The sequence below is a fragment of the Haliotis rufescens genome, unplaced genomic scaffold (assembly GCF_023055435.1).
Source record: "Haliotis rufescens isolate VD_foot unplaced genomic scaffold, xgHalRufe1.0.p SCAF_75, whole genome shotgun sequence".
NCBI lineage: Eukaryota > Metazoa > Mollusca > Gastropoda > Lepetellida > Haliotidae > Haliotis > Haliotis rufescens.
The window spans coordinates 1,526,243-1,598,331 of NW_025964367.1; the positions used below are offsets into that span (position 1 = coordinate 1,526,243).

Sequence of the window (72,089 nt, forward strand, 5' to 3'; positions counted from 1 at the left end):
ACTTCGCTTGGTAAACACTCATTTCTGTACCGTCCAGCAGTACCGAACCATCAACAAAATCAACACCGACATTGAGATTATGTCCCACATACTCGGCTCGTTTAAGGAAACTGTGGAATGCCTTGTTTTTTATGTTTGACATGCTTCAAAAGAGGATCATCAGACGAATAACTGTGTGCAAAAGTGCACAATTCCTTTCCATCATGAGGGATGACTTCAACTTTTCAACAGTCAACTTTCCCGCTAAGTCGAGCAATATTCCTGCAACTCCACCCGTGGTGTCTTCATCACAACGTTTTAGGTACAATAGGTGCATGTTCTTTCTACTAAGATTTTGAAGACCGCCATACACGTCAGGTTACAACATTCAAGGCCTCAATAAAGCCTTTAAAAAAAGTCTTATGGTAGACACAAGGAGGACATTTCCGAATATGACGCATCTGTGACAGAAATAATGTCCGATGCATTTCCCTATTTGGACTTGTACCATATGTTCCCGCGTTTTTGTCAGGGGAATAATTGATTTGCCATTGCATGTGTTTGTGACGGGTGCCACCGTTGGGGCAGGATACGCTCAGGTTTTTCGCGAACACCTGGTAGCATCACTATTTGATAGTGATTCATAAACACATACTCATCATATAGTCGGAATCGAACAATCGACTGTTTGTGACAGATTTCTCATGAATATGGAAAGGGGTTTGTCGCTTTTATTTCTTTGAATTATAAAATTCGGCATAAATATTTTTAAGAAATTAAGATATGCACAAAGGGCAGTAACATTTTACAATATTTTAACAAAAGGTATAAATATCACAGAAACTATTTGGAAGGACCGCGCAAGTATGATTCATGTTATCAGTGGATTTACACAAACGGCCTTAACTAGTAAAGGGGTCATATCCTGAAAAAGAACGGAATTGATGGAGATGTTTATTACTTTGTTGGCTAAGTCTTCACTACAAAAATAATATCCCCTAAAATATTCATGATCCATAACTATTTTTGTTCAGTATTTTTCTATGACACCAGGTGGATGTGTGCTTGCTGAACTTTATGCTGAGAACATGCCAGCTAGGCATACATAGCACACAGGGGGGAGGGGGGGGGGGGGGAGGGGGGGGGGGGGACATCAATTTCCGGGTAGATAATGCTGGACAAACGGAGTAGCATCTGGTCAGTGGGAACGTTCTCCTCACATAAAGGCGGTGAATGTGACTGTCATTGTCAAAGGTAATACAGGAATTACATACACTCCCGAGGTGTTGTGTTCTCATGCAGCACCTTCCCAACATCGTAGAGCATAAACATTTATTTTGGTAATCTTAACGTTAAAACAGTGCTATGGTGGAACATGGTCTTGTGCAGCACACAGATCACACACGCAAGCAAGTTTGGTCACGGCGACTAGCTCGATGGGTGTCAGTGTTCGGCAGCTTGACTACTGAGTGTTTCTAGAACTACGGAACTTCCTCACTGAAAAAACAGGTTATATGTGGTGTCTCTTTAGGCAGAATATTTTGTTTGAAAAGTCTCTCAAGTCCCAAAGCAGTGAATGGGTACTCGACAGGACAAGAAAGTAAAGTGACTGTTTCTAGAACTTCGGAATTTCCTCACTGAAAAAACAGTTCATATGTGGTGTCTCTTTAGGCAGAATATTTTGTTTGAAAAGTCTCTCAAGTCCCAAAGCAGTGAATGGGTACTCGACAGGACAAGATGGTAAAGTGACTGTTTCTAGAACTTCGGAATTTCCTCACTGAAAAAGCAGTTCATATGTGGTGTCTCTTTAGGCAGAATATTTTGTTTGAAAAATATCTCAAGTCCCAAAGCAGTGAATGGGTACCCGACAGGACAAGATGGTAAAGTGACTGTGTGCCTTCTAGACAGATTATGAAATTGGGTTTCAAATCAAGGAAACATGATTTCCCTTTAATCAACACCTTTAATGTTAGGCGCCTGGAAGTAGGACATAATCAGCACAAATGGTGATAGTATATTCATATATAGGTTGCGTTGGTAAACAAATATATTAAAACCAGATCATAAAAGCTGAGTTATTTTTGAGGAATTTTTGACATTAGTGGTCATTTATGGTCATGGTTAGAGACTGTCAAAACTTATTTGATCTGATCAATCAGTTTAATATTAAGATATGTAAAGGTATATTATTCATATGTATATAGTTTACAGAGGATAGGAGGGTAGTAGTTCACGTTTCCGTCATGTACGACATGTTATGGAATACATTCATTGGCACATCATGCAGGCATTGTCCAACTGATTTGTGAAAATTCGGATAATGTGTGGATAAACATTGATCTTGTATGATCAACATTAACTGGACACACAGGGGAAAAGGTCATGGTGTGTTGTGGTCAACAGTTTTAAAGCTTAAGTAATAAAGTAAATTTGACATTAAAGATGATAAATGGGTTGGAATGACATTGATGTCACAATACCGTACACATCTTGAAAAGATATGAACTGAGTGAGTGAGTGAGTGAGTGAGTGAGTGAGTATGGTTTTACGCCGCTTTTAACAATATTCCAGCACTATCACGGCGGGGGACACCAGAAATTGGCTTCACACATTGTACCCATTGTTCGGCGTGACGAGCGAACGCTTTAACCACTAGGCTACCTGACCGCCCCTTATATGAACTGAACCACTGAAGGGAAGGATGTCGGTAGATCAAGTTTTTTCTATTTATTATGTACACAAAGGGTGCATTTCTAGATTGTCAAACGCCCTTCACGTGGCTTTTTATTCGGCCACTCGTTCATTCGTGGTGAACTTGTATATTTTAGGTATTTTCACTGGTTGCACTATGCCTATGATTTTGGCATCATCGATGATTTGTAAACATTAAAGCCAACGGCAGTTATAGTGAAAATGTGTCCCCATTGCCGCGCCATTTCTGCATGATCGTTATAAAATATACAGTAAGTATTTGGTATGCCTAATAACATAATACTTTTGGCGCACAATGTGATGTTTTACCCTGCAATGTCCGCAGACTTGTTTTGCACTTTGTTTCAATATGTTATTCCAAACAACTATTTGACAAGTATTCGCTACATTAATGCCACCACAGCTACGGAGACTGCAGGACGCATCCCTGGTTTGAGGAGGATATTGGACCAGACTGTCAGGAACCATCTTCGCGAGGCTGTAATCCGACCCACAAGACCAGTTAGTGTCCCTGTTTTGCAACAGATCCACCGACAGCGAAACTTGCATTGGTGCCATACCTTACAGCTTTGGAATTTGAGAAACTGGAGACGAGTAGGGTTTAGCGATAAATCACGATTTCTTCTTCATGGGCGAGATGGAAAACAACGTGTTTATGGTAGTCGAAATGAGCGTTTTGCCCCACATTCTGTTCGTGAATTCGACAATTTCGGTAGCGGTAGTGTCATGGTGTGTTTATGTGTGTGTGTGTGTCGGGGGGGGGGGAGGACATATCCTACGCCACGAGATCTGACTTGTTTGTGGTTCAGGGAAATGTGACAGCAAATCGCTACATGTATCAAATTCTTCAACCTCACCTTCTTCCAATCATTGACCGCCAGAGGGAGCTGTTTCAACTGGACAACGCTCCGCCGCACGCAGTTCGTGTCACGGTTGACTACCTTCATAATAATCACATGCTCATGATAAATTCATTCGAAGGACGTACCATATATCCCCGTGGTCTTTTCAGGTGAACAATTGAAACTGGCCAAGGTACGCAACTCTGCATAGCGAATCGCGGCCCCTTAAACGACTGGGCCACCCTTGCCCCCCTTTTCGAGATGATCATTAATCACGTAGACCTGAAGCAACACAATATATGTGATCGTTACACGCAATGACATGTACAGTTTCCATGAAACTGGCCCAGTCGTCTAAGGCACCGCGATTCGCTGTGCAGAGTTGCGTCCCTTGGGCACGCCAGAAACCTATGACTGTGGGTCCGAATCCCGGTTCGCCCCGATTATGTTTCTAGATTTGTCAGCATCATATCCGTGCTCGTGTGTGTCACCGAACTGGTAAACATCTGAGACCTGCATCACTTCGGGCTTTCCTCCCACTTTAAGATGACACGCCATGATATAACTGGAATACTGTCAAAAGCGGCGTTAACCCCAACTCACTCACTCAGTGTAAGGAGATCGCAATGGCGTTATTTGTTAGAAATGCTTATTCCAATGTCAAGATCATTCGTATTACCTGATATGTCAGTGGCCTGTTATTTGACATTCGATATGGATCGAGGTTTTACTATCCACATGTAGGGTGAAACATGGTTCTCTATTTCTCATTAACAACAGATAGTTTCTTCGCTAATTTATCGTTAAGTATCATATTGAGCCTAATCTACAAATGACCGGTCACGTAAGTCGAGAAGGCAATATTAATTCGATGCATCGGTAACAGCAATGTTACGGAAAACATTCCAAATTTCTTTTTGTGGAAAATGTCTAAGAAATATCTGATATAAATGGCATCATGTGTAAACGAGTAAGTGAGTTAACCGTTAAGTTACTTAAGGTACATCATAACACGGTGGACATGTTATAATTGTATTTACTACTTGCCCGTGAAGAGATCACTCGTTTAACAAACATATAGCTGTATTACACATTGTGTAATACCAAAACGCGTGCTTATGTACTCTCGGAACAAGTTTCACGAACAAATATTGAAATCTCTTAACATCCCCTGGCTTATTCAACGACATTGCGTGTGGAGATGATATATCACTGAGAGGAGCTTATGCACATTCAATGACCCCAGCAACCTTGTTGCTCGGCTGACGTGACATGGCATTCTTTCGCCGATGGATCTTGCAACAAAATTCCACAAATTACGTCATCAGATATTGTGACGTGATTATAAACTTTGAGGTTCAAGGCCCCGTTCCACAAGGCATCGAACTAGAGCAACGACAGTCGTACGTCTATGCTAAGTATGTAATCTTAGCGCTACGATTTTTTTGTGGAACGGACGCATGAATTCTAAAGGTTGACCGTTGTATGCTGTTAATTTTTTACGTGTTTGAGGTATTATTCTGTTAAACTCAAATGGATTATGTCGTGGATCGTGTAGGTGTCAGCCTATTCACACTCAACATTTAAATTCTAAAAACATTATGAATGGCAAGTAATAAACAAAATACTTAACTCGCTCCCGTGCAAAACCAATTTTATGAAACTCGGGAACTATTCACTCGTTTCATAAAATTGGTATTGCACGGGAGCTCGGTTAGTATTCTATATTTAAAATATGAGTTGCTGAGATTGACATGACATGATATTGTATCGGACTTGAAGTCAATAAATAATATGAAATCATCAGCATTCAGGTGGTCCAACAAATACTTTGCCGTTACCGCACCCAATGGTAGAACCGCTTCCGTGGTCTGGTGGACAGAGGGTCTGCTCTGAGAGAGGAAGGTCGGGGTACGATCCCCGGCCGCATCATATAAAAAAACGCTACAATCTGGCACGTGTCACACTGCCTGGATCTCGGTATTGAGGGGTTAAAACAAGGACAGGTCGGAACGGAGTCATGATCAGTATATTGTGTCTGAGTGGGGTGTTAATGTGAATCTGTGGCATGGTATCTCTTTGGGCAAGCACTTAAATTGGCATAAGTCTGGACTTGTACGAGGAGCCACACACACACACACACACACACACACACACACGTGCATTCACATCGCTGTTTAACACAACGTTAAAACCCCTTTCAACTTACCTCACTTCACCCCTTGTTACGGAATGTCAGATAAAAATGAATGTCAGCCATTTTAACTCGTAATATATTTTTGGTGTTAATTTTGTTCATCACATACTGAAGAAATACGATTTCATTGTTCAATGTTTGGGGACACCACTTTGGCGGCCATCTTGGATTTCAAAATGGCAACGAGAAAGACTGATGATTGCTCTTTTGTAGTGATATTAATGTGCATATATTTTTTTATACACATTATGGTGAAGAGTTTAATAGATCAACAAACTAGATAATTGTTAAGCCTACAACATTCAGGATTTAATGATACTTTTAACAGAAGCAAAATATTACGTAGTAATAACTGATTAGAGGTGAAACTTTTCTACTCAGTGTGTGCAATATTCCTGCGGTTAGTAAACAGTCGAGTCTGGACCTAACAATCCAGTGATTGATATCGTGTGCCCGTCGGGGTACGATGACCCGTTGTCAACAATGTCACCGATTCTGACCACCCGATTCATAACGTCATCTCTTACGGGCAGCATACGTTGACATATATTCTAACCTGGCGAACTGTATAATAGAATAATTACAATCACCATCATTATTATTCTCTATACTCTTTAACACTAATGTGATTTACACGATTCAGTAGAAACATGGCAAATATGCGGACCTCGCTTTCGAAATGTCACACTTGCATTCGAATTACCAGATTGTCCAACTCCCCATTGTTCTTGGTGTCTTAGGTTTGGTACCTCCCAATCTGTTGACTGACATTGGGAGAGTACCCGGGTTTGCTAACAGTAATACAGCCCTTCTGACAACCTGGGTAATGCAGAAGGCTGCAGTATTGGGGAGTCGTCACATATCCTCCGAAAAGTTCTGGGTGGGTTTGACAAGAAGTCCATTTCGCTGTCTGGGCTGCACGTAGAGGGCCCTGAGTTTGCTGCATTTTAAAAATTTTAAACTGTAAATAATAATTCACTTTTATAAAGCTCCTAATCCATATCCTAGGATATGCTCAAAGCGCTACAACGGAAGTTAACACAACAAATGATGACTTCCAGTGCTGGCGATCCTGGTTAACCTTGTCCAGATGACAAGGGACCGCAAAAGTGTGTGGGCAGCGTCAGTACTGATAAAACGTCCGATGTTTCCTGTTCCTCGAAGATGAAAAATAACATGTTGACGTATGCTTCGATGGTTAATTAAGAATTCATGTCGACACCTAGGACTTTCGCGGTGTTTTTGTGCGGTAGCAATAGTCACTGTGTCTCTGTTGATTTTGGAGAGTAAACCAATCACAACGCCAGTCTTGTCATAGTTGAGCTTCAGGATAATAGCTCACACCTATGACTTTATTTCTTTGGTACACACGGATGTTTGTGTGAAGGATTCATTACACTGGTTAGCATTGTAACCATCCATCAGCTGGGTGCCATCTGCATATGCATAGTGGATGTGCAGAGAACAAATAGGACGGGACCCAATAATGAACCATGTGATGCTCTGTCTTGGACGGCAACTTTTTCAGATCTTTCATGCTCAACCATATAGACTGGTTTCCGTCATGAAGATAGGTTGCATACCATTTCAGTGATGATCCATTCCGCCACTATTGCTCAATTTGTCTTGCCATGAGAATATCGTGATCTATTGTGTTGCACAATCTAGTAGCACCAGAGAAGCCGTTTTCCCGCGGTCGACCACACAACTGAGAACATTCACAATCCGACCGGTAAAGATCCGGGAAGAATAGGTCTTGAGCAACCAATTCTTGCCGTAAAAGGCGACAATGCTTGTCGTAAGAGGCGACTAACGGGATCGGGTGGTCAGGCTCGCTGACTTGGTTGATGTCATCTATTCCAATTGCGTGGATCGATGCTCATGATGTCAATCACATGACTGTCTGGTTGTATTGTATACTCTTCTGTGGGGTTAATTTCCTGTTTTCTGATCTAATGACAAGGGAAGGAAGGGTGTGTGTGTATGGAGGGGGGAGGGGAGGAATAGTGTGCTAAAGGTACAATACTATTGATGATGACAGCAGCTTTTCCGAACGTACAGTGTACCAATATGCTTTGTTTGATTGCGGATAGACCCGTGAAGATCCGGGGTAGAATAGGTCCTCAGCAACCCATGCTTGCAGTAAAAGGGACTATGCTTGTCGTAAAAGGCGACTAACGGGATCGGGTGGTCAGGCTCGCTGACTTGGTTGAAGCATGTCATCGGTCCCAATTGCGTGGATCGATGTTATGATGTCAATCACTGGAAGACACAATCTCTGACCTTCACCACTCCAATCATATTACAGTTTACAGTCACCGCCAATGATGGAGTGGTAAACCTAGACAGAAAGTACTGAATTAATAATCTTTAAATATGTACCAGCACGTGTGTTTTCATGTTTGTTTGTTGTATTACGCCGCACTAAGCTACCTCAGGTATATGACGGCGGCCTGTAAATAATCGCGTCTGGCAAATCCAGTGATCGATGTTGTGACCAACGATGACGTTGGAGAACAGATCATGTTGAGGAACAGTGCAATAGTTAGATGTCGGATAAAAAAGCTTTTCAATGTGTGAATGAGTTTGGTTTAACGCCGCCTTGAACAGTATTCCAGTTATATCACGGCGTGTCAGCTTTAGGTGGGAGGAAAGCCCGATGTGATGTAGGTCTCAGACGTTTACCACTTTGGTGAAACCCACGAGCACTGGTATGGTGCTGACAAATCTAGAAACATAATCGGGGCGAACCGGGATTCGAACCGACAATCATACGTTTCTGGCGTGGCCAACTCGTGCCCCTTTTTCAATGTAGTTGTTGTTTGTTTGATGTTGTTCATTGTGGGGAGGGGGTGATGTTACAGGTTTTCAAGTCGAACAAAATCAACTTTTCCGTTGGGTTTGCAGTTAAAGACAATGCATTTCTTATCGCCAGATTCTCAACTGTAACAGTATCCTGAAAATGCACAATATCACTGACACAAATGAAAAACTTGCAGTTAAATACTTCGTGTGCTGGTATCGCGGGACAGTTTTTTCAGGACATTGATTTATCAGATGATCAGATGATTAGCCCCTTATGACAAACATACAAAATCCGTACGTACATGTACCTGCCTTCCTGACTCGAACTTACTTGTATGTACACAGGTCCTTATGAACTATGCAGACTACCCGACCTACTTTTTTAACGCCACCATCATTGTTGTAGATGGTTACACATCTCTGTTCTGGGATACACACTTCTAGATCTCCTCTTCACCCCCTGACCACGCCCCAGGGGCTGATGGTTAAGGGATATCTCAACCAGCTGCTTGTAAAGGAGCTCACACACTTCCCCGTCTTAGCGTTCCTGATGTCGGACACGAGGACGGTTTTGCGGCTGTCGTCGCAGAAAGAGATGGGTTAGATCATCCCTGCTCGTACTATGCTAACCACCTGACCCGTGTGTCTTCGGATGGCGATCTCGCTCTCGGTAAAGCTGGAGATAATGAGACGGTCATCCAGGTTAGCGGTGAGACCATGGATGGATCCGTCTGAAATTTCGCAACGATTGTTCCTTGTTTGATGCCCCGCATCTTTACCTGAAAGTCAAGCTGGGAAATCTGCCTCTTTCAACTTCCGCTTGATAGTGATTTTGTTACGTTCCCGGATGTTGACATATTTCTCGATCACACGCATACAGTAGCATCTCTTCCAGAAACTGCTCTGTGTCCCTCATCTCTCTGTTGGCCAGCTTCCGATAGTCAATATGACGTCGGGTCAGATCCTCTTCCCCTTTCTGTCTCAGCTTCCAAAAAGCCGTGTCCTTCTTCTCCTCCTCTCGCTCAACGCGGGCAAACTCATCCGTGGCACATACCAGGTGTCTGTTAGCCTCCTGCAGACGTTTTGTTCTTCAGAATCTGCACAGACGTTCTCAGGTCAAACTCTTTTACTATCAGCAAACTTGACTGGTTCTATGTGGTGACCTTCGTGCTGCACGAGCTTACACTCATTACACGTGGAGGAGAAGCTTATCAGTGGCAGATCATGCAGTCGACATATTTTGTTTCAATGCATCTGCCATCTCGGGCGTCCGATCATCATCATCAGTCAATGGTATGATTTGACGACGTCCTGTGATCCTTGAATGTCTTTCCCAACAAGGGGCGCATACGGGAAGTGTACAGTCACTGATGCGTTGTTTTCAGGACAAAACTCAGCCTGTTTCAGAATGTAATATGGAAGACAGACATTGAAGATGATTTGCTGGTCTGGGATCCTCAACGCCCCCTGGTGTCAGAGACAAAGCCTCGCCACACTCTGGACACGTCACTCCATTCTTTCTCTTCAACACCCACGTTTTCAGACACGTGGTGCAAGACACGTGCAGACAACTCAGTATCAGTGGGACTGTGACCACGCCCTCACACATCGCACACTCTGGGTGACGCTTCTCCTGGATAGGCGTTAGGCTGCTGGACGACACGGCTGACATATCGGCATAAAGTGGGCCTGTAAAATCACAAGACAAAAGAATGCTTAATCACTTTAACTTTCTGTGTATAATATGATCCGAAATGTCACGATTGGTTTTGCACGTGGGTTTCGTCCGAGGCCGTCCTTATTACCCACTATTTCTTAATCCTTTTGAGCTTCTGTCTTCAGCCATGATGCCGTTTGTAGTGAGACGTTATTCCGAGCTTACGTCATAATACGATTCGAAAGACGTCATCAATGCCGCCCGGATGAGGTAAACCATACACTTGGGTGCGTGGGGTGGGGTGAAATGGGGGTTTAACATCGCGTCCATGATTATTGCACTTATGTAGCGGCGTGCATGTACGTGTGTGTGCGTTTGTGTGGCTGCTTGTACTATTCCAGACTGATGCCGATTTGTAGCGCTAGCTCACTGAGATGCCATGCCGCAGTTTAACATGAAAACCCCACTCAGACACAGTATACTGAGTCCGAGCCGGCCAGTCCTTGTTTTAGCCCCTCAATGCCGAGCGCAAGACAGGGTTACAACAAGTACCATCGTTTAACGTCTTTTGGTATGACGCGGCCGGGGATCGAACCCCGGACCTTCCGCTTTCCGGGCGGACGCTCTACCACTAGTCCCCGGAGGCGGTCCGTAAAGAGATATCTGCATAAGTGCACATACGATTTTTGTGAATGCGGTTATTTCTAACCTTATGGGTAATTAACTGACTTGTTATTCGGATAGTTTCGTATCTGAAAATGTCCATTTTTCCTGCAATATACTGATACTTAATATATATTACCTAATATTCTTCAGGCCCAGGAAAGGATTCTAACTGCACCCCTTCACTACACGAAAGACAATGTTTGGTGTGTTGATACTGCTGTAAGAAAACACCCCCTGAGGCCAACGTTATCCATGTTCTACAAGAAAGGTGATGATTTTGTTCAAGGGTTTCTTCAGAAATCATTTGCTGCGAGCGACGGTAGACTAAAACATTTAGTCCCAGAAATATTTTGTTTTATTTAAAAATGTACATAAAATCCGAATTTTTCAAGGAAAAATGCTTAATTTCAGAGCTACGGGCATCTAAACTTGCCAAATCGTTATAGACTTGAGTTCATTTCTTAGTTTATTCTCTTGGGACTTGGAGGCAGACTAGAGCGACGGCGGCGACCAGGATTATAGAAGGCCGACCTCGATGAACAGTTAATAACAGAACGAACGAACCAGAGGGATTTGTAGCTACAAGGTAGATATATAAAAAGAACTGATAGAAACAATATTAATATGAAAGCAAATATTTCTTTAATTTCGAAAAAAAATAATTGATATCAGTTCAAATTACATTGTTGTATGTAGCTTATTTAGCAGTGAAATGCGTTATTTCATTAATAGCGTCACGATTTTGTTGTTAATTATTGTTTATTGGCTGTTTGTATGCCATATGATCATCGTATATGCTCTTATGGAGAGAGATGATTGTCGATGAAGTGTCCCTGGTGCACCTGCTATATTGTTTGCAGTGTCTCTGTTGAGAAGAGCAGTATATTCGGTTTTATGTCCTGTTTCCTTATTAACTGCCTAAGTACCGCCAATAACCACGTTTTTAAAGATGTCCTGCAAATGTTTGTATAACTTTCTTGTAGTTCGTAGGTTATATCTCAATATCAATAATGCAGAAAAAGAATATTGAAAATGTACTTGTGTACACTTTATTTCAGAGGCATCTGCTGATATGGAGGACCCCGTGGGCAGTGTTATCCGTGGAAAGTTCTTGGAATGTGCCACATCAGTTACCAAAAATTCTATCGTGGAATCGAGGGCAACAGTACCTGTTTCAACGGGAGACTCAAAAGGCGGAATGGTAGACATGGCTGCCCAATCAACATCAGCATCGGCATCGGAGAAGAAACATTCGAAAATTAATCTGCCTGATGGAACAGTTGAGTCCCCTCCTTCCAGAATAAAATGCTTTATTGTTTGTTGTTTGTTTTATTTTACTTGTTAACAATTCTCAAGTGTTGTATTTTCATTTCACTCATTTGAAAGTAATGCGTTGCGTTTTAGCTATTCTACGATGAATAAACTGCTTGTGTTCCTGTACTATGAAATGTTGTACTCTGGTTGAAAACTATTGGAGGTTTTACATTAGTTGAAAAATATTGGAGGATATCTAGCAATAATGTTGTCGATTGGAGGTACTCAACATGACATCACATGGCACAAATATAACTAACATCAATATAATTTTATTTTAATTCTTTTTTTAAGGGGAGTCAATGGAAATATAAATAATGAGTGAGATTCCAATGAGGGCACTCTAGAATATTCTACTGACGTTAAATATATGGTAATTGTTATTACCCTGACTCGCGCTCTGCATCAAGGGGATAAAACAAGGGTAAGCTTGGCAGTCAGTACACTGTGTCTGCGTGGCTCAGTGTTAAACCGCGGCAGGGTATCTCAGTGGGCTTGCACTTTAAAAACTAGCAATAGTCTGGACTAGTGAAAGGGAGAGACGTCTCATATGTCCTGAAATGTACTGGGGCTGGTGACCACGGATAACTAAGAAAATTCACCAGAGATACAGCATGCGTTGACGTTATTTACGAGCACTGTCCTTATGGTGATCTAGTCGGGTGTTTTCCTAGGATCTTGACAATGGGTATTTAGGTGAGTGAAAGTGTCTAAGTGTAACTTCGCAACGACAATAGCTCAGCCATAAAGCGATGAGAATATGTATTTAAAGGTTATGTTACCTACACTTGACCCGTTATAGTACCACGGTGTAATTACGTTAAGGAAAATGTCCCCGATGTGAGTTGTGATGCACACCACTGTGAACAATATTTCAGTTCAGCCTAAAGTTGGTTAGTTGACTGGTTGGTTGTTTAACGCCGTACTCAGCAATATTCCAGCTACATGATGGCGGTCTGTTAATAATCGAGTCTTGACCAGACAATCCAGGGATTGATGTCATGAGCATCGATCCATGCAATTGGGGTCGATGATAAGCATCAACCAAGTCAGCGAGCCTGACAACCCGATCCCGTTAGTCGCCTCTTACAACAAGCATAGTCGCCTTTTACGGCAAGCATGGGTTGCTGAAGTCCTATTCTAACCTGGATCTTCACAGTTCAGCCTGAAGGATGGTCCGATGTAACGCAGGCTCTGGGCGTGTACCACTTGGACGAACCCCACGACCAAGGATATGGTGTTGACAACCCAAGGACTTATGTTTTTAATTGCTTGATGGGCATTACTTAGAAGTTGACGGATGATAACAAAATGATAACCCTGTAACATTACTTAACCTACTCATGTTAATCTCTCTCATGTATCAAATTGTTGTTACTGTTTTACCCCCACCTACTATGCATATTCTGTACCATGTTCATTATTCAGCCTGGCTTGACAACGATATAAGGATCTATACCAAAACGTTGCCTTTACGGGTACATAAAGAAGTTGTTATCCATTTCCACATTGTCATAAGTTCTGCTTTTTCTTCTGAGTGTGACTTGAGCTGTTGACTCCATAATAAGGTGAGCTACAGTGCAATGGCTCGTCTGTCGACGGTGCATCCTGCGATGTAGAGCATTGAACTTTCCTCATTAAATGATATAAAACTAAAATATTTTATTCCTCTCTGTCGACTGAAGATAGAAAATACAGATTACACGATCATCATGAACTTGATATTCAAATGTCATTATCATCATACCATTATCCTATTATTATCTTCATCACTTTGGCATAAAGGGTTCCTTGTACACTGTATGTAAGATCTCGTATTTTAGGACATACAATATTGTCATCAACTTACCGATAATGTCTAACTTGATAACTAACTGTCCATTTCCAGGAACTCGATATAGCCATTGTTCCGCCGCTTAACCAATTGATAGACATTATGTCAAAATATAAGATTAACCTGTCTCCTACCTGTAAGCATACACTCAAATGACGTTACAATATGACATGATGTGTCCTTCTTCTCTCAAGTTATGCTGGGATAACTTGGCAATACACGGCATTAGCTCTGTTGGAAATATGACCGTAGACAATTGCAAGAAAATACTCTGATCGGGATGTTAGCACTAATGTTTTTAGGACATGCTTTGGATATATGTTTTCTCATGCTTGTTAACAAAAATCAAAATGTAATCAACATTCAATTTGATTATTAGCAAAACATCAAACATCACATACTTGGTTGTCAAACAGAACTCCCAAATAAGTTAGATATGAAGGTATCATGACCATGTCGTCTGAGGCGCCGCGATTCGCTGTGCAGAATTGCGTCCCTTGGGCTCGCCAGAAACCTATGATTGTGGGTTCGAATCACGGTTCGCCCCGATTATGTTTCTAGGTTTGTCAGCACCATACCCGCATCACTTCGGGCTTTCCTCCCACATTAAGCTGACACGCCGTGATATGACTGGAATACTGTTAAAAACGGCGTTTAACCCAACTCACTCACTCACTCACTCGTAGCAAGGACGTGTCATGTATCACCAGGCAGAGACTTGCAGCTTTACCAACACCCAGCAACAATACAGTACCTTTCCAGACCCGATAGACGACGTGTGACCGCCACAGCCCAGAACCGCTACATCCAGGTTCGATTACAACTACTACTACGACGACGTCAGTGGTGCCATGTCCACAGCTTATGACCTTACTTCCGACGGAAAACTGCAGTTCAGCGACAGGTGACATCATTTTTTTCGTCCTGCTGAGTAGTGTGCAGAAGTTCAAGGTGTAAATACACCCCTTTTCCCGTGCTATTAATGCTGTGTGAGGCCACTTTTTTAGATCATATTACAATTTCACTTAAAACGTTTGCTTTTCCGAATATATGATGGTGTCATTTGTCTACAAGTCTACAAATTCTTCACGGATCGGTGGACATATTATCATTATTATCATTCATATTAAACGTGCATGACATATTTCATGACAAAAAAGGGATAATACGGACAGTGTCACGGATATGTTAACCCAGAAATTTGTAAGTAAAAGAATTCAAGTGTGAAACCAACAAACAACCAGCACATGATAAACAATCAACAATTCTTTTCAAAATTAACTAGGTTTACAATTCATAACAAAGTACTGCACATCAATACAATGGCAGTACACAATATATTGCTGGTACTATTTTCAATCGCAGTATTACATGTGAGAGCTGTGGAAATGACAATGACAAGTTTAATAATCACCTCGCTGCAACAGCTGTCAAGCTTCCGAGATAGACCTTGGCTAGGAATCCAGGGTAAAATGTGATCTTCACACAGAAGCTGGATGTGAGATGAGACAGGCACGCGTCCGCACATATATATATATATAGTGCTATATCGCAGTGTAATTTATTGTTAACTGTAAACTATCCCCACAGTGCTAGACCATTCCAGTTACACAAGAACATCACAGAATATTCCACGTTTCTTTAACGCTTGACATCCATGCTATTTAACAGATAAAAATGGTTTACAGATAATTCAAGCATCTAAATATAACTTCCACACCACTACTTACATTAAATAGTACTACATTCCTGACAACTAATCATTGTCCAAATCCAATGCAATGAACTTTTACTGAATCTCAACAGAAACAATGTACACAGTTACAATCATTTTTTAACCATAAATTACACTGCCATATAACCCCATTTATCGCCTTGTTTATTGATGTGTAAAACAAACAAAAGACAAATAATAAAGTAATCATTAAATATCTTTGTTACACGCCTCCACTTGTCACAGCTGCAAAAGTACAGACTACGAAAGTACATAAAACGCATATATTGCACACATGTCATAAACCCTAAAAGGACATTCAATGGTCAGGGAAACGCCCTTGACCTTTGTGACCTCATCGTAATACTTTTTCATTTGTAAATTTTGACTACGAAATATCACCGAACGTAATAATCTTGTTAGGAAGCTTCTTTCCAATTAAACTGTGATTAAGGAATAAATATGTCACAAGAATGTTTGGACACAAAACATTTATTCATAAACCCGTTAACTAAAACGATACATACATTGAGTTTTTTAGAGATCTCGTCGTGACTGTGACACATGCATGTACCTTCTCTGCAAGTACATATACATAGCTGAGCATTTAAATGATAATTATTTTCAGGAGCCCAATGTGCAAAGATTTCAGAAATATGTAAAACCCTAAAGACAAAATATGACATGTCAATTCTGTCCTCCAACATGACTATAATCGGACATTATCACAGACAAATGCCTCCCACTGATTTAAATTAAACAATGTCAACATCTTTCATGGGTGCTAGGGTGTGTGAGTGAGTATGGTTTTACGCCGCTTTTAGCAATATTCCAGCAATATCACGGCGGGGGACACCAAAAATGGGCTTCACACATTGTACCCATGTCGGGAATCGAACCCGGGTTTTTGACGTGACGAGCGAACGCTTTAACCACTAGGCTACCAGACCGCCCCCATGAGTGCTAAAAAAAGAATGGTGAGGAAAATCAGCCTTCTGCATGATGTGGAATGCTTACTAGTTTTGACTGACCAACTACAAAGTTGTCCTGATGTCAAAACAAAGAGAAGTAAAGAGATGAGGAAGAAGACAAATTGTAGTCATTGGCAACAGTAATCCCGAAGTCATATTATATATTCTCTGGTGGACGAATACGATCAATTTTGGCATGCGGTCATGCACATCACACAGGAATGCTGGGGATAGGGGTTGATATCAGTATCATAATTTAACCCTGGAGAATTGGAACAATTGGGCGAGAGTATCTCGAGATATGCGAGAGGGACAAACCGCGCACTGGATCCGACCCTCGTGACACTCGGTGCGGTTTCTATGTTCAAATATAGATTGTACAAATCCCTCAGACCTGGGATTATTGTAATGATGACAATCCCTTCTATCTTGCCTCTGCTTGCACGTGTAGGCCCCTTCTAGGTCAAATTTGGTTTAAGCGGCAACAATGGGAAAATGAAGAACAACTAAAAACTTCCGGAGCAGACATCACCTACTGTCGAACCACAGTGCTTGTAAACACCTGATACAAAAGTTGCAAGACAAAAACGTTGCACCAAATCATATTATACAGCTGTCGGGGCATAAAAAATGTTCAGAGTGTAAACAATTATTTTTGCCTCCCAGGTGCATCTAGCTTGTCTTGTTTCTTCATCCAAGGAAAAACCAAGGCAAAATTGTTAATTCCGGCAATCAACTGTGAAGTAGGCGTCAACATCGACAGAAAAGGTCGTCCCCGAAGCTGCATTCCAAAGTACTGCACTGCTTACATTTGTTACCGACACAAGTAGACCGATAACGTCTGTTTTTATTGCGCACAATATATGGTGGTCCCATTGACGATGGGGTCTTCCACATCAATGTTGCATTGGGAATTCCACGTATGGTTCCATTTCTTTTTCTGTTTTATAGTATAGGACTTTCGTGCTCATATATATACTAGTATAATATTTTTCATAAATTTGCATTGATAGAGTACAATTTCAAGTGACCCCACTGACGAAAGGCGTCTATTTGTTGGGCACCAGTTCCATTTGAGTACTGTTTGACACCGCGATTGGTTTCACACGTATGAAGAAGAGTCGGAATATCCATTGAGAACGGGGTTGCCGTTTAGTCAATGAATTAGATTTTGCCCTCGGCAAAACTAATAAAGCTAACGGATAATTTAAAAATTAACACACTTGCGAGTGTGTCAAGAAATCTAAATTTTGATTAAAAACAATATGACACACACACTCTTGTATTTACTCATACCAGATTCATGTCCTATTTGCACAAAATAGAACCACGATGAACCTTCATCATGCTGCGACCAAAAGCAAAAAAAGGTGGCTTGGCAGCATGTCACAGCACCTTGCAATGTTGAGCCAATGGGAGATGACAGTAGCGTGTAACGTGGAGGGGGAAGAGCTCCTTGAAACAGTATTTCAGAACAGCGTGTCAGAATAATGTTTTTGGAACGACAAACGTGACGCAGGATTGTTGAAGTTCGCCACTGCCTGGCGCTCGGCATGAAGGGGCTAAAACAAGGACTGGTCGGCTCGGAGTCAGTATACTGTGTCTGAGTGGGAGATTCATGTCAAACTGCGGCATGGTTTCTCAGTGAGCAAGCACTATAAAATCAGCATTAGTCCGAACTAGTACAAGCAGCCAAACACCCAGAAACACACACACATACACATACACATACACACACGCGCGCGCACCGATGTCTATACATTAGTGAAATCATCTTCAAAGGGACGTTAAACCTCGTTGCACCTCACTTAACCTGGAAATATGATTCCATTATTTTTCAAAATACAATGGTGGACGCTGAATCCTTCAGCACTCACCTTACAGTTAAGTCTCATCTAAGTAATACATTCCACTTCCCAATTCCGTAACATCAGAATCACGTGAGGTATTTCGAGCTTTCAATCGTCAAACTTTGTGAAAACGTTTAGATACATGCAGTTTGTTATCAATGGACAACACTACCAAAGTAATAGCATTAGAAAATGTTCATTTTTCACTCCTCAGGTAATGCTCGTCCTCATCAATTGTGTTCTCAATAATAATAATCAGTTGTATAACATGACGACATACTATTGTAATTATACAGCAAATAACCGAGTGTCTAAATTTATAGGGTGGGTATAATGTTCTTGAATGATCCTTGCTCTGTAGATAAATGATATGATCCTGGAAGGAGCGAAACGAAGACTTTTATTTGTCGTCAATGTAATGAATGTACAGGGCGCCGCCATTGATACTGGTGCGCACATGACCAATCCCAAAACGAGACCCTGACCTCTGACCCATACATATGCATATAAATACAAACCTGAACATTCACTATAATGATATGCACTCATTATCATACACACAAATTATCCATCATGTCTATTAAGGTAATATTGTGACTTGATAAAGTATTCAAATTCATGATGCATTTTCAAACTATTCACATGAATCTAAGATGGCTTGACTATTAAAGTTTGGACTATTAAACAGGGCCTGTTATTTATGCTGCTGCCAAATTGGTCTCATCGCATTGCAAAATAAGTCTTGCGTTCGCAGGAGAATGGTAATTTGACCATATTTCAACATAGCTTATTGGGTCGGAAGTAATTTCATCAACACGTGAAACGATTAAGGTACAAACATCCAACATTAAAGTATTTCTAGATCAGTTGGTAGAAAGTTTGGACAGAAACGTTTTCTGACTAAATATGTGATAGTTACACGCTTCAGTGAAAAAGATGGCCGATGTTAACAAAACTGATAGCAGAAAAAGAGAAGAAAAGTCGATATTTCTTGATCACATTATGATCAAACCCAAGCTGTTTGTAACAACAGTTCCACTCCAGAATTGCGATCTCGTAGACACTCTCCAGATAATTAATAGAATGCTGGTATATAGGTATTAGGCGACAATGTGAACCCGCAATTGCATTATAGGATTTACTGTTAGATCAATGAAATTTTCAATTGAATATCGACGAAGACACTTTTGTGAATTTAAAATTGCTGCAAATTAGCTATAACAGAAGTATATACTACCTGCAAAGTCAGGAGCCTTGCATATTCCCGGATTATCAATAATTCTTGAACAACGCTTATGACATACACGGAGAATTTCCGGGAAAATTTAATTTTCCTATAATATTTTGTCGAGAGACAACTTTTGTCATTATAACGAAGAATATAGGGATATTCTTCTTATATAAGAATATAAGGTTAATATAGTACCGTTGTCTTTATATATATCTGGCGCTTCTCCCTACAGCATCCAAGACTGGAGGGTGAAACATTGAGATGTTGCTTATAACAGCCATGTAGTGTGACACCACTGGAACACCTCCAATGGGCTTTATAAATGATGTTAACATATGATAACAATGCTGAATTTATTGTCATGGTTACTTATAGTGTGTAAATGTACATTTGAAAATGAGACGTCTAGACATTATACAATACATCCACAGCTTACTCCTGATAAGGATTTGGTGTACCATATCAGATTAATGTTTTAACCACTGGGTTAAGATCACCAACGCTCAAACCCACATGATTCACCCGACATGTAAATGTATGAGAAGGCATGTGTAATGTTTTTCAATTACGTTTCATCGTGTCACTGGTAACCAATACGTCTGTACAAGACGATTTAGACTATGAAACAGGCGCCACGCGATGAATGGTTCTTTTTTTAAAATATCTGAGTAATTTTAGTCTGTGACAATATTTGTCAAAACGTCTTCGGTGCCACAATTCACTATGCATCGTCGTCATTTGGGGGTGTCAAGATCCTATCATTGTGGATTCGAAATCTAGATTCGCCTTGATTGTGATCCTTGGCTTGTCAGCACCATACCCTTACTCGAGGGTTTTAGCACAGTAGGAAACATCTTAGACCTGCATCACTGCCGGCTTTGCCCTCTCTTTAAGCTGCCTTGCTCCTGCCTCTGTGTGTACTTTCACAAATTTTGAGGTACAATCGAGCATGCTTGTTCTTCGACGATTTCAAAAGGCATCTCACACAGTAGGAAACATCTTAGACCTGCATCACTGCCGGCTTTGCCCTCTCTTTAAGCTGACTTGCTCCTGCCTTTGGGTCTACTTTCACAACTTTTGAGGTACAATCGCGCATGCTCGTTCTTCGACGATTTCAAAGGGCATCTCACAACTCTTCCTCAAAGGTTGTTGATCAAGGTTACAGTCTCAGTGAAGCTTTTAAAAAAGATTATGGTAGGCGTGTGGAGGACATTTCCAAGTTTGACGCATCAGTGACAAAACATGTCGGATGTTATTCTCTTTTTAGGTGAACAATTAACTTGCCTTGCATTTGTTTGTGACGGGTGCCACCGCTCGAGCAGGCTACGTTCATCTTTTCGCGAGTCCCTGGGATAAACACTATTTGCTTTCCTCTTGGCAGATATCTTTGGTGAATATGGAAGTGGCTCTGTTGCTGATATGTGTAACCGCAAATGGGCGTCAACCAAACTCTCTCACTTCAATGAATCCTAAAAAATATGTAAGTGTTTCCTCAAATTAGGTCACAACTGATATGTTTGACGTGAATAAAATAACGCAATTTGTCTATGTTCAGATTAAAATAAGTAAACACACATGTTTATAGCGAGGAATCTGGTATCTGCATCGTCGTTACTGGTACCACAAACTATTCCATTTTGTCATCATAATAGAATAGGACAGTGGGCTACATGTAATTCTACGTGCACGCCTTTCCACGTTAAAATCATCTTGGACAGGAACTCTCTAAGGAGAAGAGAATATATTTCTGGTTTTGAGGTGGCGATGGAGGCGCCTGAGAGGAAGAAGAGAAGAGGGGCGTTGGTCTTGATACAGTTATTGAATTACATGATTTATCTGACAAGGATGTATGCGACGTCCAGTTTTATAGCGGCGTGTCAGCTTAATGTGAGCTGAAAGCCCGGCGTTTACAACTTTGGTGAAACTTTCACTCTCGAGCACTGGTATGATGCTGACAAACCTAACCCGGGATTCGATCCCACAATTATAGGTTGTTGGCGTGCCAAAGGGACGTATTTCTGTACAGCTGCGGCGCCTTAGACGATTTGGCCACCCGTGCCCCAATGACCGGAAAAATGGTCCCGGCAAATCAGAAAACGTTTGTTCATATTTGTCAGATCGTAACAAAAGTTATCGACATTGAATGTTGCTCTCTCATGCGGACCAAAACATGTAAACGTCACTAGAGTAGATAAATATTTGACCCAAAACACATCATATTCTCTTTTAGGTTTTAATTGTGATTCTTCTAAATTATTTCCGCAGCTTACATGGGTATCTTGAACCGTTTCTAAGATAATGACTGGCACGCGAGAGATTTGCAGTTGTTATTTTCCACGATCGTTTTATGGTTGATTCTAAATCTGACACGATCTGACATTATTCATAGACATAGGGTATTATCGCTTCTGGTTCTGGTTCAGTCCTGCAATGAATGCGCCTGGTGCTTGCCATCAGTGATCCTGACGTTCCCCGAAGTCATCAGTTTGGTTCGCAGCTCCGCCAATGGGTGTTCAACAATTCAAGGTTCAAGGTACTTCTTGAAAGGACCCCGAAAAGAATCATTGTCTGCGATCTTCGGCTGCAAGTCGTCTTTATGAAGCTGGGTTTGATGAGCAGCATATTTCCGAAATCATAGAAGCGAATGTGAAAGGAACAAACACACCATCGCGCAGATGAAACAGTGTCATCAATGACGCTGAAACCATCTCGGATGTCTGAATTCATCTCGATTTGCCAGCTGGAAACAACTGAATGTGATTGTGAACGTTACTGCTCAAAACGGATTTGCCATCTGTAGATGGATGTCTTTTGCACATGGGAGTTTATTAAGTACATTTGGACGAGGGAGTATTTATTAAGTCCATTAAGGGAGTGCATTAAGATGGATGACGAGGAGTTTTTTATTCAAATGGAATACAGTGGAATCGACTGTGCTCCCGAGGGAGATTAATATAAATGTGCAGCAATGGTACGGGACTTGTTCTGAGAGCTCAATGTAATAGCTGCAAAGATTGGTGAGGCTAATGCAGATTTGGAGAAAGTATCCTGTGTTTTTGAGAGGTTTGTGAGTGTTGCATTCAGAAAATACTTCATTATTTGATATTAATATTAGTTCCACACACTTATCTCTAATCGCTCCATTATTATTTCCGCGATCAGTGTGTACTCGAAGGTTCATTTTCAGCTACCTGTTAAGTACACATCTCAAACTGTCTGTGAGAGGCTAGAAGGTTAACATTTACTATCACCATCTTATCATACCGGGTACCCATTTACTGCCCAAGGAGACACAACATGTGCTATATTTGCTTCGCTGTGTGGCACGCCTAAAACCCCGGAAACTCTCACAGACGGTCACCCATCAAGCGTCTCTCCGCGACCAATGTTGGATAATTTTGCCTGATTTGTGACCTGCACGCTGTGCACAGGTCCACGTGCCACTCGCCGCCTCCGTGGTCTTGTGGTAGAGCGTCCGCCATGAGAGCGGAAGGTCCGGGGTTCGATCCCCGGCCGCGTCATACCAAAAGACGTTAAAAGATGGTACTTGTTGTTACCCTGTCTGGCGCTCGACATTAAGGGGCTAAAACAAGGACTGGTCGGCTCGGAGTCAGTATACTGTGTCTGAGTGGGGTATTCATGTTAAACTGCGGCATGGTATCTAAGTGAGCTAGCACTATAAATCGGCATCAGTCCGGACTAGTACAAGCAGCCACACACACACACGTGCATGCAAGTCGCTATATAAATGCAATAATCTTGGACGCGACGTTAAACCCAATTTCACCTCACCTCACCTCATCTCACCTCACCTCACCTCACCTCACCTCACCTCACCACGTGCCACTCCCTATTCTGAAGAAGGAAAGATTTTGTATAAGGTTGAAACACGTTATTGTGATTCCAACCAGATATACCAGTATGTAAAGATTAAAAATTTACATTTTTAATGCAGCGATTACATCGTATCTTATATTTGTATATGACTGATTATAAGACTGTGTAATAGATCTGAATCAAGTTAACAGTTTTGGGGGGCTTGGATGTACAACAAAAGTTATTAGATACATGCACAGCTGTATAATTATGATATAGGATTCTATTAGTGGAATTACACTACTTTGTCTAAGAGCTTGCCGCAACCTTGTCGTAGTACTGTTGTGACAGTAACACAGTCGTGATATACATATATCAAGTTAATGTCTCAATCAATACTTCACGTTAATGGTGTTCGTGATAATGTTCACTGATGCCATTGCAGAGGAGTAGCAGTGGTGTGGTCCTTGCTCCATCCATGCAGCAATCCCAAGAGTGACGCCCGTATTGTATACCTGCTGTTGCTTGCCACGGAAGGAAATCCTTTTGATTGAGTTCGGACAACAATAGCTCAAGAAAGAACACGAATACAGTCATGCTTTATGTCCATTGTGGAAACAAGGACCAATCAAGTTGATCTCAAAGCTTGTGCGAAGTACTACTCCAGCAGAATCGAGTATCCTCAGAAATAGCGGCTGAAAGCAGTCAATTCAACCCCAGTTTCATATATATATAGATGCCAAGATAAATGAATATCTTCACCTAATCTATCCACAAGACGTGTCAGCCTCTGTATCAAGGTGTACGAAAAGAGGAATGAGGTCCATGTTATGGCGCCTTCTTTTGTCAATTGCTCACTCACAAGGTACTAATTTTGTATTCAATTGTGTTTACAGCTTAGCTTTTCAATCAAGGTTTAACCATCAAAAGGCTTTTTTAAGTCATTCCAGAAATTCAAGTCGCTTGTTAATATGATGCGCTAGCTGGTGCTTCCGGCGGTCGAGTAGGATATGTTTACGGCATAGACCTTTCGTGTTTGCAATGTAGAGCTAGTTTACCCGCAGATTTAACCGCACTGCATTTAATCTGGAACCGAACGCACAGCATATTGATAGCGGCCCAAATACCTAGATCTATCAGTATACGAGGGCTGGTCAAAACGTTTTAAGCCTAACAAACAAAACCAACAATTGTGAAAGTGTTTTTAATTTTATTTTTCAACATAATCGTCCTGCTTTTCAAAACACTGCTCATATCGATAGTGAAGTTTTTCAATTCAAGTCAACCCATTCAGGGCAGCTTTGAGATCACCGTTGTCGTCATAGCGCTTTCCAAGAAGGTGTTCTTTCAGTTTAGGAAACAGGTGGAAATCACTTGATGCCAGGTCTGGCGAGAATTGTGGGTGAGGAACCCACATTGTCGCACAGCAGCCTTTGCAAGTCGAGGGGTGTGAGAAGAGGCATTGTCATGAAAAATGTAGAACTCCGGCAGTCAGCATTCCTTGCCGCTTTTCTTTGATAGCATCTCTCAGGCGATAAAGCAAATCAGCATAGTAATCCGGTAATCGTCTTTTGACTTTTTGATTTATCAACAAGGATCACACCCTTTGCAATCCAAAAATACAGGGGTCAAAACTTGAAGACCGGAGAAGTGGAATTGTGCCATTCCATTGATTGACGTTTTGACTCGGGATTATAGTCGTAGACCGATGTTTCATCACCCGTTTCTTATCTCTTTTTGAAATCCTCCTAAATTAGCACTAAATTGTCTCTGGCAAAATCAGTTCTTTTTTCCTTAAGATCAGAATTAGAAACTTTGGCATCCAACGAGCAGATATCTTTTTCATCTGTAAATGTTCATGAATATTAATTTCAATGGATCCCTGGCTTAGACCTGTGGTTTCCTCAGGTTCAGCAATGGTAATACGTCTATCTGACAGTATAAGTTTTTCTGTCTCTTTGATTGAATATCTATTGATTGAAGTTGAGGTACATCCAGACCTTGGGTTATCATCAAGGCTTGTTCTCCTAGCCTTAAACATTTAGCTGTGGAATAGCCAGGGAACTTATCCCCATACACTTGTGACTTGCGGTCATGAATTTCTAGGGAATACTTTTGTCTAAAGTAAAATAACTTGATGACTGCACGGTACTCGTTCTTTTCCATTTCTGTATCCATTTGGACCACTATCTGGCTGTCACAAATATACAAACTTCCTCAGCGGACCAAATACACTTGCAATGAACTACTCAAACTACTACCTTGAACTACACACGTGCGACTTAGTGTATCAGATATAGTATATTACTTCCTGTTTTCACCTCGTGGGTAATAATGCAAATGTCTCTTAAATTAAAAAAACTGTGTTAGAATTATATCTATATCAACCCATGCTTGCTGTAAGAGGCGACTATGCTTGTCGGAAGAGGTGACTAACGGGATTTGGTTGTCAAGCTCTTTGACTTGGATGATGCATGTCATCGTATCCCAGTTGCAAAGGTCGTTGCTCATGATGTCATGATGATGGTCCAGCCTCGATTATGTACAGACCGCCGTCATTTTGCTGGAATACTGCTGAGTGCGGCGTTAAAGAACAAAATACAAGTATAATAAAAAGGTCAAATGTTCATGAGTTCAATGGCTTTTCGATGGTGATATTTTTGATATGATCATCCTAGATGTGGTTTGGACAGAACGTTTCGCCACTGTTTTCAGCCTAGGAACGTTTTGATAACGTTTGTAAGTTTTTGGTCAAATCAATTCATTTTAGTGTATAGTTTCATTTGACCGGCAGTTTATTATGAAAATAATGTATCTGACAGTGAGTGTGGTCCCAATACCCACTGCTGGAGACTCCCAAGTGTAGGCTTTACCCATTGCAAACACCAACACCAACCATGTGACAACACCACTTCCCCAATACCTAGCAAATCTGTCAATATGAAAAGTTTGAAAATGCATTTTACAATTCATAAAATATATTCAGTGGATTGACAAACATGCAACTGCAAACTATTCCACTATTTATCAGTCTGAACATTTTGCAGAGATTTCTTGTGGATATGGAAAGGGTTTTGTCGCTTTTATTGAGAACACCTGGTATCATCACTATTTGATCGTGGTTAATAAACACATTCATTCATTCATTCATTCATTCATTCATTCATTCATTCATTCATTCATATTCGTAATGGTACAATGGCTTCTGTGTTAAGCTACCGTAAGGGCAGGTCATAGTTACCCTCCTCGCTAATACATGGTGTGGGTTTCGAATCCCGGTTCGCCCCGATAAAGTTCCCAAATTTATCAGCACCATACCGTGGGTTTCACCAAACTGGTAAACGTCTGAGGCCCGCATCATTTCTGTCTTTCCTCTCACATTAAGCTGTAACTGACATACTGTTAAAAACGGGATTAAACCCATATCACTCACTCACTCACTGTGGTTTATAAACACATGCTTAGAATATAGTCGTTATCGTACGATTGACTCTGCCTATAGTTACCGGGAGGGAATGACATGTTACCGTTGTTTTCAGTTATTGACCGCTATTGTTCGCCCGAAGGAATCTGTTTCGGCAGATAATATAGACTGATTAACCTCTGGCGTTGACGTTATATATTATGGTTATAGAAAAGGGTTTTATCGCTTTATTTGTACTTTCCTTTGTAAGTCTTCCTGAATATAGAGTATTGCCTGTTCTCCTATACTAAAGACACCAGCTAACACCCACTGTACGTAAGTACGTACGTACATGAGAGATTCAGTACCTTTTTCATATATGTATGACTATCAGGGCGGGCACCTGCAGCTGGCGTCGACGCTGTTCGTCATTGAAGCCTTTCCATAACGGCGTCCAATGCGGTGGAACTGGCGAATCGATAGCAGCGCCTCCAACCTCGTTAGGAGCGTATGTATACCCAGGCAGGTGCCGGACTCGGTCAGGATTCCTCATGCTCAGATGAAAGTTGTAGGCAGCAGTGAACAAGCATGGACTAATGCACAGTCAGAACTAACTCATTTCGCTGGAAACACTACACCGATAAGACTCGTTTGTGGCAATCCTCAGATTTCAAGATTACATTTCTGTGCGTTTTAATATGTTCTATGTCGTCTATTCTGGGATGTCGAAACTTTTACATGACCACTGTTGAGTGAGAAACTTACCGCCCCGTGCTCCTGACAACAACATAAATGTGTCATGTTTACATTTTGTAGCATTTGGATTTGTACACACGCAGGAGCCCACATGCCGCAGTGAGTAAAATGTCCTGTAACCGGAGCGCAAACCAGACTCGAGATGACTGGACATACATCAACATGGTACTTGACACGTGGTTTGAGAAACAATCGCAGGCAACCTTAGAATGGGGTTATCTGCCAGATCTACCACACTAATTGTACTGTCAGGTGAGTGTTTTTGACATGTATGCTACACATCCTACATTTGGTTCAAGACTAAACTGCTTTTACTTGATGGCATTTGCCAGTTCTTTTATTACTTATATTATCACTAGATTGGAATATATCTGCAAAATTAGCTGACCGTTTTGAGACAGAAATTGCTGATTTTTTATTCCACTGACAATATTCTAAATTAAACATTTTATATAAAAGGCATCCGTTCGACAAAAACTGTTTCATACATGTATTTATGTGTTGTTCGGACAAACCCAAGAAAGGTCTAGCTATTGGTATTTCAAACAATGCGCATTGTTCTACTAATCAATTGTTATTAACAATACATAGAGACATATTATCTATAAAACATTTTACTAAAAGCACTATCTCCGTTATGCTATTTTCGGATATTAACGAAGCCAAACCATCAACATCATACGTACAATTGAATGAATGTTTACACACAATAGATCGTATTTCCTTTTAGAATCGGTCGATTTATTACCGTCCCTAAGGTTGACATCAAGTTCGTGTATGCATATACAATAAATTCGTAGATTTCTAATTGTATAAGGGAGGTTGGGTAGCTTAGTGGTTAAAGCAATTCCCGTCCCGCCGAGGGTCCGGGTTTAATTCCCCACAGGGCTACAATGTGCGAAGCCCATTTCTGGTGTCCACCGCCGTGATATTGTGATATTACCCAATAGTGCCCCCTCGTTACTTTAGTAGGAATACAGGTATCAACACCGTCTGCAGTGTAATACCTAACTGCAATGTTCTAATGTGTAGATCCAACACACTACCCGTGAATATACGCGATAGAAGAGTCTTTAGCAACCCATGCTTGTCCTAAGAGGCGATTATGCTTGTGGTAAGAGGCGACTAACGGGATCGGGTGGTCAGGCTCGGTGACTTGGTTTAAGCATGTCATCGTATCCCAATTGCGTACTCATGATGTCATAATGATGGTCCAGACTCAATTATTTACAGACCGCCATAGTTTTGCTGGAATGTTGCTGAGTGCGGCGTTAAACAACAAACAAACAAAAACATGCATGTATAGATGTGTATTACCTTACTAATATATTTCGATGGCAAGGTATAAAGATCAACATCGCCTACATTGTAATACCTAAGTAGTATTTCCCGATGTGTAGATATTATCAAAACATTATCGTTGACAGTGTAATACCTGAGTTATATATCCCGATGTGGTGATAAACCAAATCAGGTAACATTTATTCCAGACACGCAAAGTAAATATATTCTAACTTGATGTGCTTCGATCACTTTGGTGAATGAATACACATTAGATTTGTCTACTGTATAAGTGCCAGAAAATGGTATTTGTATCGTTTGATGAAGTCTCTCCTCTAGGAGGAACTTGGTCTTGCAGGCATTAGATGTATAAGATGCCAATATGGTTCCTGGTGGAGCCGCCGACACCAATATTTGCAGTAATTATTAGTAAGAGGAGAATAGTAATAAATATTCATATTATCTATATTACTCTATGAACTCTTTATATCAACCGTTCCCCCTTTAATTATATTTATATTGTTTACGTAAATATATTTCAATTGTCACCAGGTTACTAGATTCATAAAGGCATGAAGGAACTGAACAGATGGAATGTGTGACTGAGTGAGTAATTTGGGTTTAGCGCCGCTTTTAACAGTATTTCAGTTATATCACGGCGTGTCAGCTTCATGTGGAAGGAAAGCCCCAAGTGATGCAGGTCTTTGACGTTTACCAGTTCGGTGAAACCCACGAACACGGTTACAGTTCTGACAAAGCTAGAAACATAATCGGGGCGAACCGGGATTCGAACCCACAATCATAGGCTTCTGGTGTGCCTATGGGAAGCAACTCTGCACAGCGAATCGCGACTGGGCCACTCGTTCCCTCTGAAGGAATTGAGAATATAAGTACATGAAAACAAACGCTCAGTTGCTTTTCTACAGCAGGTTATGAACGAATGGTTCATTTGATTTTGTGTCTGGGATTCTATGGCCAAATCCTTCGTATTCACTAAATTGATTGAAATCTTCCCATTAAACATGCTTGCTTCTGGATTCACTTTGAACACACCACCTACGTGTACCCTGTTCGTAAAGGTCGAATCGATGTAAGCGTGGAGGGGGAATCTTGAGTACAAGGGCTTCGTGCCGGGCACGCGTTCGTGTCATTTCTGTATGATGTAAACGTTCATTGCATCTTGTTAAGATTCCTAAAACGTGTCTGTGTAAATGTTTATAAAGATTATTTAATGGAATATCTCGGTCATTCTGCCATGAACAAGGGATATATTTCTATGGATATACAACGTCCATATTACAATGACTGCGACGTTTCGATAGAGATACTAACACCGTTATCAAGCTCACCCTTATCAAGCACACCCTTATCAAACTATCCACACCGAAACATGGCAGTCATTGTAATGGAGAAGTTGTATATCCATAGAAATATCTCGCTTGTTCATCATACCAACTTCTAAATGCCACTTAAAAAGTCCCCCTGTCATGTAAGAAAACACGTGAAAATATCTATAAAACAATAATTACACTGCACGTGTGTCAGGACGTGACCCCCTCTACACACTTTGTCTTGTGTCGTGACAGCCGATAGTGGCAATTGATAATATGCTCATACAAAATAATTTCTGTCCTTGTGATTACGTTTCTATTAAACAGATACATCTTGCACGGATGTAGCCAAGCAATGGCGAGCGGCTTTACATATGTCTTCACAGGTTTCAATAACGTTCTCAACTCAAAGACTTCATCACCCGTACCGCAAGCTCCTGAAGTCAGCTGATTATAAATATGAAAGTCCTTTGATATAACGGAACTCTATTTCACTCTGTACTTTCAAGTTACCTACATCCCTGATGAACTGCAACCTCCGATTTCATCATTTCAATTACCGGTGGTGATAATGAAATATTGATGGAATTGAGCCGCTCTGTTACTCGTATTAACAAAAACATTACCAAGATGGACCATTGGGAATGTCTTTGGCAGATTACTTTAATCAGTTGGAAATCGTTTAACTTTGATTGTAGCACAGTTTTATAACACCGGTTAATGTCTATATTTATCACACAGTTGCGTGATGGAAGCTTTAACCACTGCATTGTTCCCTTTTATCAGGAGAGAATGGATTAAACGGTTGGTGCGGTTTGGCAAGATTGTATTAAGACCATAACCGCATCGCGTTAAAGGTACATTTAACGGATCAAATCGAATTATCGGATCGTTTGCAACTGAAAAGCACCCAAAGCAGCTCTGCATTATCTTTCGTGGGTTGTCTAAAGCTGCTAAACAAAACATGTTGTCGATAATAACTAACAGTAAGAGTTTAAAGAAACAACTTGAATTTAGAATCCTATTCATGAAGGAGAAATACTGGAAAGGTTACGTGTCTCCTTAAGGTCCTTGTATATACATGTCTGGAATACAAGACCAAATATAATGTAATTAAATAGTTTATTAATATAATGTTTTCTTTTTAGCGTTCTTAATGAACTAACGTTTATGTTCTTTTTATAGAATGGCAACCATAACCATTGGTACTTGAAATTTAATGTTGAACACGACGTAAGTAATTTAGAATAGTGTTCAACTCTCCTGGTTTGATAACGAAATATCTATTTTAGTTTACTTACTGTATATGAAGCATACCCTGACGTTTTCCCAAAACATCGGACGCTTCTTTAATGTTTCTAAACCTTGGCCTTTACAATTACAAAAAGGTAAAAGCGGAAATGTCGGGTCCATGTAACTTGAGTTTTTTTAACAACACGTGTGAGAGGATGAATTATGATGATTTTGTTGCTGCAGTATTTTAGCAGACAAATAGTTAATATGTAACAGTATTAAAAATTCTGTGAACTGGCGGTCTGTGTGTATCGTGCACTGTAATTCCATATACAATACTACAACGCAACGTAAACCAAGACAGCTAACAATAAAATACAAACAACAATCATGACATGCATGTGTCAAAATAAAGCCAATATCATCTTAGGTTTACCGAGAAAACAGTATGTGACATGCTGGACTTCCTTTGATAACATCTATGTACAATTTGGGGGAAAGGCATGGAGACAAGACGTAGGCCTCCCAATGGCCACCAACTGTGCTCCCCTACTTGCAGAATTGTTTCTATGCATATGAGTATGAGTCGGAATTTCTGCTCGGAATGGCAAAGTCAAAACAAGGTAATTTGGCAAATATCGATGATCTGATATCGTTTAATAACCATAAAATTCCCTTACACTGATTTACCCACCTGAACTAGATATAAAGGAGCCTGGTGAGAGCGCATCATCTGGTTTCGTGCTTAGATCTGTGCATAAAGATTCAGAGTGACAAAACACTGCTCTTTTCACCATGACTTCAACTTTTAAAAAGTCAACTTTCCCTTAATGTCGATCAATGTTCCTGCAGCTACAGCCCACAGTGTCTAAATTTCACAACTTTTCAGGTACAATCGAGAATGCTCTTTCTGCCATGAGTTCAAAGTAGCGTCATAAGACTCTTGCCGAGCTGTTGTTTAGTCAAGGTTACATCATTCAAGGCCTCAGTAAAGCTTTCAGAAAGTATATGTGGATGACATTTCCAAATTTGGGGCGGTCGGGTAGCCTAGTGGTTAAAGCGTTCGCTCGTCACGCCGAAGACCCGGGTTCGATTCCCGACATGGGTACAATGTGTGAAGCCCATTTCTGGTGTCCCCCGCCGTGATATTGCTGGAATATTGCTCAAAGCGGCGTTAAACCAAACTCACTCACTCATTTCCAAATTTGACGCATCAGTGACAAGAATGATGTAGTTCCCTATTTTGACGTGTACCATATGTTCCCATGCTTTCTCGAGGGAACAAATAACTAGCATTTGCATGTTTTTGTAACGGTTGCCACCGGTGGGTCAGGATGCCCTCACCTCTTCGCAAAAAGAAGAGCTTTGACCTGGAGTTTGTTGTAATTAAGAATGGCCTCTATGTATATGTTTCGGGAACATATTGAAATGTCATATATTAGATGCGACCTGTAACAAAGATATTCTACGTACACCAGTGTTTAGTTTAATGATGTGTTGAAAACACAACAGAACAGTCATGTATTTCTTAATGGTCAGGGGGGCACGGGTGGCCCAGTCGTCTAAGGCGCCGCGATTCGCTGTGCGGAGTTGCGTCCCTTGGGCACGCCAGAAACCTATGATTGTAAGTTCGAATCCCGGTTTGCCCCGATTATGTTTCTAGTTTTGTCCGCACCATACCCGTGCTCGTGGGTTTCACCGAAGTGGTAAACGTCTGAGACCTGCATCACTTCGGTCTTTCCGCCCACATTAAGCTGACACGCCGTGATATAACTGTAATACTGTTAAAAGCGGCGTTAAACCCAACTCACTCACTCACTTAATGGTCAAGGCGACGACACAGCTTTGGATTAAACTTTGGACCATTCCCTAAGGCCCGTATTCGATAACTCCATGGATATTTTGGTGCCATTCGAAATGACTGGCATAATATTATCAGTTGTTTAAAACCCAACTCACTCACCCACGCAACTCATTGTCACCAGCAAATGTTTTACCCAGATCTTACACATTACTAACCGTCAGAAGTGGAGACACTGAGCCTAACACATGTTTATCTTATATTTGTTTTGTTATGTTTCTCGACAGCACGGTTTCGTTATGAGAAGCCGTGATGTGTATCATTATCGTGCCATTGACTACTGTCTTTCATATAAATAATTTAAAAGTCGTATTTGAGTGAGAGGATGATTATAGTTTTACAACGTTCTTTATCAATGTGCCTGCAATATGATGTTAGCGAAAGCACTATGGGCATTACAAATGATACCCAAGTAAGGAATCAAAACCGTGTTTTCAGTGCAACAAGCGAATTCTTCAACCAGTTGGTTACCTCACAGTCCTCACGGTATTTTCAGTCCTCGATGATGCTTTCATTCATACAGCTCTATGTGACCAGAATATTGCCGATGCGATGGAAACGTTTTAACTCACTTACGCAAGATACAATTAAGTCGCGCTCGGACGCTTCTAATCTGACAAGATAATGACAGCGCTCCTCAGATATCCCCTCTTGCACTCTTCGAGCAAGATTATTTCTCATAGATGTGACATGGCGTTTTAAACATGGGATTCAATTTCTCGTGAAACATATCATCTTCCCACTGCGTAAAATGAATCCACCGGTGATGTCTTCGTCACAACTACTTCAACGTCAAAATGGATACATCACTGGTACATAGTTTGTTAAGTTTGACATGAATTGAAATTCTATCATGACATTGAAGAATGCTTGATTCTGATTGGTTAAAAAGAGATTTCCGTTTGGCAACAGAAACCTTTTTTGAACATATTAAGCCTTTTCACACAAACAACGTGCGAATGAATACATCGATAGGCTAAATATCGATTCATAAAAAGCTCACCGACGATCACCGATAAGAACTGTATACGTATCGATATCTCCTCTATTAGTATTAGACGCTGGGTCTCCAATACACGCCGGGTCAAAGGCTCTCGCGAAATTAATAGACGGCCGAGCGTCTAAAAGAGTAAATAAGGTACGTTTGATATGGGGTGTTTTGGGCGACACGTTTGACGTTCTGGGCTGTAACCCGGAGTGTTTCGATGAAATGACAAGACTTAACAAAGGCTTATCTTTTGCATACAAATAATATCGTTTATGAAACTGTTTGGGACATGTTCGGTGGCCAACAGGTAATTTCCTCATTGAAACACACGATAAGGGAAGTAAAATATCACATTACCAAAAGTGTAATAACTATTAAAAAACATTATTCATGACAACAAGTTGTTTACCAACCTTTTTGTGATTACTACCCCGGTATTTATTGGCAACTGCCGTCAAGCGCTCCGTTCCAAATCAACATAAGAGGTATCTACTCTCCAGTGAGACTACCTCAAATTTCAAAACACAGTAGGTTTATCTCCTAAATATCTGATCAAATATCATTTTATATATATAAACAAGTGCTTTCATCAGGTGTATAAGTATTAAATACTTAGTCCAGATATTCAATGTAAGTTAAATTTTTCATAACACCTGAAAAGCCGTTGAACGGCGAAATATCTTGTTTGGATAACGGAGTTTTTACAGCACACATATCCGGACTATCTCGTATATATACGATATTTAATTATGGTCATCAAATTGTGATGTGTGATTGTGTTATCGAGTGGAGTGGTTAGAACTGTGTGTACATGAGTGGCGTTGCAAACATAGCAATTCTAACCACGTAACAAGATTACTTAATTCAGGCTGTTGTTGCGTACTTTTACTTCTCATAATGATAACTCGAGCCGACATCCATTCACGACCAAACCACGTACATAAGAATTCGATTACTATACTGTAAATAGTTCAACATTTAGAGACCAACGAAAGAAAACACATTGCAATATAAGCGACAAAACCCTTTCCATATTTATAAGAAGAAGCAGAGTTGATTGTACAATTCCGAATGACTATATCCTGAGCACATGTTTATGAATCACTATCAAATGACGATGATACCTGGTGTCCTCGAAAAGTTGAACGCAATCTGCCCCACCTGTGGCACCCGTCGCAAACACATGCAAAGGTTGGTTTGTTGTTTAACGCTGCACTCAGCAATATTCAAGCTATATGACGGCGGTCTGTAAATAATCGAGTCTCGACCAGACAATCCAGTGATTAACATCATGAGCATCCATCCACGCTATTGGGATCAATGACATTGCATCAGCCAAGTCAGCGAGTCTGACCACCCGATCCCGTTAGTCGACTCTTACGACAAGCATAGTCGCCTTTAACGGCAAGCATGGGTTGCTGAAGACCTATTCTACCCCGGATCCTCACGGGTCACATGCAAAGGCAAGTCAACTGTTCACCTGACAAAACACTGGAACATATGGTAAAAGTGAAAATAGGGACTTGATTCGGACACAATTTTTGTCACTGATGCGTCACATTTGGAAACGTCCACCACATGTCTACCATAACGGAGACAACCATGTTTTTAGTTTGTTGGAACAAAACTTAATACCATACAAAAAAACAACAACAAAAAACACAGTTGATCGAGAATTGGACAAAACAGCTGATCAACCGCTTGCAAACATTCAGCGTGAAGATCGCAGAGATGGCAGATAATGTTTGAGAACAAACGAACCGGTGAGTAGTTCTAAAGCGGCAAGCGTTGGTCATCAACTTCAAGCGATGTCTCTTCACAAACCGGAATGTAACAGGGGCGCTTGCGTGGGAGAAGTTTCACTTTCTCCGGGGGAACATTCACACTGTACTATACTTGCATAACCAAGTAATCAATTTAGTGTGTACATGAATGTACTATAAACAGTTCCAATTAAGGTTCACGGCCATATTATAACCCCATATCTCAAATACTTGCACCCTGTGCACAAATCACCACCATTCATCCTCGGCATTAGTTCGCCTGTTCCAACTTTGAAGATTCACCTTTACAATATTCCTTTACACCTTTACAATTATATAAAGGTTCAAGCTCATAAATGTAATAATTTAGCTGAACATATATGAACACAGTATGAAAGGGACCAAATTACCTTTCCGGGAAACAACATCGCTTAGTCGTACAGGACCTTAACCAGTCGTATGTTTCCTTGAATGGTACTTTTGGTAGGCGAGATTATCAAGAGTTTTGTTATCCATTACAGGTCTCCGTTTAGCGTTTTCCCAATTATGATCGGACGTTAATGTTAATCTTGAAACAATAAATATAAATTGTCAATGCAAGAGAATAACCATCCTAGATTTTCTACCAAAACTGATTCCACTTGGCGTAAAGGGCAAATAGCTGTGGAAATTATATGAAATTATAAAACATCCTTTTAATTTGCCAATAAAATACACGTTTTGCATGTTTATCCTTGTTAAGAAACAATAAAGCTGGAACCATGCAAGGTGCCATGACACTCGTATCATCCGCTGTAGAAAGGTTAACTAACGTTATAACCTTGGCGTTTCTTTCAGTAGCTGTGTAAAGTGTCTCCCGATTGCAGGTGTTACAGAAATGATTCCAGATGTTACAGAAATCACCAACTGTTGCAGAAAATATATAGTTACTAAGCGAGCGTTCCGGAAATGACGTTTGTCACATCACCTGTGACCGTTATGACGATTTTGACGATTTGACATCACCTGTTGGTGAAATGACGCTTGTGACACCAACTATTGGAGAAATGACGCTTGTGACACCAACTATTGGAGAAATGACGCTTGTGACACCAAACTTTCGGAGAAATGACGCTTGTGACACCAACTATTGGACAAATGACGCTTGTGACACCAAACTATTGGAGAAATGACGCCTGTGACACCAACTATTGGACAAATGACGTTTGTACATGTGACACCAACTATTGGAGAAATGACGCTTTTGACACCAACTATTGGAGAAATGACGCTTGTGACACCAACTATTGGAGAAATGACGCTTGTGACACCAAACTATTGGAGAAATGACGCTTGTGACACCAACTATTGGAGAAATGACGCTTGTGACACCAACTATTGGAGAAATGACGCTTGTGACACCAACTATTGGAGAAATGACGCTTGTTATTATATGATAGTGGCGATAATAGAGGCTGGGAAAATGTCCCGAGATATGGCAATGACGTGTTACAGGCATAGGCTTTTACGACTCAAGCTTGAGAAATATGACAATGAATGCGCGACAAAAATACGATACCATGATCAATTAAAAAGACATTTCTCATATGTGCACATAATACAAGTAGTTGTTAAAAATACGATTGAAACAACTTTGATAGATTGGATTAATATAATATTGATTCCTTCGGAAAATCTATCAGCGGTCATGATGAGCCAACAATGACTTCCTTCTAGGGAATGTAACTCAACAATAACTTGAAGTTGTATCCTTTCAAAGGAACATCTCCTAATGTGATACAAATCGGGAGTAGTGTGTTTGTGGACAATGTCATGTCCCCAGAGACGTTTAACCTCGTTAATAACCAGCACCCAAAGGCGAGGATCTCAATGAAACCGGACTAACCTGGCGGTGACCTCTCTCAGGGACATCCCGCATGTTGCCAATTGAATCTCACCCGAAAACAACCGGCAGTGGTTTTACACTTTCACTGCCTCCAGCCTCACGATTCCTAATTTGTTGACCTATAATCGAATAGTCCCCAACTCCCCCAATTGCTCAATTTGATTTAGTCGGCTGTTCCTGCATTGAATGATGTCTGCCTGGGGATGATCTATATTTCCAATTTGTCGGTACACTCTAACAACTATATGTAAAAGGGGTGCGTCAGAGACGGTGCCTCATGTAATTATCGCGTTTATCTTTTATTAGGAATGCAGACAGCCAAACTCGTTGTGTATGATGGGGTCACGCACTGACCCATGTTCGAGATTAATATCCCCATTGATTGGAAACTTAAATTTTCCGGGCAATTATACTATTCCCAGGAATGTTCTTAATGTCTTGGATCTTGATTAAAATTAACCAAAGGGACAACACGCTCTGTTAATGCAACACTGAAACAGCCTCAGACACACTCATACATTCTCGGTAGTGTTGCATTAATTACAGTGCTACTCAAAAGATCGAGTAGGAGTGCTGACATAAAAGTAAGTTGGCCGAAGTGGATGGAACTCTTTTGCTTCCGTAACATACGTCGTGAGATAATTTGTAGTGAAGGTTGTAGAAGTGCGATACTGTCAGAGCAATCTGTAGAGCTAGTGGCCAGATTGAGTGTTTGGTGTTGATGCTCCAAGATGCTTCTGAATAAAGTGCTAACTTAACATTCCAATTTATTTAGCAAACTTTAGACTGAACGTATTAATAAATATTTTCCATATGCTATGTCTTAAGACGTACTGGTATTGAAGAGTGATAATTCATACCAAACAATGTCTGACTGCACCTAGTGGTATTACTGTAAACGCACACCGAATGCTCCAAATACAGAATAAAGACGATCCAAGTGCAAATACCCTCGATCACTGATTAAAAGTTTTGTATTTATGTTCGAATTAACCTCCGGAAACTAAAGACACTTCTTATTACTTAGTAGACGTCATCAGCGTTTCAACGGAACGTATTTATAATTAGATTTAGTGGTAATTTATCTGTAGATATACGGCCTTTCTCCGTGGAAGACATTAACAGGCAACCACGAAAAAAATAATATTATTACTTTTAGAAGAGCTCATTTAACAATGTGATCCTTAGGGTTTTAGATTTAAAAGTGTTGTGTGTTCTTTGTGTTACAATTCTTTCTGTCAGTGACTTTTGTTCTTGAGCAGCTCAATTTCATTCAAAAGTGTCCACGTTGTTAAACCTGGAAAGTGTGAAATTTGCAAGTACCGTTCGCCGAGTTAAGTGGTTAATATTATGGGTCCGATAAATCAAATAGATCATACAAATTTACGACATAAACGACGAATATATCGTGGCTTGTATGTTTTCCTGTTTCAAGTACCGCATATACTAAGTCTTCTTTTCATAAGAGCCAACAAATATTAGGACGTGGACCCTTTACACAACGCGAAAGTACTTTTGATATATACCCACAACTGCACAAGCTAAAGGTACGCTGGTTGATTGTGTCTTATTTCCCCGACGACTTGGATGCAATGAACCACCAAGTTGACTGGATAATACCCGCCCAGTTAAATCTCCTCGTGAATATTTCGTACCGCATCTTACAACATTTGGTACATACGGAAGCGTAGTAGGGCCACGGTGAATTTTTTTTTGTCTAAGTATCTCCTACGTAGGACTTAGTTTCTCCTACGTAGGACTTAGTATGGCCTAGAATCATTATCTCTTACGTACGACTTAGTATCTCCTACGTAGGACTTCCTATCTCCTACGTATGAGATACTAAGTCCTACGTAGGAGATAGTTATTCTAGTCCATACTAAGTCCTACGTAGGAGATAGTTATTCTAGGCCATACAAAGTCCTACGTTGGAGATAATAAGTTCTACGTAGGAGATAGTAATTCTAGGCCATACTAAGTCCTACGTTGGAGATAATAAGTCCTGCGTAGGAGATAGTAATTCTAGGCCATACTAAGTCCTACGTTGGAGATAATAAGTCCTGCGTAGGAGATAGTAATTCTAGGCCATACTAAGTCCTACGTTGGAGATAATAAGTCCTACGTAGGAGATAGTAATTCTAGGCCATACAAAGTCCTACGTTGGAGATAATAAGTCCTGCGTAGGAGATAGTAATTCTAGGCCATACTAAGTCCTACGTAGGAGATAATAAGTCCTACGTAGGAGATAATAAGTCCTACGCAGGAGATAATAAGTCCTAGGCCTACTACCCTTCCGTAGGTACACAAACAACTACGTTGGACCATTATTCATGCCTTAGGGAAAAGTATAGATATAGGTGAACACGTTGTATTATGTAAATAGTCATACGAGATATCGCACCTGACTGTAAATCTGGTGAAGTAGGGATGGGATACTCGTCTTCAAGGGACTGGTGTCGCCTCAAAACGACTATGGTTTAATTATATTTCCATTATATAGGTCTGTAAGCTCTTGAGTAATAATAACCAACCTTGTTCATAATCTCTTTGTTGTCAGGCACAGGTTTTATATGGAGAAGTTCATTTAGAATCATCTGATGTGTTACATCAGACAGGTCAATACGTCTGTCAAGAATGTCTTTGTAGTGCACGGTTTTCACCATTACAATCAGGATCACAGGGCGAGTTTCCGCAGAAACTCAGTGGGATCTTTAGAGGGCTAAGAAGACGAGACATCTTCAAAGAATAGTGAACTTATTGCTCAAACATCGCATCAAGTGAGATTTAGCTGCCTCAGTTCGTGGTAAGGGAAATTATATGCTCGATTTGCGTCTGATGGTTTAGGTGCTTGACGTAGAGATATGTACATCTGAGACAAGAGAGGCCACTTTATGTGATGAAATTAGATTTACACATTATTATCATTATTATCCGATAATTGGAACACATCCAATTATCCCATATTGCGTGAATGGATAGTTTATGGAAACCTGTGTCATTCAATGGTATTGAATGACTATTAGCATCGGCAAGAATTGGAAACAACAAAACAATTCAAGACAATGTATGTTAGCCATTTTAGGATTATGCCCCAGCTGTCACTTTGTTCACTGATTTGATTATAACGCATATCATCGCGTAACTGTTTCTTTGATTTGTGATGGTGTGGGGATTTCTATCCACAGTAGTGGTCATTTTGTGGAAACACTGCACTTAACGGTAGGGTGAAACATAACAATGTTTTATTATGAGTTGGGGTTTGAGTAGTTAAAAAGATGGTGATGGTGATAGTGGTTCAACTGAGGTTGTTGTTGTTGTTGGTGGTGATGGTGACGATGATGAGGACGAAGGTGGTGGTGTTGGCGGTGGCGGTGGCGGTTGTGGTGGTTGTGACGATAATGAGGATGAAGGTTGTGGTGGTGGTGGTGGTGGTGGTGGTGGTGATGGTGACGATAATGAGGATGAAGGTTGTGGTGGTGGTGGTGGTGGTGGTGATGGTGACGATAATGAGGATGAAGGTTGTGGTGGTGGTGGTGGTGGTGGTGATGGTGACGATAATGAGGATGAAGGTGGTGGTGGTGGTGGTTCAACTGAGGTTGTTGTTGTTGGTGGTGGTGGTGGTGATGGTGACGATAATTAGGATGAGTGAGTGAGTTGGGTTTAACGCCGCTTTTAACAGTATTCCAGTTATATCACGGCGTGTCAGCTTAATGTGGGAGGAAAGCCCGAAGTGATGCAGGTCTCGGACGTTTACCACTTCGGTGAAACCCACGAGCACGGGTATGGTGCTGACAAACCTAGAAACATAATCGGGGCGAACTGGGATTCGAACCCACAATCATAGGTTTCTGGCGTGCCCAAGGGACGCAACTCTGCACAGCGAATCGCGGCGCCTTAGACGACTTGGCCACCCGTGCCCCCATAATTAGGATGAAGGTGGTGGGGGCGGTGGCGGTGGTGGTGGTGGTGATGGTGATGGTGATAGTGGTTCAACTGAGGTTGTTGTTGTTGTTTGGTGGTGGTGGTGGTGGTGGTGGTGGTGGTGACGATGATGAGGATGAAGGTGGTGGTGGTGGTGACGATGATGAGGATGAAGGTGGTGGTGTAGGCGGTGGTGGTGGTGGTGGTGACGATGATGAGGAGGAAGGTGGTGGTGTAGGCGGTGGTGGTGGTGGTGACGATGATGAGGAGGAAGGTAGTGGTGGTGGTGGTGGTGGTGACGATGATGAGGAGGAAGGTGGTGGTGTAGGCGGTGGTGGTGGTGGTGGTGACGATGATGAGGAGGAAGGTGGTGGTGTAGGCGGTGGTGGTGGTGGTGGTGACGATGATGAGGAGGAAGGTGGTGGTGGTGGCGGTGGTGGTGGTGACGATGATGAGAAGGAAGGTGGTGGTGGTGGTGGTGACGATGATGAGGAGGAAGGTGGTGGTGGTGGTGGTGGTGGTGACGATGATGAGGAGGAAGGTGGTGGTGGTGGTGGTGGTGGTGATGGTGATAGTGGTTCAACTGAGGTTGTTGGTGGTGGTGTTGGTGGTGGCGGTGGTGACGATAATGAGGATGAAGGTGGTGGCGGCGGTGGTGGTGATGTTTATGGCTGTGGCGATGGCTTCGTGTAGTTGATGGTTGTGGTTGAGATGGTGGTTGAATTGATGGTGGTAGTGGTTGTGGATATGATGGGACCAATTGAAGTTGGTGGCGATGTCGTTATAGTGGTTGTATTGGTAGTTGGTTGTGATGGTGAAGATCGGTACATATCATGGTGTGTTGGTACTGATGGTGGTTGTGCTCGTTTTGATGTTGGTGGATAAGATCCTGAGATAGAACTGATCCCTCCTGAAAGTAACCTCCTAAATAAAACTTAATTGAGTTGTAAGGCTCTGTGACATGTTTCGTTTCGTGTCATCGTACCTCGATGGCTTGGGACATCGTAAATAATATCAATTACTAGTTTGTGCAGTCAGATTATTTCCGCGTTCAGGTAATCAAACGTTTAAAAGAAATACAAGTGACATCAATTAGTAAGTGAGTAGTCTCTTTCCCTTTATTAACAATCAAATATAAAATTGGAATAGTTTATTAATAATGTTCTACTCAAAACATAAACATATTTTTCCCCGTTTTCTAAGATACATCTTATATGCTCCGAACTGAGAGAAACTACTGATGTTTAGAACATAAGGTTTGATATCAGTAAAAGCATGCTTCTTTTTCCTAGTTTGGCGCACACGCACTCTTGATAGCTTGGAAGCTGAGAATACTAACAGTATGGTCCAACACGCCTGTCTTGGTTTATCTTTTGTAGACAAGACATCCGTAAACATGCCACCTACGAATCAGCCTGGAATCCGTGTTGGCAGTTTCTTTGAACTTGAACATGCTCGATATGCGAGACTGAACCTGGCTAGGTTTATCTGCGGACATCAGTATAGTCTCTGCAACACTTGTGTTATCAGAGTGAAGTAGCCTTTCATCGTCTAGAAGGTGTAGTGGAGGGGCCTTTAAGGAACGCAATTCCAGCTCCACTGTTTCCGTGCTTAATAATAGTAAGTCCTTTAACGATACTCGACTTCATCAGAGCTAATACAAGAAAGACAAGAGACGTTCATTAGCAGTGGTGAGGTGAAATGGGCTTTAACGTCGCGATCAAGATTATTGCACTTATATGGCGATATGCATGCACACGAGTGTGTGGGTGCTTGTACTAGTTTAATAATGCTTGCAAATATCCACCGCGTTACCATGCCGCAGTCTAACATGGATAAACCACTCAGGAACAGTGTACTGACTCCGAACTGACCAGTCCGTACTCAATGACGAACGCCAGGCAGGGTAACAAGAAGTACCATCTTTTAACATCTTTTGATATGACGTGGACAGGGGATCGAACCACCGCTCTTTCCACTAGACTACAGAGGCTGTCCGTTTATTAAAGCAGCATTCAATAGATGTACATGTACGTTAAGAGTGATGGTCATTCTTCCCTTTTTACATATATGACGGTGGGGTTCGATGGCATTACACCGGGGATGTTGGGATCCAAACCGTGTCTGAGGTCTCCAAAGACGAACAGTTTTTCAGTTGACGTCAACCTCATCAAATATATAAAACACGTCAACGCAAAGGGATAACACAGTCTCGATTATCCACAGAGATTCCATTGGGCGTTAAAGGCAAAATAGCTGTGACATTATAATAGAAATGGATCAGTGGCGATCAATCATATATTCAATTATATCAAAGGATAACACGGGGAACAACAGAGTTTCACATAGCATACCCAATTAGGGCCTCTCTCATTAACCCTTTGGGAACCACACCACCTCAATTAACTGATGAAATACGAACAACTTCATATAACAAATATTTGCTTCCAAAGACACTAATCAATATTGCAAGATTGTTTTATATCTTTGTTGTTGACATGAACAATGCAATTATGTTGAAGGATTTACATTTATGTTTGCGTAATGAACGGTGTTACAGAACCACCAGGAATATTTTCTTCTCTGACAACAATTTCATGCCGATCTTTCTTGTTTTCTTGACTTGTGGATTGGTGGGCGTGTTAAGGACGGTCATAATACAGATGCGCTGGAAAGGATTAACGGTAATTTTAATATGCACGGTTCTTCTAATGCAGGTATTTGTATGTAATTATTGAATCATATTATTATATCAAAGAAGATGAAGAACTTTAACTTCGCGATCGTATATAAAAATACATTTGGGATTTAAGGTGTATAATGTACAAATATGTATATCTTGGGCTGGCGTATAAACTTATAACTTTGACACAGTATGACCCCATCCGTCGGTGTATAAGACACAACCTCAGTCCAAGTCAGTAAGGTGAGCTAAACAACTGACATACATTATAAATAAAAAACTACCAAAAACATTTCGATAATAATAAGAAATCTCTTTTGGTACTAGGATTAGATCAGGAACGGAAGAAATGTTCAGCCAGTTAATCCCAAACGTGTTTAATCACATGTATGCATCCGGAATCTTCTCACGATGCGATCTAAGAAAAAACCCTCTGCAGGTAAATTGCTGTTTTCGTTCCAGTTTTTCCTAGCATCTTTTTGAGGCACGCTAATTCATTCGGATCGATCAGAATCCGATGTTTTATACACTCAATGTTCACTACTCGACCACCCACTAACTTCGTTTTGCCCCCAATGCTATTTAAAGCTGGTAACTTCAAGGACAAAACATTGGAGAAGTTATTTTCAGAAGATTTAAATTAATAAAGAACATAAGGACGTTTCAATTTGACAAAGCGAACATCATGCAATTTCATACGCCAATCACGATCAACGTTTATTTGAAAATTAAACTGTGCTCATCGCAGATATAATTGTCTGTGATGAACAAACATTTAAACAACATGTACAGTCAGTTAAACAGTTGCTAGGAGCGTAGCATCATGATATCCTTCAGTGTAAACTGCTCCTCTTTTAGGGGGAAATTGGAATTAAAAGAGAGAACTAGCACCATTGCTACATAGCATATATGTATGTCCTTGTTTCAAAGATACCATATCTAAAACGTGTTTGTAAATGTGTAGACTAACTTCTTTCCAATGCTATTAAGTAAGAAAGTTCACATAATATAATATCATCGGATTACAAGATTTCAATTACATCAAGGGCGGGAATACAGCCCTCTGCAAATGGCATTTACTAATAACGTAATTGTGAAAGCATCTCTTGTTCAAATAAGGACACATAGTAACAGGACACGAGCATAAAAATTTAAATGGTAAAGTAAAATAATGTTCACATAGCACACCAGTGAGTGAGTGAGTATGGTTTTACGCCGCTTTTAGCAATATTCCAGCAATATCACACCGGGAGACACCAGAAATGGGCTTCACACATTGTGCCCATGTCGGGAATCGAACCCGGGTCTTCGGCGTGACGAGCGAACGCTTTAACCACTAGGCTACCCGACCGCCCCCATAGCACACCAGGCTCATGTTAGCAATACGTGCTCGCGTTTCTTGTGGAAATACACGCATTTGTTGGAAGAAGATAAATAATTATAGTTATATATGTACTAAATCTGTGTTTACTTGCATAATGGCTTGTCCTTCACTGGTGTCATTGGTGTTTCCAAATATATAATTCAGTGCGAGCAATTTTCATGTACGTAAAGGAGAAGATAAACCAAGTCGTGAGTGAGTCAATGAATTGAACTCAACTCAGATTTGAAAAGGGTATCGAGTATATCAACATCTTATAGACATTATTTTCGAGATGGGTTAGTTTGGTTTAACGCCGCTTTTAACATTATTCCAGTTGTATCACGGCGTGTCAGCTTAATGTGGGAGGAAAGCCCCAAGTGATGCAGATCACGGACATTTACCACTTCGGTGAAACCAACGTGCACGGGTATGGTGCTGACAAACCTAGAAACATAATCGGGGCGAACCGGAATTCGAACCCACAATTAAAGGTTTCTGGCGTGCCCAAGGGACCCAACTCTGCACAGCGGAGCGCGGCGCCTTAGACGACTGGGTCACCCGTGCCCCCCTTTTAGAGATGATCATTAATCACGTCGACCTGTATCAACGCAATATATGAGATCGTTACACGCAATGACAGTTTCCATGAACCTTTTCATTCTCAGTAAAGCTTTCAAAAAGTTTTATGGTTGACTGGTGGAGGACGCATCAGTGACAAAAGTAATGTCCGATGCAATTCCCTATCGTGGCTTGTACCATTTGTCCCATGTATTTTCAGGTAAACAATTGACTTGCCTTTGCATGTGTTTGTGATGGTTACCACCTTTTCGCGAACACCTGATATCACTGAACACCTGATATCACTATTTCATTAACACATACTAATGATACAGTCGGAATCGTACAATTGACTCACCGTTTAGCAGAGAATTCTTATGAATATGGAAAGGATTTTGTCGCTTTTGCAAATAGCAATGCCTATCTCAAATATTCGTTGTCATGCCTTAGTGAATTGTGCATTAAACAACAGCTGAAACATGCATATATTTCCTTGCGTATTTATGCAGGCACAATACAAAGCTAAAGTACCGTAACCGTGGACAGGTAGCAGTATTGGTACCTCAATGAACGGTCTACTAATTGCATTATTTAATCATACTTTAGTATTTATATTATTATTATATCTCCACGAGAGATAATACATTATTCATTACACATGATGTTTACTCAGTCATGCTCCACAGAAGCGTTCTCTCCCCTACCCCATGGTATTACAGTCGTTTAAGTCAAATATTGAACCTCTGCATTGTACCTATGTTTACCAAGGTGATTACCCACTGATAGACAATACTAACTCGGCCTGGTTCGGCGCCATCTGTGTTTACGCCAGGGAACAACACAATCCCCACTGGTGGCAATGGTGCCTGCTGACCTTGGAGATCGGCCAGGCCATATCGGTCTGTCTTCATTCATGTGTAAGGGCGCCACTAATGATGTGCATTAGGCGCTGCAGTTGTTGAGCTGACAGATAGCTTTAAGTGCTGCAATTATATGACTGCAGGTTCACCGAGGCGAAATACAGTAGCTGAGATAACAGACTTGCATCTCGGACCAAGGAGTTGGAACATTTGTAAACTGTTTCAAGCCTCACGGTAGGTAACAACAGATGATAGCTGTAGATATCTTACAAAAGATATGGAGAAATGAAATCAAATTGTACTTGCTTCATTTATACAGGATTCTTGGAAGTGCAAAGTTAGTTTTCCTTAAGGTTGTGGTTTTAAGCATCTGCATGCACTAAACATGACTATTTTCAACCAATATCACTGTCTTACACTCAAGAGCATTAAACGTAGTACATGCAGTATGCGAAAAATATAAAAAAGACAAATAAGAAAGAAACTTCCGATCCAGATAATTACACCAACAGTGCCCGACGAGTTCTTGCCACCATTCAAGGTTCAATTTGTCCAGATGCATGTCTATATCACACTATTGTCCAATTTGAAAAAGAAAGTTTCTTTTTTCGTTATTTTCCTTAAATGTTGTTTTTCTCTCCTACTTCTGGAATTACTCGAGCCTGCCTGATCGCAGACAAACGGGTGATCACTGAAATCAAAACTGAAAAAGAGGCGCATCCTTAACTTTGAAGGACCGTCCTCGTGTCGCGGTTACGTCGATAGACGAGATCCAAATTTGCTAAATAACCATATGCCCTCATCTCTTTCAACTGTTGTTATTTGAACGCAAATATTATTTTGAATGTGTTTATCCGATGAGCCATAACAATAGTGTTCTTCCGTTTGCAGTCAATCTTAATTTAATACAGATGTCTTTATGTTATAATTTATGCACCTGAAAAAGTGCATGGTGTAAAGTCCCCTAAATAGAAATAACCTTTTCCACCAATAACCCAGTACACAAAAAACAATAAAAAACTATCCAATAATTATAAGAAAATCCATAAGAAACTAAAATCACAGTCCATAGAACGATTCCGATTTTCTTATGAGCATTTGTTTTATTTAATCGTGATGATGTCAGTATTCGCGAAAATATCCTGTCACACCGGTAGCACCCGTCACAAGACATGCTAAGGCAAGTCAATTGTTTTCTGAACTAGGAAACAAGTCATCATTGGGAATTGCATCGGTCAAATTTTGAAATGTCCTCCACATGTCTACTATAAACGTTCTCGCTTTACTGAGCTTTTTGGATGATGTTAGACTGGTAAAAAAACCTTTAATACATTTCATCTATCGCCAAGAACACAACCCTTTTCATCAATCATCAAATACTACCCAATCCCCATCGTTAAATAAATAACCGATCGCAGCAAATACCGACAGATAAACATGCACACAAACACGCACGCACCCACGTACCCACGCATGAGATGGCTACACCCTCACGGCTCCAAGTACATACCCCTTTGCAACCCCATGTTATGTTTATGCCCAGCACACACAAGCACGCCACACCGTCCCATAGCCAATGAATACCCCCTTCGTGATATCCTCAGTTGATGTCACCACATCGGATCTCTGTGTTGGCGATCAACATGTATATTTAATTCCTATCGCCTGCGATGTACTAACAATTTGAAGAGATTAACTGGTAGCACAGACAACATAACCTTTAGGACACTGGTTTCTATAATAACAACACCCAATAAAGGATCCTCCTTAACATATTCCAATATTGGGTTTATTTTGAGTGAGCTACGGACTGCAAAGATTTAGGTAAAATCGATGACAAAAGCCCCTTTATCAAGATCAAGTGGCACTTAAACCGCTGCCGTCTGATGGCGTTCAATGACTTGCAACTACATGTAGATCGATCTGGATGTGATACGTGGTTAGCTTATTGTTCCAGACCATCAAAGCACCTCAATATGAGCAGTGCAAAGCTATATAAAATGTATTAATACAATGCTTTAGACAACCGTAATGGATACGAAATCTATTTGGCTTCTACTTGTGTTTATAGATCGGTGATTCTACTCGTGTTCGTAGATCGGATATCCCCCATACCGTGGGCTATAAAAGTTGTGTTTATCTGATGGTCGACTCTACCATTGGCTATGGAAGTTGTATTCATCTGATGGATGAATGTTAAGCGACCGTGGTACAGTGAGGGAACCTTCATTGACAGCTCGTTAACAGCAGCAATGGCTGTGACCGTTATTCCAAGTTAACGATCCGCTTTGCTTACTTCGTACATGAACACGTCGTGGAAATGGAGGGAGGTTTTGATCGTTTCGGAACACAACAATCGTTGATATTTTAATTACAAGGATATACGAGATGTGAATGTAAAACTATCTTCTTTCATCTTGCAAATGATGCATTTGCTGTATCATTAGTTAATGGCTTATACTTGTAACCATTGCGACCATAAAAAGGTTACTTCATTGTAAACGCGTTTGCCATGGGTAAAGCCAAACCTTCGTTGGTTTCGCGTATTATCGATAGAAGAGGAAGAGAATAAATAATAGTATATACTGCCAAATGTTGTGTTCCTCATATTAATCAAAGTTGCATCCATAATTGTCTTCCTTTTGTGTTTCATTTCTAAATGCCTTTTAAGGACTCATAATTTTTTGGTTGAAAGATCTTGTGAAATACGGTTATATGCCGTGATAGCACCGCTGCGTAATGTACGTCCTCCTACAAACTAAACGCTGCACTTGTCAACGTATACGTATCCTTACAAATTCTATTGTATACATGTATTTAGTTACAGTGATAATGACGGAAGCAGTTTCCCTATGTTTTTCCAACGTCGTATATTGTTTTGGTAAACATCTGACGTCGATAGTTATTTTAGAACGCCATTACATTCATATTTGATGTCATTGCATTCCACAATGCGCTGTGTTCCTTTGACACGCCAGAAACCTACGATCATCGGTTCGGGTCCCCTTTTTTCCTGGGTTTGTCAGCACCATGGGCACCGTGCTCGTGGGTTTCACAAAAGTGATAAACGTCTGAGCCTTGCCTCACTTCGGGTTTCGATCCCACATTATGCTGACGCGCCATGATATAAGTGGAAAACTGCTCGAAGCGACGTTAAACCCAACTCACTCACTCATTGCATTCCATCAGCTGCAACAGTTGATAAAACATAAATAAATCAGTTTAAGAAACACAGGCGATGTTGATGCGGGTTTGGCTTAAGTAATATCGCATTACTATCAATCATCTTCGTGTGTCCATGTGTGTATCAGAATGTCATGTGCTTTTGGCGTTACCTTCACGGCGAATTGCTGGTGCACTAATGCAGTCCCTGACAGGGGATCTGGAGGGCTTTCTATTTTCTATATTTGACACCAGTTGCTATTTTTCGCGAGACTACTCGAGCTAATTGACGAGCTAATTGGCGTGCTTGGTGAAATCCCTTGGATTGTAGCAAAAATACTACGGATTTCTGAAACAAGACTGCTTTCGAAACCTTTGCCGTACATCGTGCTGGTAATTCGTTTTACGATCGTCCCTTCCTGTGCAGCTTAAGAATGATTTACCGTTATGGGAATTCTCCAATCCGATGATTACACAGATCTTGATAACCAGCTGTGATTGCAGTGACGTCTTCAATGTATTTTAGAATAGGCGCAAATAGCATCAATCAAATGAACAACAGATCTTTTTGCTCTTTCTTTAATGTGATATTATCCTTGGATTCAGATATTATGAAAGCATAAGTAGCATCTATTGTTCGCTGTACGTCTTGAGTAGTGTGAATTCAGTGTCATGCCAGTTTGACCAGCATTTAGTCATATCACGGCGAGCTAGTGTAATGTGGGAGGTAAAAACCAAAGTGACGCAGATCTCAGACATTTTACAACTTTGATGAAACCCATGAGCGTATTATTGTGTTGGGGAAACAGCCAATCCTTGAGAATAACGATTCTGCAGAACTTGGTAATGCGGTTTGGAAAGTTATAACCCGTGTCATTGAATATGCCACCGGTCCTATTTCTCCGGGCAAAACACCTGGAGTTATCACTGATTTTTAGTGATCCATTCATATAATGTTTACCTCTGTTGTATGTGACAATGGAATTTGTTTCATTGGATAATCGAGACTGGTTATTCACTGTACAACAGGTTTACTTTCTGAGACAATCAACAACAGGATATTAACATTAATGTGTAATTTTTTTAAACCAATGGCCTTGAATATCTTACAGTGAATGCACAGCTGATCAATGAAGATGTTTATAAAGCACAGCGAATAAAATCATTTGGTGGTTGCTTTGCTAACCACTTAAGTGAACGACATACTGTGTTCACGCTGTTGTAGGGGGAGGTTGGGTAGCCTGATGGTTAAAGAATGTTCTTGTCACGCCGAAAACCTGGGTTCGATTCCGTACATGGGAACAATGCGTGAAGCCCATTTCTGGTGTACCCCTGCTTGAATTTGCTGGAATATTGTTAAAAGCGGAGTAAAGCCATATTCAGTCAGTCACTCACTCATACTGTTAAATCTTATGTCGCGGTATCGTATTTAATTGCTTTAAGAATGCATTATTCATACATTTTCTTAGTTTCATGGCATGATAAATGAACATTGATAGATTTCTAATAGTTTCTGTACAATCACAAGTCATTTTGTAAATTAATGACTTGTGATTGTACAGAAACTATTAGAAATCTATCAATGTTCATTTATCATGCCATGAAACTAAGAAAATGTATGAATTTGTAACACGCCCCACACATTGTACTATAGGCCTTTGGCCTCATAAGTACCATGAATAAAGATTGATTGATTGATTGATTGAATGCATCAAAGAAACAAAATTCACAGGCCTTGATTATTTACGCCCATACACATACAGGTCCATTGCTCAAATGTGTAAACGCGTGATGTCTGTTAATACCATGATTATCATGTTTGTCCATTGCTCTGTTGTATCTGCTGAAAAGTGTTTAGCTGCTCGGTCTCCTGGAACAGACTAATACTGACTAATGTTTCGAAAGCTAACATTCAACAAACTATGCATATATATTTTACTAAAAATAATTGATACTGATATTGATGCATCATCAGAATCTGTTTTTGGCACCTTAATGCCTACATCGCAAAACTAATTCCAGTCATATCAAACGCCTTTCGTAATTTAATTGCGCAATGCCGGATCAGTTGAGGCAGGGATAGGGAACAAATGATCTAGTTACCCTCTCCGAGAACCTCAATATTACATCCAATCTCTTCAAATGTCAACCAACGCTTATGTTCCACGAAAATAGGCCAACACTATTTGAAAGTAATGCCATTCGATCAATACAAAGGAAAAGCAACTAACCTGACAAAGGTCCCGTGTATCGTTAGTAACCCCATCATCGTTTCATAAAACGTATGTGCATAAAGATTCATAATGAACAAACACTGTCCACAAGACGGAACGACACAAGGGATGACTTCGACTTCCAAATAATCAACTCTCCGTCCATGTCGAGCAATATTCCAGCAGCTCCAGACTTTGCTGTCAACATTTCACACCGCCTGGGGTTTAATCGAACCCATATGACTCTTGCTCAAAGGGGCAAGAAGTTGTGAAATGTACACGCCAAAAGCTTGAGCTGCTGGAATATTGTTCGACATGGAGGGAAAGTTGACTATTGGTAAGTTGAAGTCATCCCTCTTGTCATACATACAGGCTTGTGAAGAGTTTCATAGTTATGATTAAACAAATATCTGGTTTTGTAGCTGTAGCTGAAAAATCATCTTGTCTCCCTTCCCCCAGAATATGAAATGATCGGTTCCTCATGGTTTTTGAGTTAAGGCACAATGCATCTTGTCTCCCTTCCCCCAGAATATGAAATGATCGGTTCCTCATGGTTTTTGAGTTAAGGCACAATACATCTTGTCTCTCTTCCCCCAGAATATGAAATGATCGGTTCCTCATGGTTTTTGAGTTAAGGCACAATACATCTTGTCTCCCTTCCCCCAGAATATGAAATGATCGGTTCCTCATGGTTTTTGAGTTAAGGCACAATACATCTTGTCTCCCTTCCCCCAGAATATGAAATGATCGGTTCCTCATGGTTTTTGAGTTAAGGCACAATACATCTTGTCTCCCTTCCCCCAGAATATGAAATGATCGTTTCCTCATGGTTTTTGAGTTAAGGCACAATACATCTTGTCTCCCTTCCCCCAGAATATGAAATGATCGGTTCCTCATGGTTTTTGAGTTAAGGCACAATACATCTTGTCTCCCTTCCCCCAGAATATGAAATGATCGGTTCCTCATGGTTTTTCAGTTAAGGCACAATACATCTTGTCTCCCTTCCCCCAGAATATGAAATGATCGGTTCCTCATGGTTTTTCAGTTAAGGCAAATTACATCTTGTCTCTCTTCCCCCAGAATATGAAATGATCGGTTCCTCATGGTTTTTGAGTTAAGGCACAATACATCTTGTCTCCCTTCCCCCAGAATATGAAATGATCGGTTCCTCATGGTTTTTGAGTTAAGGCACAATACATCTTGTCTCCCTTCCCCCAGAATATGAAATGATCGGTTCCTCATGGTTTTTGAGTTAAGGCACAATACATCTTGTCTCCCTTCCCCCAGAATATGAAATGATCGGTTCCTCATGGTTTTTGAGTTAAGGCACAATACATCTTGTCTCCCTTCCCCCAGAATATGAAATGATCGGTTCCTCATGGTTTTTGAGTTAAGGCACAATACATCTTGTCTCCCTTCCCCCAGAATATGAAATGATCGGTTCCTCATGGTTTTTGAGTTAAGGCACAATACATCTTGTCTCACTTCCCCCAGAATATGAATGATCGGTTCCTCATGGTTTTTGAGTTAAGGCACAATACATCTTGTCTCCCTTCCTCCAGAATATGAAATGATCGGTTCCTCATGGTTTTTGAGTTAAGGCACAATACATCTTGTCTCTCTTCCCCCAGAATATGAAATGATCGGTTCCTCATGGTTTTTTAATTAAGGCACAATATGGTGGCACTGTGCCAATGTTGCGACTTTGATTGTGTGTATCATTTTACACACTGCCTTTGAGAGCGAGAATTAACCTGCTGTATCTATTTTAATAATGCATAAAAAATGTATCTTAAATACGTCATGTTGTCGACTTTTAAAATACCGGGTGTGGTACGCCACATACCCACCTCCTGTGTTATTTTATGTACAACACATGACTTTAATAGAATAGTGCCCTTCTTCTTATCGTCTATAACGCGCACCTGCAGCCTGCAAATCAATACCGATATCACATTCAGTATCAACAGATGTGTTTTTCTGTTTCCAGATGTTCGAGCATGGCGGGTTCACAAGGAATCAAGCACGGGACAGGGAACACCAAGCCTTAGTCAGCTGACACTCGCGGTGGTTTGATTCAAAGCACATATCGCAGAAAACAAGGCTCTTGAAGTGAGAGTCAGCAAACTCTGTGATTTTGTGACGGACATCTCTCATTGTCGAGTTCAAGGCGGACTTACAGCAGACAGGCAAGCTGATCAATCTAGCCAGTAATTGTCATGGACTCTGCTGGTTTCTGTGTGTTTTTTAACTGACAACCCGCACGGTTCATCTGAGGGTCATCATCCTCGATACATCTACTTAATGAAGACAAAACTTGATATGCTTCCTGAGTACACCGAGTGACTATATATCCTAATGGACATGTGTATGGGAAATTGGAAGTCGATCGATTTTGTTTAAATTAATAGCGGTATAGATGTTGTGTAGTAAAGGTGATTAACAAGGACCATCTCACATGATTGTCATACACGCATAGAAGGATTCCTTCCTGCTCAAAACACGGCTTGCTGGTGAGACGATAATTGGTTCTACGACTGATGTGACACACACTTGGTACATGGCAACCGAATGCTTTTTGAATGATCAAGAAGCTACACGAAACAGATATTTCATCACAGGCTAGGTGATCCTTGTAACGGCAATGCGTCGCCCGTATGGTTGCAGGTTCGGTGATGACATTCGGTTGGCCTCTGGTGAATAAGTTATCCATGGCACGTTTGTAAACAGCTCATGGTAGCAACATGATAACTGCTGGGAACAAGAGTTCTGGGGACCTGATGTCCCTACTTCCGGCGGATTTATATGCCTATTTCGACATGTCGGATCTGGACAGATCGGGGAACTATTCTCTCGAAGACTTCATGAAGGTTGCTACGGAATATAAGGAATCCGATCGCTGGTTCGATGGGCTTACAGAACTCTGTCTCATCTTGAGTTTTTCCTTGCTCATGCTTATAGGTATCTCAGGTAATATTACTGTTGGATTGGTCATCTTGCGGAGAAGGGCGTCACAGTCAAGTCGAAACTGGTACATCTTCAATCTAGCCGTGTCGGACATTTTGACTTGTATGTTTTGTAAACCCTTTCTCATCCTGAGGATGATCCTAAAGAACTGGGATATCGGCGAATTCATGTGCAAACTTGTGCCTACTTTACAAACAACTTACGTGCTCGTATCAACACTGACGATCTTAGCACTGGCTGTGGACAGGTACAGGGCAATTCTATACACGTCAAGAAAGGATCGGAATGTGAAGATAACGAGATTTGTAATCCCAGCTATATGGGCTGCGTCATTGTTCGTAGCGCTCCCAATATTCCTGACCCATGAAGTGGAACACGTCATTGGATTTAATGGAGTTCCCCTGTACTCTATCTGCCGTGAGAAATGGAATTCCTATATTCTACTGACAATATACACTATATTCGTTCTATTAATCCAGTATCTGTCACCGATGGTTGCTATAATAACCCTTCATGTTAAAATATGTCAGTTCCTCGGAGTAAGGATTCACACACGGGGTGCACAAATGAGGGATATGCACAACATTCGCAGGAAATTGTCCAGACATCGTAAGAATATTCTCCTTTTGACAAGCATGGCAGTGTCGTTCGTAGTATCCTGGCTTCCACTGACATTAGTGAACATCATAGCTGATATTGACTATCGTACATTTGAACACACCGACTTTCCGCTGATCCACGCCGTGTGTGTGCTCGTTGCCTTTACATCAGTTTGCGTTAATCCGATCATCTATGGGTGGTTCAATTCCAACTTTAAGCGGGATCTGCGGAGATTATGTAATCTCAACCCGTCCTATAAGTGCTCAAAGTATGTACTTATCTTTCGGCGATCGAGCAGAAATCCGGACATAAGTCTGTTGATATCTACCCTACCACGTGACGTGACGGTTTCTCCACGTGCAGAGCAGGCACAAGACACAGCCTTATGACATATGGGGTTACCTCTTGCCCGGATTAATGTTCGTGGTACGGGGATGTGCGAGATAAGACTTAATCTGTCTCGGAATAACGCGCCTAGGGCAAGACAGGCACGACGACGACAGGTTAGTGTGAATCGAAGTTAGCGAGACGGGACAGCCACTTCGTGCAAAATGGAAACAACTTCTTTACAAAATGGAAAATATACTTCTTTCAACTGTTTGTGTTTCTTGAACCTGGTGTTTCTTTCATTACGCTTATGTGGGTATATTACACGCATATATTTGCGAACAACGGTTATGTCGATAAGTCGGTACTTGTACTTTGGGACTGAGATTTCTTTGTGGTTAGGTTCATGGTAACCACGATACGGACATCCATGGCGCCATTTTTATCACTGACTTTGCATGTTCATGCTTTCTATTATCAAGTGTCTTTTGACAAACCTTTCTTAACTAAACTGTCTTATCTAAGTACGGCGCGTGCTGACGTTGCGAAACGCTTCAGAAGTCCAGAACCGCAAAAGTTATGGTACGACTACATTTCCGCATATCTGTCAAAGTGGGCAAGATGAGGTATTAGTACCGAATTTCATAATCCCACGTTACGTTGAATACAAGATTCGTGAGCAGAATACACGAGTCGTGCATTTCGCACCTGCAGCCCGTTCAAGCTAAGGTGAAACGCCTCCACATAACTGAAATACTGACTGACTCACTCACTCACTCACAGACTCATTCTGTAAAGAAGTTTTGGTGTGCTCAAAAGCGTTTCTGGACCTGTGTTGTCTGCTAAGCCACAGACAGTGTATGTTTTATTCAGAAACGTCGGGGAATCAACCGCTCTCCACGTTAATATGATACGTATAAATTTACAAGAAAAGCTTATTATTGGATTGGCAATCCCTTAAACCACTTACAACAGAGATAAGCTGGACCCTTTATACTGTTGGTGTCATTACAGTTCACACCACTGGTATGCACATTTCGTACTAAATTCAGTCTGACGCAGTTGCCACAAAGGCTATATGATTTCAGTTCCAAGCACAATGACGTCAGCACACGGTACGGAAAGTATTTGCCCTTTTTTATGGGCAGTGGTGTCGTTAGATGGTTGTTGGAATAATTCTGAAGGGAAATAAGATAACACTCAATGATTTATATTTATTTACTTTAATTCAAAGGCAATTCTGTCATTATTTTAACTTGTTGATTACTACTACTACTACTACTACTACTACTACTACTACTACTACTACTACTACTGCCATACACACACGGAGGTCAATGACGGACATGTTTGTACATACATTCACCTTAATTTGTTTGTTTGTTTGTTTGTTTGTTTGTTTATTGACAAAAACAAAAACAATGTTAATGGAAATGTCATACTAGTGCACAAAAGTGTTTCAGCTGGACATTACCGTTTTCAAGTCTCTAGATCTATACTCAGGTTATTGACGAAATATCACAATTTCGTTTCTGTGATTATGAATAATAAGCAGTGTGCAAATTACAGAATATATTCGTTGATATTGAGATATGTGACTGTTGTTTTTAAGTTTCACATAATGTATCATATTCTCAGCACATCTTGCAGCATTGTAATTCCGAATTATACATAATACTATACACCTCACTACCACTCTTTCAGAAATGTATGTGATAAAATCATTGTTCGTCAATTGTGGCGCATGTGGTGCATGTGGTTCATATGAATCTTGTCATCATTCCATTTATTAGAAGTAGTCTTATATCTCAACCATTTGCGTGCGGACTCGGTTTGCACTGACGGTTTCTGAACCACTAACATGTTTCATTTTTACGGTACACTGTATGTTAACTTGCATACAATGGCAGCTTCGGTTTTCTTCATTGTGATATTTTACCATTAGGGAGCAGGTCTTCCTACGAGTTTCCTCACACTTGTTTTAGTCTTCATCACCCACTACCTGTATACAGTGAACCCCGTTAATCCGCACGGAATCAACATTTGATATATCGTTGTGAGTAATGGTTTGTATAAACATGTATGTGGCTGTGATTAACGGGGTTAAATGTATGTCTTGCAAGGTGATTGAACGTTGACATTCCTTACTATTTAACATTAGTAAAGGGTTTATCAACATACATAGAATGCCTTCTTCGTTCAAATGCTAATGTACAATTAAAAATCTAAAATAATATATACATAACACTTTTTTTATGGATAGTAACTTCTTTTATTCTTAGTACATCAATATAAAAGTGTCATGTATTCATGTTCTCCCAATTTCTAAAGCCTATCAAAGACTTGAAATAATTTAGGTAAACTAAGAAAAGTGAAGATGTTGCAGTGTCCTGATTGGAGACATTAATCATCTTTGGAACTGTCACATGCCGCAATATGTGGTATGTTTGAGAAGGGTTCCATTTTAGAAACGACCCCCTCTAAAGTGGAATTCTATTGGTTTGAAAAGGCGATGGATTCCACTGGAGATCACACATTCAAGATAGATACCATACAATTAAACCACATTCGTGTTCAGCCATTGTTATTGTATGGTTTAAATGTTTGGTACAAGTGTGCTAAGTAAGTATTATTGCCCTTATCACTCATATTCAAAGATTGCCTTACGATCTTGACCTTGTGTGTGTATTCATCTTTTAATTCACAATAAGTATTTGTTTGTGAACCTATTTACTATCATAGTTGCCATATTATCTGATCACTGAATTACAAAGGAATAAAATTGTTATATTCAAGTGTGTTTTTATTTGGTAGATCAACTGAATGCAACGGTCCATCCATTAAATATTGTTTACGCCGAAACAAATTGATTGTATTTAGTATTATTCATATCATATGTTTTATATATATATATATATATAAACATGAAGAGCATGGATGTGAACATTTAATGAATTGACAACACACTGCCCAGAAAGAAAACCCCATGTCAACATGTATATTTTACAAAAGAATGTTATTTTGTTATTATTGTCAACACTAATGAATACATGGAAATGAATACTTGCTTCTGTCGCCAGGTTTTAATTTTGCCAGATAATAATTAGTCTCAGTTACTTGCAGAAACAGATTCCATTAGGAGTAAAGGGTAAAATAGTGATAGGAACTTTATAATGGATCACTGAAAATCCGTGTGTTGGCAAAATCAATTAATCTCAACACAGTTATGTGATGTGTCGTGTCATTAAAACGCTGGCTCATTACGCAGAGAATATTGATGTATATGGTTATATATTTGCGAATTTTAAGTGCATATCCATTTCATTCATTCACTCAAGACTACAGAAGATATAATTATTAACACATTAACAAACAATGTTACAATACTGTTCTTGTATATGTACCCGCAGACGGTGGAGTCTAAAAGTATAACGTTTGAATACGGATGACTTTTTACCAGGGGGAAGTTTTCTACACCAGAGAGGTCCACACATCGTTGGCAGACGTGTGTGCACCTCGGGGGTGATTATGTTGTAAAATATTAGCAACCCACGCAACAAACCCTGCCCATCATAGTTAGACTCAAAAGGGTTAAACTACCCCTTGTATGTACGAGCTTCGGCAGGGGCCAGTCTGGCACATTACTCTTTTTATTAAATACTGTTTTGTCATATCTACACGTAGAATGAAGTTGACTTTAGGATTGCAGCTTAGTTATTATTTAAATGCTTCGTTTCTGTACAGGCGAGAGTGCAGTTTTCAAGCAAGTGATCACTTGCTGTATAAAGATATTAACGTCTACCACAGAAACGTGGCATTAAAATCTATAATTCCATCTCACCACAGCTTTTCAAATGCCACGGAAACCAACATATAGAATATCTAACTTTGTTTTATTGTGTACAAGAATGCATATAATAATGTCTATTTCCAATCCAGCTTAAATAGTCAATCGAACATACGGTCCACCTTGTCTTTGTTGAACCCCCATCTGAACATATCACGTCTAAGCGGCTAAAACAGCTTACATCGACTGGAAATAGACCCGTGTCTAGATTAACACGAACTGATATATACACTTCAAAGAGACTTATGGCTTTGGCGACGTATTAGAACATGCACAAATACCGCTTGTAATCTGTTCCAACTTTTGCCACCAAGCTTTGGACAATTTGATGAAGCTACTAAGAATACCACCGACTTGTCCCCAGTCAACAGCTACATAGACATATTAGTTAAGTCGAAATTAATTCTGTTCCCGACCGATATCACCAAGCAAGGAAATCTCTGAACCACTACACAGATGTTAATCTTCAGGCGCATATTACCTGGAACCCAAAGAAGCCCAGCTTAGGTGTAGATAAATGGATATTATTACTTGCCCGTGAAGAGATCACCCGTTTAATAAACATACAGTTGTATTACACATTGTGTAATACCAAAACGCGTGCTAATGTACTCTCGGAACACGTTTCACGAACAAATATTGAAAGCTCTCAACATCCCTTGGCTTATTCAACGACATTGCGTGTGGAGATGGTAGATCACTGAGAGGAGCTTATGCACAATCGATGACCCCAGCAACCTTGTTGCTAGGTTGGCGTCACATGGCATTGTTCCGCCGATGGATCTTGCAACAAAATTCCATAATTTACGTCATCGGGTATTGTGACGTGATTGTAAACTTTGTGGTGCAAGGCCCAGAAGGCGATCGTATTGTAGCGCAACGACAGTCGTTAGTCTAAGTTAACGTATGTGAGTTGCGATTAGCCCTACGATAATTTTGTGGAACGGACGCCTGAATTCTAAAGGTGGACCGTTGTATGGTATTAAATTCATACGTTTCAACTTTTGACGTGTTTGAAGTATTATTCTGTTAAACTCAGTTGGACTATGCCGTTGATCGTGTAGGTGTTAGCCTATTCATACTCATCAGTATAATTCTAAAAACGTTATAAATGGCAAGTAATAAATAAAATACTAAACTCGCTCCCGTGTAAAACCAATTTTATGAAACTCGTGAATAGTTGTGGTATCTGACTCGCTTTCGCTCGTCAGATACCACAACTATTAACTCGTTTCATAAAATTGGTATTACACGGGAGCTCGTTTAGTATTCTATATTTAGCGGCTACCTCTTTGCTTTCTTTCAGAGGTGAGGTGAAATTGGGTTTAACGTCGCTTCCAAGATTATTGCACTTATATAGCGACGTGTATGCACGTGTATGTGTGTGTGTGGCTGCTTGTACTAGTCCGGACTGATGCCGATTTATAGTGCTAGCTCACTGAGATACCATGCCGCAGTTTAACATGAATACCCCACTCAGACACAGTATACTGACTCCGAGCCGACCAGTCCTTGTTTTAGCCCCTTAATGCCGAGCGCCAGACAGGGTAACAACAAGTACAATCTTTTAACGTCTTTTTGTATGACGCGGCCCGGGATCGAACCCTGTACCTTCCGCTCTCCGGGCGGACGCTCTACCACAAGACCACGGAGGCGGTCGCTTTCTTTCAGAACGAGCGACACGAACGTCCGTCCGGGCAATATCTCGTAAGTTATTTGTAAATTGTATAGTCAGGAGGTGTCATTAATCATTGATAGTGAGCGCGTTAGTTGGTTTAACATGCTGTCAATATTATCTCAAAGCTATCAAGGCGACCAGACTGCCTCGTGATTAATTAGTTCAGATTCGACCCGCATCGTATGTTGAAGTAAGTCGACGCACTAATAAATACAGCGACATGCCACTCAGCTATGCAGTCACAATCCAAGTACTACATTTTATTCCACCTTTTTTGACGATGGTTATATGTTCCTGTGTGTCAATTTATCGATACGACCGCCAAGGTGTACATATGTGCCAATCAGTTCTGACATGTTTTAGACAGTTATTGGGTGAATAATGCACCTCAACCGTTTCTGATTTTATATACCATTTATTTAATTCAGTACTATAAATAGAATGAATGAATGAATGAATGAATAAATGAATGAATGAATGAATGAACGTTATTTCCTCAAGAATTTTCATCCGAAGATTTACAAAATCTCTGATGTTCTCAGAGCAAATGCATTGTGCTAGTACTTATATAGATGGGTGCATTATTAACACATAAAAAACATAATCTACATACACACACACACACACACACACACACACACACACACACACACATATATATATATTCGTCATTTACTATGTACACAGGTGAGCACTATTATGATACAACAGATTAATTTGGGGTTAATCTGATACGTTTCTGAAACATGTAAACTGGTTCATAATTCCAGATTGTATGTTTACTGAGCCACAGGTCGTACGAGGACCTGTTAGTCACGGGTTTGAATCCCGATCCCTTGAATGTGAATACATTCCTCGTGCTCATTTGATTCACCAAACAGGTAAAGGTATATGACCTGCGTCACCTATGGCTTTGGTCCCACATTAAGCTGACACGTTGTGATCTAACTGGCAAACAGTTCAAAGCGGCTTGAAACCAAGTGAGTTTACGTGGCGCGTTGGTCGTCGATGCATTCCGTCGTAACCTTGTGTTTTCTCTTCAGAAGCCTTAATGTCTGTGAAACTATGCCATGATTCAAGAAATAATATTACAACAAATTTATAATCTGATCATAAATATAGTAACCATGGCACTTAAAGTGTAATTTTGCTCATTTCACAGCTATTTTTGCGTGTATCATTATGCAACGTGACATGATGTATGTATGTAGTATTGTAAATGTGGTTGCTATATCCTGAAGTAGCCTTTGATCTTCGCATACGCCCGTTTACCTTGATTCACTGCAGTTTCATCGCTTCCAAAACATCCGGGCGTGTGGATGTGAGGTTGTTGTACCCCAGTAAATGTGCCTGTACAACATTGCCTACAGCATGCATAACGTATTTCACTTATGGCCATTAGTAGGCAGCCATATTGATTTTATCATTTTGCCTTTTGGCATTTAATATAACATTAAGGTGTTCGGGAAAATAATAAAATGGATGTGGTTATATTTTGTTTCCCTGCAGAGGCCAATGACCTTTACATATTCCCTTTAATAAAGACAACACATGCCTTCTGTGTGTGCATGACCCCCAACGTGGTGTCTGTATAAACTGCTTAAAGAATAATTCTGATCTGAATTTAAACAATTTTATAACCATGGTCGCCATATTAAATTTGTTTCATTTTTCAATGACTTAAAAATATAATGTATCATTTTGAAATATGTGTGCTGTTAAGTTTCACAGATACATAAATACATGGGTGTGGCCCCTGCATCTCTTTCGTTGACATCGACACAGGGCTAAAGCTACAATCACTGATGATCCCAAACTGTAATAGTAGTTCACATACAGGAACATCTGCTGGATATTTGATATCAGATAAGGATTGTCCCAAGCTGCTGGCGACAGAAATGTGAAGCACCAGCTGCTCGGCACGCTATTGTTATATATGTATGTATATAGTTCACTGATCTGGTTGATTGCCTCAGATCAAGGATATACCAGCTATATTCTGTAACAGGTTTGGGATTTTCTATTCTCCCACACGGAGTATTACTAAGTAATGTCCATTTACGCGTATACCTTAGCAACATGTTAAGGAGCCTATGTACAAAATATATATGTGCTTATATGCACCAATTTACGTCTACAGGTGTCTTGTGATGTTTGAACTCACATACACTACGTTTTCCGATGATGTTTAAAGATTACTTCAACTTCGTTTATCATTCGATGTGCAGATTTGCTTTCATTGTGCACACCAGAAAACTTTGATTGTGGGTTCAAATCCAGGTTCGCCCTGATTATGTTTCTGGGTTTGTCAACACCATACCCGTGTTCGTGAGTTTCACCAAAGTCGTAAACGTCTGACATCTGAAACATGCATCACTTCGGACTTTCAACCACATTAAGCTGACATGCTGTGATATAACTGGAATACTGTTTAAAGGTCACTCACTCATTCACTTGTTGATCATGAATAGTTTATAGATGTAATCACACGAAAATATCATACATGTATATCCCAAATGAATAGAAGCAACCCAGATTAAGCATTCAATCACCATTGTAGCATGCACATGCGATATGGAGATTTTATTCACTGAAAGTAAATCTACCGGAACAGCGTTTGATGATGTAGCAATAGCAGTTTATTCATGAATTAAAATACGAACCTTATTGATTGTTTTGGTGATATTGCATCCGATGGTTTCCACTTTCTCCTCTAATTAATTGTTCAGTTTGTGTTGGATCATATAATACAATTGCATCGTATATTGTAAAGAAATCATATGGATTACATGTATGTGGGCATTGTCGAGAGACGGGAGGTTCGTAATGATTGTAGCAATATTCAGCTGGCGTAATGGGGGTATAAGATAGATATCGGGGGGACAAGACTGACATGCATCAGTAATCAATCAACCTTTAGGTTAGGTAAAAGCATCCTCATCATCTGTTCGGACACCTAGACTAGCATGATCGCTTTTGAACCTGTTTAACAATGTTTTTAATACATTTTACGATCGAATCCTCAAGGGACTAACAAAGCAACACTGTCTCACAAAGAAATATCTATCAGAGCATCCATGCAGGATATCTGAAACAACTGTTAAGAGCCATGTGGTGGGTTACAACCTACTGGTTAGAGAGGGGGGGGGGGGGGGGGGGGGGTCCTCATGACAAGTGGCATCTCACTTCTGAGTATAATTGTCACTACATGTATTCGAAAAGCTAATTTTCAATTTAATTTTAGAATTTTAGTAACGTAGCACACCAAGTATTCGGAGGTTTGTATGTGAGAGGAAAGTCTGAAGCTATGCAGGTATCAAATCTTTACCACTTGTTGAAACAATTCAAGCGTGACATGAGAACTGGTTTGGGAGGCTCTTTTGTAGTTAGTTGCTATCATAAGAAGTCTGTATTAAGGCTTTCTTTCGGTCATAATTGGCAAAGCGAGCTTCTCACACGACCTTCTCGACAGATGGCCCATCATCTTTTCCTTGTCGTGCCATGGCATATTAGTAACTTGGAGAAGACTTAAACAAGTCCTATTTATTATTGCCTATTTCTTATAATGATCATGAGTTGGTGTTGTCACAGAATGTTCTCTCAAGCAATCACCACTTCAGACGCATCTGAAGATCCACTCATGATGTGTTCTTCTGCCTTGGTGGATCATTGTCTGTCATACGGACACGTACACATCTCCCTGTACGTAGCAGCTTAGTTTCCAAATGTGGTGGAATCCCATCCTTGACCATTTGCAGTATTGCCATTTATTTTAATAAGTTAGCTATCGTATCTGACTTTGTAATGTGTTACAAACCATGTTTTCGCGAAAAGACGGGTGTATTCTGCCCCTATGGTGGCATCCGTCACAAATACGCGCAAAAGCAGGTCAATTGATCGTCTGATAAAACGCGGGAACGTAAGGTAAAAGTCAAAAGTCAATGTTTCTGCACAAAATTAATTGCCACAGACAAGAATGTTGCCACCGAGCTGTGTTCCAGAGAACATCAAATTTAAAAAAAGCAACAATGGGAAACGTGATAAAAGGTCAGTTTTTTATCATCAGCTAAAGAGAGGCAATCCAAAGGATCAAGATCCCAATTGACATTGACAATGATCAGTAATTAATAAGCCATGAACAAATATACAAGCTGAATAGCTAAGCAACTGAATAACAGCTATTACGAAAGTTAGCCAACACAATATTCTGAGACAATCGGCAAGATCGACACAATACTTTGACAAGACAATCGACAATCGACACCCAATGAAGCCCGCTGTGACCACCTGGTAGTTAAATAACTCAACACTCAACACGGAGTGAATAACCTCGGCTTGGGTAGACAGGGAGAAAGCTCGGCAGTGAAGGCCTATCCCTACAATATGTCTCTTGGAGACGAAGGTGAGACGAATACGCCTAAATGACAACTTATAGCCTTATAGACTAAAGTCGATTGGACTAAAATAGTAAACTCTAGACTTCCAGAAAAGACAGGTACTTGACCTACAGGGTATCTAGTTCACAACAACGAAAAGATGCTCGATCAAAAGAGTAACTTGACTCATAACCAGAAAAAAATCACTTGACCTAAACTTGGCAATACCGGGAAAATTACTCATCCACGGATTACTAGAAAAAGTTGTATAAATGTAATACTCAAGTCCAGCTCACTAACACTAGAAATAAAAGTTCGTACAAGTTCAAAACCGGGCCATAATTACTAACTAGGGAAACTAAATTTCGACCTGACCATTTCGTAGCGCAGCGGTTCTTTAACGAGATGCGCGGGCCTCGGTGAAGACAATCTCCCCTGAGAAATGGAACAGAACTGTGCTCTCTATTATTGGGAAAACATGAATAGCAAACTACCTACCAAACCAATATTGGAGATGTTGGTATCAAAATAAAGGGCTGAACATAAGCTACTTAAAGGTAACATTAAACATTTAAAACCAGATATGAACAATTCATAAGGTTGAAAAAGTGACTATAAATACATGAGACATATCGACATAGTACTAGATAATCCCGATACTGCGTGAAAAACAAAGTTACTAAAAAGCTTTCAATACATGTTTAAGCTTGCATACACATATGACATAACATATTTCGTGATAAGACAACGTATATATATAAGCCCAGAACGAGTTTCTCTCTTAGATTACAACTGAAGTATATTACAAAATAATAAAAATATATTTATGTTAAAAAATTCAAAATGTGAAGAAATTCTCTGTTGTCATGTTGGAGATTCTGCTGTCAAAATATCTTCTCTAAATAACCGACATAACCGTCTTCAAATTTCGCGCTAATATTTTTGACAAGAGCACTGTGTATTTGCAGCTTATCAGTTGACTTGCTCGATTCTGCCCGCGACAGAAATCTACTTCCGCTCGCAAGATGGCGAGTGGCGTTCCGTTTCTCTACTTACATGTAGCGGTTTTTTAAATTGTAGTTGCTGCCCAATAACGAGTTCCTGTGACATTGACCTATATTTAAAAAAATGATACCACAATCTGATCGTACAACAGGAAATGATTCTCAAACATTACCCAAGCATGAACAAGTATCAGACCTTTCGAAAACTGGGTGTGTATTTGTATTCCTGAAGCTACCCGCTTTACTAACGCCTTTGTGTAAATTATATATAATATATGTTGAAGGTCAACTCTAGAGAATGACCAGTCTCGATTATCAGCTAAAACAGATTCCATTGGGCGTAAATGCCAAAATAGCGGTGACAATTATTGGAATGGATTACTAAACACCAGCGATGACACCAGGTGTTCGCGAAAACGGTATTCGTGTTCTGCCCTACCGGTAGCACCTGCCACACGCAATTTGCATAAAAAGTAAGTATTTATTTATTCCCTGGCGCCGCAGGGGCAACCTTTTATGTCACTCAATTAGTTCTATGAATACCGGTGCTTTCATACATGTACATGCACGGAGTATCGGAAAATATACCTCAAGTTTAGTTTTGTCTAATGTGAAGCAACCCATGCTTGCTGTTAAAAGCAACTATTCTTGTCATAAGAGGCGACTAACGGGATCGGGTGGTCAGGCTCGCTGACTTGGTTGATACATGTCATCGATCCCTATTGTGTGGATCGATGCTCACGATATTAATCACTGAATTGTCTGGTCCAGACTTGATTATTTACAGACCGCCGTCATATAGCTGGAATACTGCTGAGTGCGGCGTTAAACAACAAACCAACCAACCAACTAACGAGAAAAGTAACTGTGACATTGAATAAGATTTAATGCAAAGTTATGTTTTTTACCAAATCTGAAACAATTTATAAAAGAGATAAAAGACTCCTGTAAGTGTTCAAATGGTTATATTTGCCATACTAACTTCAGAAAATGCGTGATTTCATAAAAAAAACATGAACATGCCAAAATGTCAATTTACAAATCAATAGCGTCTCATGGAATGGACCAGGCGTCGCACAAAGTCATGTGGGATATCTGTCCATATCTGCTCGAGCATGTTTCGAAGTTCCTGGAGTGTCTGTAGAACACTTGGTTGACGTCGAACACATGTGCTCGATTGGTGAGAGATCAGGGGAGCGAGCCGGCCAGGGAATGACATCCACGTTGTTCTGTTAAAGAGAACCCTGAACAAGTCGAGAAATATGAGGCCGGGCGTTGTGATGTTGGAGGTAATTCCTGGGCCATGACAAAGCAAAGACGGTAGAACAACAGGGCCGATAATCTCGTCGCGGTCGCGCTGTCCATTGAGATTTCCCCTTTACCACTATCAAACGGGTCCTTTGTCTTGCTGTAATCCAAACCCAAACCATAATGCTGCCGCCCCCGAACCGATCTTCTTCCATGACACAATGATTGACGTAACGTTCACCTCGACGTCGGTACACTCGAATCTGTCCATCGCTGTGGCTGCGGTGAAAACGAGACTCGTCAGTGAATAGAACTTGTCCCCACTGCAAGGCCGTTCAGCGTAGGTGTGTTTTTCGAATCCAGTTGTCTTGTCGATTTTTGGTTACGCGTGGCCTGCCACTCCGAGGATGGTCTCTGACTGCATTCGTCTGTTGCCAACGTTGCCATGAACACCAAATGGTGCCTTTGTGGACGTTAAATCGTTTTGCAACATCACATTGACTCGATCCTGCTTCAAGCATACCAATGGCTCGAAGACGCTTATTTTCGGACAGGCGTGGCATTTCGTAATGTTGAAAAATTGCGTAATTTCTTTTGTTTTTCTGAGTGGTTGTTGTCAGCATGGTGCTAAACAATGCATATGGAATCCCGTTAACGCACATGTTTTTATACCCATTCTTGGGTTGTGAAATGCATGGGGCATGCATAAAAGTCTGTAGCAGTTGCGTTTTTGCGACTTGATTCCATACATGTACTACAATATTGAAAACCAAACTTTACTTGTTTGAAAAATACACTAAAATATTGGTGTCACAGGAACTATTGTTGTTGAGTATATACGTGGTGTAAATGTAATGGTATTGAAAATAATAGCATAATATTTAATCATTCATTTGATCAATGTTTTATGATCACAAATTCATTGACAAAACCCATACTTGGTAACAAAACCAAGAGCGACACGCTCTTAAACAGGGGTGGTGTGGCAAGTCAATTATTAATGTCAATATCGGTTGTCCCGACCATTTTCGTTGATACACAGGCGGCATATTGAAGACACCAGAAAACCGCCTAAAGTAATCTGTGACAACATGCATGTATAACATGTGGGCGGATATTATCTTGCTTTAACATAACGTTACGTCCTTGCATTTGCACAAAGGGTAGAACATAATCTCTAACGATGCCGTCCCAGTAGGGTGCGCAATTAACATTGCCATTAGCAACGATGAATTGTGTTCTCCCACGCCATACCATTACACTTCCATCCAAAACCTGACGAAGTTGAGTAAGGCACGCATCATTAAACTGTTCTCCTGGACGCCTGAAGACCCTTCCACGACCATCAGAGCTGTCCAGCTGAAACTCACCTGTGACCGGATACTGTCCAAGGGTTGTCTTCTGATCCTGAGATGATGTTTACTTAGTTCCTTCATTTATGTATGTGAAAGACAATGGTACATTATTTCTACAGTTTGACTGTTAGCGTATTACACAATTGTTTAAATAATACCATTCTACTTCGTCCACACAGTAGGCTTATATTGACCGAGGTTTCGGTGCAAAGTCTAGATGATCATAATTTTATCATATGTCCGCGGTTCTATGGGCTAGGATCCAGTTGTTGTAGCTGAGAATGACGCACATGTGTACATTTAGAAGTGTGAGTGTGAGTGAGTTGGGTTTAACGCCGCTTTTAACATTATTCTAGTTATATCGCGACGTGTCAGCTTAATGTGGGAGGAAAGCCCGAAGTGATGCAGGTCTCAGACGTTTACCACTTCGGTGAAACCCACGAGCACGGGTTTGGTGCTTACAAACCTAGAAACATAATCGGGGCGAACCGGGATTCGAACCCACAGTCATAGATTTCTGGTGTGCCCAAGGTACGCAACTCTGCACAGCGAATCGCGGCGCCCTAGATGACTGGGTCACCCGTGCCCCAACATTTAGAAGAGAACTGACTGACAAACACTTTATTTCGTTTCTTCTTTCATATGGATGTAGAAATGTTTTAAGTGTCAAAAGATATTTTTTAAACACTGGTTCTTAAACACATGCTCGTGATATAGTAAGAATCGTACAATGGACTGGACATTTCGCATGTGTGAGTAGCGGGCTCTACCGGTAACACAGGCCATGCTTACCCTGCTCCCTAACACCTGGTGCCATCCCTGATTTTCAGTGATCGATTCACCGCTGTTTTGCCTTTTGCACCCAACAGCATCTGTTTCGGCGGATAGTCGGGACTAGGTAACTTCTAGAGTTAACGCTGAATGTCTTGATAATGGAAAGTTTTGTCGCTTCATTCTAAATATTTCACGTGTAGTCTCAGTGTCTCGACATATTAGCCTTAAGGATTATCGATTTTGCAGAAATATGTCATGAAGCGGCAATGTACAATGTTCTCCAGATACAATCACTCATCATATGCTGTTAATGAAGAGGAGAAAAAGGAAAGCAGACTTATATCTGCCATGGTCAGTCATCGAGATCATGTCATGTGGTTTCTTGTAGCCTGTTCTGACGGAAGTCTGTTCATTGTGACAAGTCTTGTCCGGAGCCACAGAAAAGAAATATGCAAGAGTCCGGAACAAACCAGCGGACCAAAGCATTAGATTACATTCTAGCTGTCTTCAGGGCTTCTTAGTGACCATCCATCTAAGTACGAGTACCATCTTCGGAAATTAAGATACAATGTCTACGAGACACATGGATCTAATTATTTCTATTTCTCCCGATCTCGCTCGGAATAATGGGAATTTGTAGCTCTCATCATGATCACGTACGATATTGACGGAGTGTCACTACAATGTGAGGTATTTGCTTGGCTTTGTTGTTGGTGGTTTGTTGTTTAACGCCACACTCAGCAATATCCCTGCTATATGACGGCGGTCTGTAAATAGTCGAGTCTTGAACAGACAATCCAGTTAATGACACCATGAACATCGATCCACGCGTTTTGGATACGATGACATGAATCCACCAAGTCAACGAACCTGACCACCCGATCCCGTTAGTCGCCTCTTACGACAAGCATAGTCGCTTTTTACGGCAAGCATGGGTTGCTGAAGACCTATTCTACCCCGGATCTTCACGGGTCTATTTGCTTGGCAATGGGATTTTGACAATAGGTGCGAAAACATGCAAATCCATTTTTGAGAAACAATATATTTTTGGAAAACATTAATTT

The 72,089-nt window shown here is 40.6% G+C and overlaps 1 protein-coding gene across 2 annotated transcripts; it reads left to right on the top strand.

Moving 5' to 3' along the window:
• The first annotated feature begins 27,458 nt into the window (after positions 1–27,458).
• Positions 27,459–59,511, top strand: LOC124150600 (neuropeptide Y receptor type 5-like). Of its 2 annotated transcripts, XM_046522548.2 has the most exons (3): positions 27,459–27,999; positions 47,618–47,708; positions 54,840–59,511. In XM_046522548.2, exon 3 carries the CDS (start codon positions 55,594–55,596, stop codon positions 56,803–56,805), a length of 1,212 nt encoding a protein of 403 aa, XP_046378504.1. In that variant the 5' UTR covers positions 27,459–27,999; positions 47,618–47,708; positions 54,840–55,593; the 3' UTR covers positions 56,806–59,511. The 2 variants fall into 2 exon arrangements, with proteins under 2 accessions (XP_046378504.1, XP_046378505.1); XM_046522549.2 differs by lacking the exon at positions 47,618–47,708.
• Positions 59,512–72,089: the final 12,578 nt, after the last annotated feature.

What these genes read in the sequence shown, in the direction of transcription:
- LOC124150600 (XM_046522548.2), top strand. Translation starts at nt 55,594, where the DNA reads ATGATAACTGCTGGGAACAAGAGTTCTGGGGACCTGATGTCCCTACTT.